This window comes from Musca domestica, unplaced genomic scaffold, assembly GCF_030504385.1.
Source record: "Musca domestica strain aabys unplaced genomic scaffold, Musca_domestica.polishedcontigs.V.1.1 32, whole genome shotgun sequence".
Taxonomy (NCBI): Eukaryota; Metazoa; Arthropoda; class Insecta; order Diptera; family Muscidae; genus Musca; species Musca domestica.
Genome location: NW_026712311.1, coordinates 2340678 through 2399291, shown reverse-complemented (window position 1 = coordinate 2399291; position 58614 = coordinate 2340678). Strand labels below are relative to the sequence as shown.

Below are 58614 nucleotides of genomic sequence, written 5' to 3'. Positions count from 1 at the left end.
AAATTTGTTATTTGAAGTTGTTAATGGATATTACAGCCTATGACAGAAAATTGTCTGTTCCGGTCCACGTCTTTGTATAGCCCTCATATAACGCTACCTCCCGATATTCGATATTTTGATGATTTTAGCGACATTATTCATATGAATCGTTTCTATATTGGTATTTGATGTCCGCAATGGATATTACAGCCTATGACAGAAAATTGTCTGTTCAGGTTCACGTCTTTGTATAGCCCTCATATAACCGTACCACCCGATATTCGGCATTTTTATGATTTAAGCGACATTATTCATCGGAATTGTTTCAAATTTGGTATTTGAAGTTCGTAATGGGTATTACAACCTACGACAGAAAATTGTCTGTGCAGGTCCACGTCTTCGTATAGCCCTCATGTATACGACGGAAAGTTGCGTAGGGCCAAAATCGCCCTAAATCAACCTAAAACTCTTTTGTTCATCTACGAAGAAGCCAGCCGACGATTTAAGCCAGTCAAAAAAACTTTTTATGTATTCTCACTTCTCTCTCTTCTAGAAGTGCAAGAATGTTAAAGTGTTTACTACGACAACCGATTCTTCTTCTTTCTTTATGATATCGAATAAAATTGCAAAGGTAGTAGAGTTTTGCAGGTACTGGAACAATGCATAAGATACTACTTTAGATTTACAGTTTTACTGAATTGTTTTATGTTAGTCTACTATTCTGGTTTTGAATACATAGAACTTCTATTTCCCTTTAAGGTTTAGCTTACATTCTGATTTCTTTCTTTCTCTGATTTTTTTACTTGAATTCTTTTTTCTGATTCTTTTTTACTTGAATTTCTTATTATTTTCTGTCATTTCAAATTTCTCACTTTTTGCCGTTTATAATTTCCCCGCCATTGGCAACCCTATCACATTGTTCAATTGAAATAGGGCGTTATTACACAACGTTTGTGTTATTTCCTTTTAATACATTGACCTAGTTCTCTAACGGTGTTTTCCAACCCTATACCACAACAAAGAGAGTGAGAAGAGATTACATTAGAGCACATGATGTGTGCAAATGAGTGTTTGTGTTTGTTGGTCAACTTCTCAGCTGTTTCATTGTATTGTTCTCATTATCTCTTTTTGCGAAAACACAAATGAAAAATCCATTTATTTTGTTTATCACAACAATAACAAAGCAACGTTGTTCTGTAGTAGTGGCGTCCGTCATGTAAACAAAAAGAAGAACTTAGTTGAACGTGACATTTAGTGAGGCACACCACACAGATGGCATAAACGGAGTGTCGTCTTCGCCGTAGTGTACCGTCATAGCCTAATTGTTTGTTGTCCAGAGTGCTAGCTGTCCGTAGTTGTTGTGCATTGAATGGATGGACGGATGGTTGAAATACAAACAATCCTAAGCGGAAATAGAATTTTTTAGTGCAATAATAATACGACTACTACTAATATTCGTTAAATGAAAGTAAACAAAAACAAAAGTGGTAAAAATAGTGTCATAAAATAAACATATCATATAGAAATTTTGTAAAAATAATCGACCATAAAAATTACATAATAAAATAGAATAAAAGACTTTTTTTGGCAAAATAAATAAAACAACAATAAAGGCCATTAAATGCTAGCCACAGAAAGGTAGTATAATAATAACAATAACAAGGAGATATAAATGAAGAAATAATAAAAATAACATAATACCTCCCTATGAATCGACAACGAAATATGCACAAAGAGCCACAATAAACCTGACAAAGGAAAATCACACAAATGGATTGAAATACCTGACAAAAATCTGCAGCACTTTTGTTTTCCTTGTTGTTTTTTTGTTTGTTTCTTTCTTTCGGTCGGTCGGTCGCCCCTTGGCGAATTCAATTACCGCACATCGTCGATATTATGCACAAATAAGCGTAAGAGAAAAGCATCTAAAGCAAAAAAAAAAAATAAACGTGTAAAAGGTGTAATTGTTCAACGAGAGAGTGTGTGTGTGTGTGCGTGCACGTGTGCGTGTTACGCGTGTTCTTCATCATCCAAGCATCTTAGGATTAATTAGCAGCAATTGTTTAGTTGATACACATTGGACCAAAAACATCTACCATCTACAAAAATGGCAACCCTTGATATATACACCCTAGCTTGGGAACATTTTCGACCCGGTAGTTCACCTGTGGACTGGTGTGAGGAGAATTATTTGATATCAGGACATATTGCTGAATTTGTGAATACGGTACGTACTGGAAAAGTGGGTGGCGCAAAGCCGGGGTTACACAATTACTGTAATATGAAAAAATTTATTAAAGGCAACTGGCCACACACCAATTTGGACTATGGGTATTTAATAAAAATCGGTAGTTATTTTTCGTGGAATAACAACGATCGCCTGAATGTTACGGGAATGAACTTCTTTCAAGGATGCGGGAATTTTATAAGATTAATCCTCACAGTAATACACAAAGAATATTGCTCGGTTCCAGAAGCAAGAATCTGCTATTTTTATACCCTCCACCGTACATAGTATGGAGGGTATATTAAGTTAGTCATTCCGTTTGTAAGTCATGGAAATAATAATTTTAGACCCAACGAAGTATATATATTCTTGATCAGCGTAAAATTCTTTGACAATTTAGCCCTTTCCGTCCGTCTGTTGCAATCAAAACGAATTAAGTTAGGAAGCTAAAAGTTTGCAGAGATCAGTTTTTTGTATCCAGGCAGGTCAAGTTCGAACATGGGCTATATCGGTCCACGATAAAGAATAGCCCGGTACTCCCGATATTCGGTATTTTTGATGATTTCAATGGAATTGTCTGAAATTCTACACAAGAAGTTCTTCGTGAGTACTCTACCCCCAGAAAGAGAATTGTCTATATAGGTCCACGATTTCGCATAACACCCATGTAACTTTACCTCCCGACATTCGGTATTTTGATGATTTTAGCCATATTTTTTAATGGAATCGGCTTAGAATTCACACAAGGAGTTCCATCTGAGTACTTTATCCCCTGAAAGGTTTCTATAGGTCTTCTTTTAAGTATATCACCCATATAACGTTACCCCGAAATATTCGGTATATCCAGGATTTTCGCGACATTATTCACCGGAATTGTTTCAAATTTGGTATTTGAAGTTCGTAATGGATACTACAGCCTATGACAGAAAATTGTCTGTGCAGGTTCACGTCTTCCTATAGCCCTCATATAACGGTACCTCCCGATATTCGGTATTTTGATGATTTTAGCGACATTATTCATTGGAATTTTTCGTATGTGAAGTTCGTAATAGGTACTACAGCCTATGACAGAAAATTGTCTGTGCAGGTCCACGCCTTCGTATAGCCCCCATATAGCAGCACCTCCCGATAATCGTTATTTTGATGATATTAGCGACATTATTCAGTTGAATTCTTTTAAATTTGGTATTTGAAGTTCGGAATTGTTACTACAGCCTATGAAAAAAGATTACTTATCCAGCAACAAGTTTTTCATCTCTGCGGTATTTTTCGACGGATTTTTTTTAAAATTTGCAAGTTCCTTCCGATTGGTGGAGGGTATAAAAAGTTTGGCCCTGCCGAACTTTGTTGCTTTTTTACTTGTTATATAATATAAATGTAGGGAATTTGAAATCATAAACAATAGGGTCGTTCCAGAATCTCCAAGAATTTACTAGTTTTGTAATTTTTTTTTGATATCATGAAGGGAAAATCGATTGTTGTAGTAAAAACTTGGACATTCTTGCAGTTTTGGAACAGACCAAATAATATATTTTTGCCACAAAACGCAATTTGTGCGTACATTTCGAAGAAGGACATTTTCTTTTAATTTTAAAATCTGAATATCGTGGATTTTTAAAAAAAAAATATTTTTTGTCATGAAGCTATGCATGTGTATTTTTTTATCCTCTTAAATTTTTTTTGTCGATTTCACATTTATCGATAAGAATTACTACAGTTCAATTGTCTTTAAGTCGTCAGGCCACACATCAATTTAACGCTATAACCTCTCACAATTACATCCTGTTTTTAAAATATCGATCGATTTTACGCTAAATTCGACCCTTCACTAAATTGCATGGTAAAAGAATACAGTAGATGCATCAACGCTTGGGAACATTGATATTTCAAAAAAATTTTAAATGATTTTTCAAAAATAAGTAGATTTTTATATGTTTCCTTATACGACGTCTATCAGAGGTTGTTTAGATAAGCATTTCTTAAAAAAAATTACAAATTTAAATAATTTTTCATGCAAAAGTTTTAATTCCAAAATTGGTTTGACAGTTCATTGTCCCAGGAGTTGTGACTATGCGACTATCTGTATTCTTCTACCATGATCTATAGATGTGTATTTTTAATGCATTTAAACTTTATTTGTCGATTTCACATTTATCGATAACAATTACCACAGTTCAATTGCCAAATATCTTTAAGTCTTCAGGCCACACATCAGTTTAGCACCATACACAATCAAGAATTTTGTTTTTTAAAATTTACAAATCTAAATAATTTTTCATGCAAAACTTTTAATTTCAAAATTGGTTTGAAAAAATCGATCGATTTCGATGCGATATTTTACGCTAACTGCCGTAGTCTACTATAGAACCTGTTTAAATACGGCCCTTCACTAAAATGTAAAAGTAAAGGTGGGAATACATAAAATGTTTTTATGCAACTTGGCATCATGACGAGACATATTAATGTCAAATTATAAAGGAAAATAAAGGTAGAATTTGAGTGCGGCTCAGGCATCCCTTTATGATATGTGACAAAATATGCCATGCGAAGACTTCAAGCTGTTTATGTACTCTCATCTTTAAGTCATCGGCTGGCTTCTTCGGAAAATAACAAATAAGCGTAGGGCCAAAATCGAACTAAGTCAACCTAAAAATCCTTTGTTCATCTACGGAGAAGCCAGCCCATGGCTCGCATCGACACAGCTGCTGGGACAATGAATTGTCAAACCGATTTTAATATTGAAAATGGTGAATGAAAAATTATTGAAATTTGTAAAAATTGTTGAAAAATACATATCGTTACAACCTCCGATTTGCGTCGTATAAGAAAACATATAAAAATCGACTTATTTTTGACAAAGCACTTAAAACATTTTGAAAAGCGTTGATGCATCTACCTATATTCTTCTACCAAAAGCCAGCCCATGACTTACGCGAGTCAAAAATCGTTTTATATATTCTCACCTTAAATCTCACACTTTTTCCCGCCAATCATTTTCCAAGCGCCTTTTGACAAATAGTCTAACGTTCAGTGACAGATGTGCATCTATTCTATACTATATTATGGTCCTATTCTATTTATAGAGACATTCTTCTTCAATTTACGAGACGAGTGTGATAAATTTAATTGAATTTGTAGTGAGTTCATTGTACGCTAATTTTGCATTTGACCAGTCAACGAATTTTTGCCACTTGGTGGTGGCTACGATCGCCATTTATTTATTTATTTACCTTGTTAAACCTTGACCTCAAAAGAACAATATAAAAATAAATAGGAATATTTATTTAGTATATTTATGATTTCGATAGTAAATTCATGAGCGTTGTGATTTGTTTTAGTGTGTGTGCGTGATGGACATGAACTTCATCGTTCATTATGCAACAAAACACACCGAGAAGGCACATATTACGTTTAGTTCTTTTATGTCATCGAAATTATTCGCACATTTCAAGCTGACGTTTAGATGACCTTACGCCATACACATGCAAATTGAAATGTCTATGGGGGGGTCGATTTTAAAGCCAAAGTGATTAAATCACATTAGCAAATAAGGCTAATTTACAACGGCACTCGGAATTACAAATTTTCGGCACCAGAATTTTCTCAGTTAAATTAAATTAACAAAAAATTTAATTTTAGCTCTAAATATTTTATTAATATTTTCGACTTAAGCCATTTACCTTGCCATACGTCCGCTTAGCACTTGTATAAAGTGTGATAATAGTCATGCATGGATGGATGGATTTTTGTAACACATGCAAAATCTAATATTTATTTAACATGTAGTAAATTATTCAACAACCTTTAATGGGAGGTACTTTTTGGCGTATTATTTCGGCTAAAAGTGGAAAAAAACAAGGTGTACATTGGAGGCCAAATGTTTGGCAAAGTTGGTAGGAATCTGTAAACGATGTTTAAAATCAGTTAAAAGAATACTAGAATGGGACGCATTTAAGTAGTGTAGGCCAGGCTTTCATAGATACAGAAAATACACATCATGGTAGAAGAATATAGGTAGACGCATCGACACAGCTGCTGGGACAATGTACTGTCAAATCAAATTTGAAATTTGGATCTTGAATCGTGGATCCGCATAAGTAATTTATTATCACAGACTGTAATTTCAAATACGAACTTTAAATACGAAATTTGAAACAATTCCGGCCACAAATGTTGTTAAAATCATCAAAACATCAAATATTGGGAGGTACCGTTATACGAGGGATATACGATATCGTGGAACTATTTAGACAATTTTCTTTCAGGGGGTGAAGTACTCAGAAACAACTCCTGGTGTGGATTCTAAGACAATTCCATTGAAAAATTTGGCTACAATCATCAAAATACTGGGAGGTACCGTTATACGGGGGATATACGATATCATGGACCTATGTAGACAACTCTCTTTCAGGGGCTAAAGTACTCAGAAAGAACTCCTTGTATGGATTTTGAGACAATTCCATTGAAAAGTTTGGATAAAATGATGAAATGTCGAATATCGGGAAGTACCGTTATATTGGGGATGTACGATATCGTGAACCTATATAAACAATTCTCTTACAGGCGCTAAAGTACAAAAAAACTTTTTGTGTAGAATTTCAGACAATTTAACCTAAAAATGTGCCTAAAATCATTATAATACCGAATTTCGGGCGGTACCATTATATGGGGGCCATACGATATCGTGGGCCGATATAGCCCATCGTCGAACTTGACCTGCCTGTAGAATTTTACGCTGATCCAGGATATATATACTTCTTAGGGTCTATTAAGAATATTTCGAGGAGTTACAAACGGAATGACAAACCTAATATACCCTCTGCAGAAATGGTGGAGGGTATTAAAATGGTTGCCATTGCCGAATAACAGCGATACTACAAATTAATAAAGTCAGATGGCAACACATCAAATTGGAAGTCAATATTTTGTGACATCTGATAGTAACCTCAACATTAATAATTTCCTCAAGGTAAAAGGCCACACATCAAATTAGACTATCGATAGTGTACGAAATTATAAAAACAAAATATTGCAATAGTAGATTCATGATAAAATTAAGAAGGTAGAGTCATTTCAGATACGAATATATATCTCCGCATTTTCTGTAATATACCTGGTCAAATTTCATTTCAAATTTCCACGGTTTCAAATAAAAAACGGTTTGCCATTGCCGAATAACAGCAATACTACAAATTAATAAAGCAGATGGCAACACATCAAATTGGAACTCATTATTTTTTTGACATCTGATAATAACCGCAATATTTATAAATTTCTAAAGGCAAATGGTCACACATCCAATTAGACTACCGATAGTGTCGATATCGATATAAAAAAAATATTGCAATAATAGATTCATGATAGAATTAAAAATTTAAAGTCATTTCTTCATTTTCTGTAATTTACCTTGTCAAATTTTACTTAATGTAAGTGAGATGGCAACACATCAAATTGGAAATTTGTAACTTCCACAATATTAATAATTTTCTCAAGGCAAATGGCCACACATCAAATTATTCGATTCTTGGTAAAATTTAGAAGGTAGTCACTTCAAATACATCCCTGCATTTTTTGTCAAACTTTATTTCAAAAAAAAAAAAAAAAAAAAAAAACAGCCCTAGTGATATTTAGGTTTCAAAATAAAAACGGGTTGCCATTGCCGAATAACAGCAATACTACAAATTAATAAAGGCAGATGGCAACACATAAAATGAAAATCAATATTTTCCAATATATATCTGATAAAAATCGCAATATTAATAATTTTCTCCAGGCAAATGGCCACACATCAAATTAGACTATCGATAGTGTACGAAATTATAAAAAATATTGCAATAATCGATTCATGGTAAAACTAAGAAGGTAAAGTCATTGCAAATACATCTCTGCATTTTCTGTAATTTACCTTGTCAAATTTTACTTCATAAAATGGGGACCCCATCTCTGATTTGTGTATATACAATGGATTTATAAATATGAATTTTGTTAATGAGAGGTTGTCAAATGAAAAATAATGAAATCAATGGTAATTGCATGACTTTACCTTCTTAATTTTACCATGAATCGATTGCTCCTTAGAAAAAATATTTCATGGATTATTTGTGACATATGTTTTATATTTTCGCCTAACCTCATGACGAGACAGGATTACACCTCCCTACTCTACAAATTCAACGCTAGATTGCGATTTAAAAGTGCAATGACCCAATGAGCCATTCTCCTCCAAGAGGATGATAATTATCTTCCACGGCTTAATAAGTAATGTTTTTGAAACAGATGTTCTATTACAAAAAAAATCTACGAAATCAATGACAAGCCTCTGTAATAAAAAATTAACAATTATTGTTCCAACATGTAGTCAATTAATTTTATTTCAACTCCTTTATTGTTAATTACATTGCCACCGTAGTAATTTAAGTAAAACCAAACAATAAAAGTGAAATTAAATACTTATCATTGGTCGGTCTGTCCGGCTGGTTATTGCCCCATATAAATTTGATTACAGAAATTGATACGTCATAGTCATTTACAAAACCCATCATCAGATTAACAAAAAAAAAATCATAAAACCAAGCATGTGTGGCTAAATACAATTTGAAAATTAAAAATTTATTACAAATGAATTTCAACACATAATCATCAATGATTAAATAATTCATAACATTTTCATTCATTCATTTGTTCATTCATTTCATTGTTGTTGGCGACCCTTGGAGTGAAAGCAATTGTGAGCTGGCAACTAAATCTAGAACATTTTAGTTGATAAATCCGTTCGCATTGAAGCTTAGGCATTTACAAGTAGTGAGTAATTCTTGTTTTTCTAATCTGAAAAAATTGTAAAGAAATTGTGGTCTTATGGAGATTTCAAAATTTTATGAATTTCATTTTGATGGAATATTGTAAGAAATGAACTGAAATTGAATTTTTTTAATCACTTTAAAGTCGTGGAGTTTAGTAAATTTTTTTAAGTTAAAAATAAGAAATATATTTTTCGTGAATTTTCAAGACAAATTGTTTCAAATGTCATCCATACAAGTTATAGGCCCGTTCTTTTGTCTTTCCTTTATAGACCACTTTTTTTATCCCTTATTTTAGGAAAAGTGAAGAATGAAGTTCACATTATAGGGTTATCGTTATTACATTTTTCCTTTATTATATATGGATTTTTTACAGAGATATGGCAAGCTTTTTGTAAAAGTAACTGGTAGTCACTGTATTTTTTCACAATGGCATCTTCATTTTAGTTGAAAAATAATAAAAAATGCGAATTTGTAATTAATTTCGTGAAATAAATTTATAATTCAGTTCTTCAATATAAAATAAACGATTTGCGTTATCCATTTTTTAAATAAAGATAAATATATTTTGCTGTTATTGTCATATTATCAATAAAAAAATATTGCAACATGAATTCAGTAAATTTTACGTCAGAAGAATATAGGTAGACGCGTCGACACAGCTGCTGGGACAATGAACTGTCAAACCAATTTTGGAATTGAAAATGTTGAATGAAAAATTATTTGAATTTGTAAAAATTGTTGAAAACGCGAATTATAATAGCCTCCGAATGAAGTAGTATAAGAAAACATATAAAAATCTACTTATATTTGAAAAAAAAAATATTTTTTTTTGACATATCAATGCTCTCAAGCGTTGATGCATCTACCTGTATTCTTCTGCCATGGTCAGAAGATAAAGGGAAGATTATCTGACATTTTGCTTATCGGACAGTTTATACTTAAATGAATCTTCTAATAACGAAAAACGATTTATGTTTCCGACAACATCAATTTTCTATTTATCGGAAAGATGTAATAACCGGCCATAGATTTCTACTGTCTACTGGCCACATACATTCATATGACACATGGTACAAGAATTCAGGTAGTCGCATCGACACATCTGCTGGGACAAAGAATTGTCAAAACAATTTTGAAATGGCAAAAATTTGAAAGAAAAATTATTTAAATTCGTAAAAATTGTTGAAAAATGCACATCATAAAAACCTCCGATTGGCGTCGTATTAGAAAATATATAAAAATCTACTTATTTTTTAAAAGAAAAAACACAAGTAATACATCAGACAGATGTATACTCCCAACCTTGAGTTCAAACTGTTGACCCTTTATGGGGGAGGTTCCGAAGCAGTTGACCATTTCGTATCTGACCTAAGACTAATATAAATATAAAAACCTGTCAGATTTGGACTATATTTGGACCTACACTTTATGTGAGATATGTGCAAATTTCTGGAAAATATGGAAATATGTATGCGTGAGGCAACAGATGTAGCGAACCGAAATATTCCACTTCATCTAATACATATAAAACCCGCAAAGAAAGTCTTAAACCTAATTTAGTAGAGTTGCGCATACAATTAAAAGTTTTTATGGGAGAATTCAATCATATGCTATGTTTACGTTAGAACTTTTTGTAGGGTTAACCTACTTTGAGAGGATTTATTTGAAGTAAAAGTAATGGATATGACAATTTAAATCCAAATCCAGTGGGTTAACCCTCATATATATAAACGTATTTATACAGGCTATGATTACAATTATAAGTTTAAAGGACTAAAAATGTTGAAGCATTTGTATCTTTTAAATTCGGACTTGTATTACCCATTTGGTGCATAATTAATTTGAAATCGGATAAAAATATATATGGGAGCTATATCCAAATCGGAACCGATCTCGATAAAATTTGGCAAGGATATTTCTGAGCTGCATTTGATATATTTCACTGAATATCGTTGTTACGGAGTGCATATTACGGCTGTGGGTAACATATATGACAAATCGGATGAACAGTATATATGGGAGCTATAGCTATATCTGAGCCGATCTTCACCAAATTTGACATACTAGCTTCTAGACTCAATTCGGTCGTAAGTGCCAAATTTCATCCAATTTGGGCGAATATTAGACGTTTGGTGCACAATCGAAGGTAAATCGGACGAAGTTATATATGGGAGCTATATCCAAATCTGAACTGATGTCGATAAAATTTTGCAAATGTATTTCTGAGCTGTATTTGATATATTTCCCTAAATATTGTAGTTGCAGAGTGCATATTACGGCGGCGGTGGACAAAAATAACAAACCGGATGAACAATATATATATGGGAGCTATAGCTATATCTGAGCCGATCTTCACCAAATTTGACATACTAGCTTCTAGACTCAATTCGGTCGTAAGTGCCAAATTTCATCCAATCTGGGCGAATATTAGACATTTGGTGCACAATCGAAGGTAAATCGGACGAAGTTATATATGGGAGCTATATCCAAATCTGAACCGGTCTCGATAAAATTTAGCAAATGTATTTCTGAGCTGTATTTGATATATTTCCCTGAATTTCGTTGTTACTGAGTGCATATTACGGCTGCGGAGGACAAATATGACAAATCGGATGAACAATATATATATGGGAGCTATAGCTATATCTGAACCGATTTCGATCAAATTTGCTATACTTATTTTCAGGTCCAATCTGATCGTACGTGCAAAATTCCATACTATTCGGAATGATATTACACGTTTGGTGCACAATAAAAGGCAAATCGGACGAAGATATATATGGGAGCAATATCTAAATTTTGACCGATTATCTCCAATTTCAATAGGGTTCGTCCTTGGGCCAAACAAATGATTTGTGCAAAATTTCAACTGGATAGGGCAATAAATGCGAACTGTACTTTGTTTACAAAAATACATGGACAGACGGACGGACGGACATGCATAAATCGACTGCCAGAAGGAATGTTCCGATTTCTACCATATTTATAACATATCTTGTGTTTATGGAAATAGTGAGATGTGCCAAGTCTAAATGGAAACGGATGTAAATTTCGTGTTTTATGAGCTTCATGGATATTCAAAATTTTGACCCTTTATGGGGGGAGGTACCAGAAGGAGTGGACCGATGTATCCCATCTTCACACCAGACCTTGGGTTAATAAAAATATTGTGATGCGTGTAATTAGAAGAGAACCGAATGCTTATTTCGGTTTTTATGATCTTTTTGGTTATTCCGAACTTTGACTCTTTGTGGGGGAGGTACCAGAAGGAATGTTCCGATCTCTACCATATTTTTAACAGATCTTGCGTTGATGGAAATATTGAGATATGCCAAGTCTGAATGGAATCGGATGTTAATTTCGCGTTTTATGAGCTTCATGAGTACTCGAACTTTTAACCCATTGTGGGGAAGGCACCAGAAGGAGTGAACCGATTTATCCCATCTTCACACCAGACACCAGGCTAATAAAAATATTGCGGCGTGTGTAGTTTGAAGAGAGCCGAATGCTTATTTCGGTTTTTATGATCTTTTTGGTTATTCCGAACTTTGACTCTTTGTGGGGGAGGTACCAGAAGAGATGGTCCAATCTCTACCATGTTTATACCAGATCTTGTGTTTATGGAAATATTGAGATATGCCAAGTCTGAATGGAATCCGATGTTAATTTCGTGTTTTATGAACTTCATGAATATTCAAAATTATGATCCCTTGTGGGGTAGGTACCTGAAGGAATGGACCGATATATCTCACCTTCGTACCAGACCTTGGGTTAATACAAATATAGTGATGTGTGTAATTTGAAAACAATCGAACTCTTACATCACATTTTATAAGAGTTATAATTATTCGAATTTTTGACCCTTCGTGGGGGAAGTACTTGATGGAGTGCACCGATATTATCCATTTTCGTACTTGACCTAGCACTGATACAGATATTAGGATTTGCAAAGTTTGAGCAAAATCGGATTATCTTTTCTCGTTCTGTGCAGTAAATTATTTTCTTTGAAAATTTTGACGTTTTGTGGGGGAGGTACCAGAAGGCATGGTGCGATCTCTGCCATTTAGATTTGCAAAGTTGAAGCAAAATCGGATTATCGTTTCTCTTTCTGTGCAAAAAAATTTTTTTTTTTAAATTCGACCTTTTGTTGGAGAGGTACCAGAAGGAGTGGACCGATATTGTCCATCTCCGAACTCGATCTAAGTTTGACAAAAATATTACGATGTACTAAGTTTGGACCAAATCGGATACTCCCTTAGAGAGTTATCATGCGCACCAGTCAGACAGATAGAGAGACGGACGGACAAACATCGCTAGATGAACTCTAAATGTTCTGAAACGGATTTAGTCCGAAAGGTCTAAAACCGATGAGGCACATTTTGGCCTATCAAATCTTTGGTCACATGGCTGAGGCTATAAAAAATTTAATATTTTTCCTTTATGCAAAGGTAGGTGATTCTTGGGGGTTCTGGAACAAACCATATATTTTACCAAAACTTGTTAATCGATTACCAAAGTTTGTTATTGTTGTCATAAAACATGTCATTTAATTTTTAATGACAATCAGTCAATCTATGTTTATCACAAACATTTGAAAACTAACAACAGTCGGCACGCGATTGTCATATTCTAACAGAAAAGTGACTAAATTACAGATTTAAATATTTAATGTGAATTTACATGGCAAACCTGCAATTAAAAATTAAGGTTTTTAAAGTGTGTGCAAAAACAGGTAATGAAAGTATTATTAAAACACTCGTTTTGAAATTTTGCCTAAAGTCCGCAGGAGTTCAAAGTTCTATCTTTCATTGGGATCTCGAATTTTCAATTCTTTAAGTGGCTTTCTAGTTCATACCAATAGATAAGATAGCATTTAAAAGTAAACTATAATGATTTATGGCAAGTGATTAGCAGGTTGAACCCCTCTAAAACAAAGCAGCCACTTATAAATTATGAAATAATTAAATGTATTTTTTTTTTAAATTTTTGTCACTTTTTTTTTGATCTCTTTGCAGATAAGCAACTTCTTGTTTTTGATATTTCCGCCAGTACTTATGTATCTCTTCAAAGAATATGGCCGCTTTGTAACCAAAGGTATACATTTACTTTGGGCCCTCCTCATAATTGTCGGCCTTAGCTCAATGTACTTCCATGCTACTTTAAGTTTAATAGGTCAACTGCTGGACGAATTGGCCATTCTGTGGGTGTTTATGGCGGCATATTCGCTGTTCTGTCCAAAAAGATATTTTCCCAGATTTTGCCGTAACAACAGGTATGTATTTATGTCAAATTTTATACTTTTTTAAAAAAGGGATAATTAAAAAAAATTTAAACATATGATTGTACCATGACAAAACAATAGAGGAAAACTCATTTGCTTAATTGAATATGGCAACCCTTTTCAGACTAAATCGACCTTGTCATTTTCACATCTAAAATATGTTCGTATGACGAGTGGCAGATTTTACAAAAATCATAAATCTTTTATTTTTCGCGTTCCTTGGTCCGTAAAAACAGTTAAACGTTCTTGGACTGAAAACAATAAAGATACAAATTTCATCGGACAGTGTTGGCTTGTTTGTTTGGGATACCATTGTATTTTGTTGTTCCAAAATGGTCAGGCTTAATCCCTTTATTGTTGTTTTTATAAAAACAACGTTTCTTTATTAGTGGAGAACGATGGTAATGTTTACCAGGTGATAAGACAGGGAATACCTAGGTTTCGGAAAGAACCTGGTTTTACAACCTAGGTCTCTTTGGACCAAATCCGTTTTAGGACATTTAGAGTCGATCTAGTGATGTTCATCCGTTCGTCTGGCTGGCTGATGCGCACGATAACTCTCGAAGGGAGTATCCGGTTTGATCCAAACTTGGTACATCGTAATATTATTGTCAAACTTAGATCGAGTACGGAGATGGGCAATATCGGTCCACTCCTTCTGGTACCTCCACCACAAAATGTCAACATTTTCAAAGAAAATAATTTTCTGCACAGATTGACAAAGGATAATCCGATTTTGCTCCAACTTCGCAAATCATAATATTTGCATCAGTGCTAGTCCAGGTGCGAAAATGGACAGTATCGGTCCATTCCATGGAGTACTTCCCCTCAAAGAGTCAAAATTTTGAATAATTATAACTCTTATAAAATGTGATGTAAGGGTATGATTTTCTTTAAGTTACACACATCACAATATTTTTTATTAACCCAAGGTCTGGTGTGAAGATGGAATATATCCGTCCACTCCTTCTGGTACCTCACCCTTAAAGGGTCAAAATTTTGAATATTCATGAATCTCATAAAACACGGAATTAACATCCGATTCCATTCAGACTTGGCACATCGCAATATTTCCATCAACACAATATCTGTTATAAAGATGGTGGAGGTCGGACAATTTCTTCTGGTACCTCCCCCACAAAGGGTCAAAGTTTTGAATAATCAAAACGATCATAAAATCCGAAATAAGCATCCGGTTCTCCTTAAATTACACACATCTCAATATTTTTATTCACCCAAGGTCTGGTGTGAAGATGGAATATATCGGTCCACTTCTTCTGGTATCTCCCCCACAAAGGATCAACATTTTGAGTATCCATGAAGTTCGTAAAACGCGAAATTAATAACCGATTCCATTCAGACTAGGCACATCTCAATGTTTCCATCAACACAAGATCTGTTATAAAGATGGTGGAGATCGGAAAATTTCTTCTGGAACCTCTCCCGCATAGAATTCAAGATTTTGAAAAACAAAACGCTCAAAGAAAGCGAAATAAGCATCCATCTCTCTTCAAATTTCACGCATCCAAATATTTTTGCAAACGTAAGATCTGTTGTGAAGATGATATACATCTGTCAGCCCACAAAGGGTCACAATTTTCAATAATTATGTCTGTCATAACTTGCGACATAAGTCGGCGATTCTTTACAACTTGCTATATCTAAATATTTCTCTTAACCAGAAATTGATCGGAATTTAAGATTTCGCTAAAATTGAATATAAATGTTCGACTTCCTTGAAATTTTCCCATACCAATATTTTTATCTGTATTAGATGAAGTATGAAAATGGAAAATTTTTTTTGGTCCGCAATATCTGTTACCTCAGGCATATTTTCACATTGTCCAAAAAATTTGCACATACTTCATATAAAGTATAGGAAGTAGTCGATATAGTCCGAATCTGGCACCTTGTAATATTTATATCAGTCTTAGGTCAGATACGAATTGACCAACTGCTTTGGAACCTCCTCCACAGAGGGTCAACAGTTTGAATAATTATAACTCAAGGCTCGGGGTATACATCTGACGGCAAAACCGACTAATACTATTTGTTTTCGAAAATCGGCAATCGCAGTAAAAATTTTTACATTCTTGAAGTTCTGGAACAGAACACTTGTCTTCAAACTTGTCCTATCTGAAGTAAAATTCAACAATTAGACTAATATACTAGTTTTTTGTTATATATATATATATATATTTTATTTAATATTTGGTTGAAAATAAATGTAAATTTCTTGCCAGCTGTACGTTCATATTTAAGGATGACCTACAAAATATAAATTTTTACAATGAAGTTATCGATAACTAGTCTGGTAGAGAAAGGATTGAGACACACATAAGACAGCTTGTAGTGTTGCCACTTAGCTATAAGACCTTCCACACTGACACTGTCACATGAAAAGGCCACAGGTGTTATAATGCAAATTTTACTCCTCAACCTCGCTCCAAGAAACTAATTATTTTTAAGTGTCTGCAATCATTATCTATTACCAATAAATGTGGCCCCCTTTCAAGTCATGTTTGACATGTTAAATTGCCAGTTAAATTACTGGTCATCTCAGACCCATCACGCCACCATACCCCCATTTTAAATATTATCGCGTCAATCTTCACCATTAAGTGCCTTCCTCAAATGTCCTTAATAAATTATCAAGTGCCAACACATTGCAGTTTTTTCCATCATTCTCTCGGCGGGATATGTCATTATTCTAATGTCTGTCATTATCTTAACTAATTGTCTTTAATTATTTTAATATATTTTATAGACCAGTAATACACACACACATATGTACAAAAATTCCTGTCAAAGGGTATTACAGTGACACGTCCGTCCCACTTTCTTATTGTGTTTGATTTTTGTTCTTGTTCTCCTTTTTTTCCTTTGCAGACGAACATTTGGTTTATTGATGTTTACATGTGCCATTATTGCAACAGTCATGTCGGTATGGAAACCGATTGTCAATGCCTTCGTCCTTATGGCAATGGGTGTTCCAACCATGTATATGTTGTACCGAGAGCTAAGGAGGTAAGTGAAACATTGTTTTTTTTGGACACAACAACAGCAAAATGCCTAAAACATGCAATTTTTTGTAAATCAATTTTTGGAGGGTATGGCAAAATGGGGACAGAGTTTAAAGTTGCGATAAAATTGTACACACAATGTTTACTTATTGGTTTGACAGACCCATGGTAGAAGAATATAGGTAGACTCGTCGACACAGCTGCTGGGACAATGATCTGTCAAACCAATTTTGGAATTGAAAATGTTGAATGAAAAATTATTTAAATTTGTAAAAATTTTTGAAAAACGCGAATTGTAATAGCCTCCGAATGACATAGAATAAGAAAACATATAAAAATCTACTTATATTGGAAAAAACATATAAATTTTTTTGACATATCAATGCTCCCAAGCGTTGATGCATCTACCTGTATACTTCTGTCATGAACAGACCCATGGTTTAATTTTTAGTTTGACAGACCCCATGACTACTTATTAGGTTATTCTATAAGAATAAAACCATTCGCAATGGCAAATTGAACATATGTCGATTTTAACAACAATTTTGACTGTACAGAGAGAGATGAACAAACTGCAGCCAACTTCAGACTGCTGTCATTTCTAAGTCACTCGTCCGTTAAAATTATTACAGTGACAGCTCATAGTATTGTTTACAAGGGTACAAAAGCATTTTGGTGAGAATTTTCCAGAAAAACAAAAGTTATTCGTAATGGAATTCAAGCGTGATACCGTGATTTCTTTATATTTGGCTGGAAAACCACAAGTGGCTATCGTTAGAGCACTCCAGCATTTAAATGTGAATAAATCTTTGGTGTCTCCTAGCATCGCACGTTACCGTGATACTATGGTAGCGTAGCCCGACGTCAAGGAAGTGGACAGAAGAAAACAGCAACATCAGTAGAAATGGTTCGAAAAGTAAAGAAGTGACTTCAAATCGAAATCCGCGCCGCTGTGGCCGAAAATTGGCTCGTGAGCCGGACATATCACAATATTCCATTCGGCAAATATTGGAAAATGAGCTCGGGGTAAAGCCATTGAAATTTCAAAAAGTGCAAGAACTTACACCGCAACAGAAATAAAATAGAGCTAAAGAGTTGCTTCCTTTGGCCGTAAACACACAAAATTATCCTGTTTTCTTGCCAAAGAGGTCATCTGAAAATGTGCACCTACGATTGGCCACCAGAACTCAAGCGCCGGCCATGGTGATGGTGTGGGCCGCCATAACAGCCGATGGTCGCTCACCGCTCGTATTAATCGACTGTGGCATCAGAATAAATGCCGAATATTATCGCGAAAATATTCTGAAGGGTGTATTAAAGTCTTGGGCACGCAAATATTTTGGCCGCAGACCTTGGACATTCCAACAGGACTCAGCACCATCGCACTCAGCACACGCCACCCAAGAATGGTTACAAAATGAGGTCCCTCGCTTCATTTCCAGCGCACAATGGCCACCAAAATCTCCGGATACCCATCCGTTGGACTATTGTGTCTGGAGTTTTTTGGAAAGCGGGGTTGGCACCAAAAAAGTACCAAAGCGTCGATCATTTCAAGCAAGCGCTTCGCCGGGAATGAGCCAAAATACTGCACAGCAACATTCGGGCAGCGTGTGACGGGTTCATTGGCCGTTTGAAGGTCATAAGGGTGGAAATACATAAAGCGCATATTTGGCTGGCTTAAGTCATCGGCTGGCTTCTTCGTAGATGAACAAAGGTGTTTTAGGTTGACTTAGTTCGATTTTGGCCCTAGGATCCTTTGTTCATTTCCGAAGAAGCCAGCCGATGACTTAAGCCAGCCAGATAAGTGCTTTATGTATTCCCACCTTAATTCGTGCCAAAGGTGACCAATTCGAACAAATCTAAACTTATTCTAAAATTTGATGCAATTTCCGACACTTATTGCTTTTATTCAATAAAATTTAAAACAATTGCGTCGAATAACTTCTTTCAAACGTTCAGGCATAGACTTTACCAATGACATTGTGTATCGTAGATCAATCTTGTTCCATTCTTCTTGAAGGATATCTTCTATTTGGTTTTTGTTTAAAATGCTCTTTATGTTCTTGCTCCTTTAGGGTGGGAATACATACAGCGCTTATTTGGCTGGTTTAAGTCATCGGCTGGCATCTTCGTAGAGGAAGAAAGGTGTCTAGGTTGACTTAGTTCGATTTTGGCCCTAGGCTCCAAAATAAGCGCTCTATGTACTCCCACCTTTATGTGTTTTTAACGTGAGAGTATATAAAAAGCATTTTTGGGAGGCTCAAGTCATCATAAAAGAACAAATGAGTTTTAGGTTGACTTAGATCGATTTTGACCCTAGGTTCCTTTGTTCATTTCCAAAGAAGCAAGCAGATGACTTAAGCCAGCCAAATAATTGCCCTATATATTCCCACTTTTAGAAACGGAATGACGAACCTAATATACCCTCCATACTATGTGTGGTAGAGGGCATGGCAGAAGAGTACAGGTAGATGCATCTACGCTTAGGGACCATTGATATGTTAAAAAAATTTAAATGTTTCTTCAAAAATAAATAGAGTTTTATAGGTTTTCCTATACGACGCCAAACGGAGGTTGTCATGATATGCAATTATTAAAAAAATTTACAAATTTAAATGATTTTTCATTCAACATTTTCAATTCCAAAATTGGTTTGACAGTTCATTGTCCCAGCAGCTGTGTTGATTCGTCTTCATTCAATAAAATTTAAAAATAAAATGTAAAAATAATGGCGTTTGCCTTTGTTGCAGTTTTTTTATCTCACCCTGTGTATACTTTGTTATGTCTAAAATTATTATTTCGATGAGTTAGGGTGGGAGTACAAAGAGCGCTTTTTGGCTGGCTTCTACGGAGAGAAGCAAAGGAGTTTTAGGTTAACTTAGTTCGATTTTGGACCTACACTACTTTGTTCTTTTCCAAAGAAGCCAGCCGGTGACTTAAACCAGTCAAATAAATGCTCTATGTATTCCCACCTTTAGAACTACTATGTATGTATAGGGTTAAGAAAATTCAGAGCGGGGTATCCTTATTTGAAATGAACCCAGCTTTACTTTTCAAAATGTTTAAAGTTGCAAAAATAGATAAGTGTCAACACGGCTCGCCTTGAAAAAAACATGGCTCGCCTTGAAAAAAACACGGCTCGCCTTGAAAAAATACGACTCATTCCCAATAAAAAATGGCAAACGTTGCAGATTCTTGCACATAAAAAGCGAAGAGCGCTATATTTGTACAATGATGAGGATTTGGAATATATTCCTTAATATCCAAATAATAATTGGTTGTTTTCGAAAAACAATTGCTATCCATCTTTATTATCGAAAAAATAAACCCAAGCTTCCAATTAATATCATTAACCCCTCATCAATCATTTGTCTTCTGACATTCCCAAATATGGCCCAAAAATGCGGTCACATACCGCATAACCCAAATAATATCCATGTAAGCCACAGGCTGTGATATAAAAATGATTACATTTTAATATCACCCAAAGCAAATAGCACTGGACACCGAAGATTTATAGTTCTATAATAAAAATATGTATGGACAAAATATACACAACTATTATCATAAAACCGACGACCAGAAGTACATAATTACTTTGAGAATATATAACACCCAAATGTGTACTTTGTCATTGTGTTTTTTGAAGTTGGCAACATAATAAAAACACCACCGTTATGTAGATATAAATAGAATTCAATGCGTCGATAACACCCATAATAATAATATATCGAAACTTCAAAGCATTGATGACACAAGACGGCAGGTACTGATTCACACGATATCATAGATAAGCCTAGTCAAAGTACATATGTTTGTTGTTGGCCTTGTCTTTAATAGACCATTAGGCAATAGGTATGCAAAAGTCATCATCCATCCATCAATCACACAAATATGATTAATTAAACATTGTTTGTGAGGCAATGGAAAATTTGTTTTCTTTCAGTTTTTGACAAATGTAGATTAGATATATGTTCTGTGGAATATTGTAGAACAAAAAGGGGGGCTTGACATTAAACAAATCAATAATTTGTTGACATTAACGCGTCACTCACATGAATTGCATCCGTTTTTATTCATTATTCGTGTTTATATCCATTCCAGAGTTATATTTTGTAATATTAGCATGAATCCGAACTTATATTAAGGCTGGAAATACATAAGGAGCATATCTGGCCGGCTTAAGGCTGGAAATACATAAGGAGCATATCTGGCCGGCTTAAGGCTGGAAATACATAAAGCGCTTACCTGCTAGCTTAAGTCATCGGCTGGCTTCTTCGGAAATTAACAAAGGAGCCTAGGGCCAAAATCGAACTAAGTCAACCTAAAACTCCTTTGTTCATCTACGAAGAAGCCAGCCGATGACTTAAGCCAGCCAAATATGCTCTTTATGTATTTCCAGCTTAAGTCATCGGCTGGATTCTTCGTAGATGAACGAAGGAGTTTTAGGTTGACATAGTTCGATTTTGGTTCCTTTGCTCATTTCCGAAGAAGCAAGCCGATGTCTTAAGTCAGCCAAATAAGCGCTTTATGTATTTCCATCCTAAGAGTATGTACAGTGGTCAAAAAAAGTATTCGACATTAAAGGTGGGAATACATAAAGCCATGGTAGAAGAATATAGCTAGAAGCATCGACACAGCTGCTGGGACAATGAACTGTCAAACCAATTTTGGAATTGAAAATGTTGAATGGAAAATTATTTAAAATTGTAAAAATTGTTGAAAAACGCGAATGACGTCGTATAAGAAAACATATAAAAATCCACTTATATTTGAAAAGACATTTACAATTTTTTGACATATTAATGTTCCCAAGCGTTGATACATCTACCTGTATTCTTCTACCATGCATAAAGCGCTTAAGGTAGGAATACATAAAGCGATTATCTGGCTAGCTTAAGTCATCGGCAGGCTTCTTCGGAAATGAACAAAGTAGTCTATGGCCACAATCGAACTAAGTCAACCTAAAACTACTTTTTTCCTCTACGAAGAAGCCAGTCGATGACTTAAGCCAGCCAAATAAGCGCTTTATGTATTCCCACCTTTAGATTTATATTTTTTTTTTTTAATAAAAATAATTAGATTAGAAAATTAATTCAGTACCAAAAAGTAAGTCTTAACAAGTAGTAATTAAAAAAAAAAAACATTATTCACAACTTACGCTGAATGAAAATAGGAAAAAAAGTATTCGATATTTAAAAAAATATTTTAAAATTAAACTCTTAAGGTTAGAATACATAAAACACTCTTTTAACTGACTTAAGTCATCGCCTGGCTTTTTCGGAAAAGAACAAAGAAGCATATAGGGTGAGATAAAAAAATTGCAACAAAGTCAAACGCCATCATTTTTACATCTTTTAAAACATTTTATTGAATGAAAGCAAAAAATGTCGGAAATAGCATCAAATTTTAGAATAAGTTTAGATTTGTTCGAATTGGTCACCTTTGGCACGAATTATGGCCCTCAAACGGACAATGAAATCATTACACGCTGCCCGAATGTTGCTTTGCGGTATTTTGGCCCATTCCCGGCGAAGCGCTTGCTAGAGGTGATTGACACTTTGGTATTTTTTTTTTTGGTGGCAACCTTGCTTTCCAAAAAACTCCAGACATAATAGTCCAACGGATTGGTATCCGAAGATTTTGGTGGCCATTGTGCGCTGGAATTAAAGCAAGGAACCTCATTTTGTAACCATTCTTGGTGGCGCGTGCTGAGTGCGATTGCTATGGTGCTGAGCCCTGTTGGAATGTCCAAAGTCTGCGGACAAAATGTTTGCGTGCCCAATGCTTTAATACACCCTCCAGAATATTAATTTATAATATTCGGCATTTATTCTGATGTCGGGCGGCCCACACCATCACCATTGCCGCCGCTTGAGTTCTGATGGCCAACAGAAGGTGCATATTTTCAGCCAACCTCTTTGGCATGTAAACACGATCATTTTGTTTGTTTACAAACTGCTGGACGACGAATTTTTTCTTATCGGAGACGGAGAAAACCAAATTCGGCATTACACCACTTTCGGCCAAGCGAAGCCTCTCTTTAGCTCTTTTGAGTCTATTTTCTTGCTGCTGCGGTGTAAGTTCTTGCACCTTTTGGAATTTGAAAGGCTTTACCCCGAGCTCATTTTTCAATATTTGGCGAATGGAATATTGCGATATGTCGCTTCTTTACTTTTCGAACCATGTTGCTGTTTTCTTCTGTCCACTTCCTTGACGTCGGTCTATGATACCAGTATCAAGGTAACGAGCGATGGTACGAGACACAGACACAAGATTTATTCACATTTAAATGTTGGAGTGCTCTAACGATAGCCACCTGTGGTTTTCCGTCCAAATATAAAGAAATCACACTATCACGCTTGAATTCCATTACGTATAACCTTTTTTTCAGGGAAAATTCTCTCCAAAATGCTTTTGTACGCTTGTAAACAAAACAATGAACTGTCACTGAAATAATTTCAACAGCTGTCAGACGAGTGGCTTAGAAATGACAGCAGTCTGAAGTTGGTTGCAATTTTTTAATCCCTCCAAGTATGGCCAAAATCGAACTAAATCAACCTAAAACACCTTTATTCCTCTACGAAGAAGCCAGCCGATGATTTAAACCAATCAAAAAAGCTTTTTATGTACTCTCACCTTTATATTCTAGTTACGAGTTGCTTTACATTTACGTCGTATAACTTCTTTCAAACGTTCAGGCATAGACTTTACCAATGACATTGTGTATCCTGGATAAATCCTGTTTCATTCTTCCTTAATAATGTCTTTCATTTGGTTTTTATACCCCCCACCATACATAGTGTGGAGGGTATATTGCGTTCGTCATTCCGTTTCTAACTCATCGAAATAATAATTTTAGACATAACAATGTATATATATTCCCGATCAGCGTAAAATTCTGTTGTAATAACACTCGATTCAAAATGAATAAAGATGGGAAGCTAAAATTTTGCACAGACTAGCCTTTTGTCTGCAGGCAGGTCAAGTTCGAAGGTGATCTATGTCGGTCCACGATATCGTATAGCCCACATAGACGCCGATATTTGATATTTTGACGATTTTAGGGATATCATCCACGGGAGTTTTTTTAAATTTCGTATTTAGAATTCGTAATAGGTACTACAGCCTATGACAAAAAATTGTGTATGCAGGCCAACGTCTTCGTATAGCTTCCATATAACAGTACCTCCCAATATTAGGTATTTTGATGATTTTCGCGACATTATTCACCGGAGTTGTTTCAATTATTTGAGTTGTTTCATTTTATTTGAAGTTCGTAATGGATACTACAGCCTATGACAGAAAATTGGCCACGTCAACTAAGAATCAAACTAAAAAAACTGTAATGTAAACATTCTATAAGAGCAAGTAAAATAAGAGAAACATTTACAAGCAGATTTTGCGAAACAATGAAGCTGCTTTCTAATGCGGCTAATTCAAGAGAATTGTTAAATGTTTTTTTTTTTTTTAAACGAAGTTCCAAAATCACAAAATCTTCTCACTTCCTTTTTTATTTTGATAAAGTACAAATTGTTTGCTTGCTTTGTTTCTTTTTATGGCTGACAAATTGATTTGTTGTGACAAATCAGCTGATTGCTTGATTGTGTCTGTTTTCTCATAACAGTGTTCTTACAAAAGAGAAAACAACTACTTTACTCTCTGAGAAAGTAGTTGTTTGACAATTCCTGCTGGAAAATCAACCACACAAAAAAAAATCTCTTGCATTCTCAATAGGATTGGACTTTCTAATAATGTCGCGTTGAACATGCGTTTTAAGCGGCATCTTCATTGTGTTTCTGCATTTAATTTAATTGTTTTACGAAGAATCGTCATTAACTTGACATATTATTAATTAAATTGACAATCCAAGTAACGTGTTTTATACAAACTAGTTCAGTGTAAATAGGGGTTTACTTTATCCAAAACACTTGTGTAACTCTCAATAAACATAATTTAATTTTCCATTTTTTTTTTTTGTTTTTCAGGGTAAAAGACGAACGTGTCTACCGTCTGGGTCTACGTTCGACTGCTGTCTGGGGTGTTGCCGTTCTGTGCTGGGTCAGTGATCGTTTCTTCTGTTGTCTGAAATTTCCATATTTACATGGATTTTGGCATGTTTTCATCTTTATTGCGGCCTATACCTTGCTGGTGGTCTATGCGTATTTGTTTGTCGAAAATGAGTTGCCACAACGTCAGCCATTACTGCAGTATTGGCCAGTGAATGAATTTGAATTTGGTATACCATTCATTTGTATACGTAATCCGGGCAAAGAGTTCAAGAATACGATTTGAACGTGCCAAGACGAAGAAAAAGAAGACAAAAAAAAGACAACAACAGAACACACATAAACCAAAGGTGATATATTCAGGAATAGTGAAAACATCAATTAATTAACATTGTTAAATAATGGCTAATAGTTTTGTTTTATTTGTTTTTTTTTTTTTTGTTATGTAGTTGCAAATTATAGAATGTATACACAGAGCTCCCCAATATTGGAATATTCAATTTTGAAATGTTTTAATAATGTAAAATGACTTGAGTTGTAAATTGAATCAATTATGCCGTCGTTAAATTGTTTTATATTTTTAAGGGCCAAGACCAAATAGCCAGTAATTCCTTTAGGATTTAATAAAAAAATAAAAATGTTGAATTATAGGGACATAAATTATATAAATGATATTTAGTAATACTGTACACCAATACCAATAACGTAAAGGGTGTTCCACAATGATTAGCTCAAAGAAAAAGGGATCAATGGAGAAAACAATAACAAAGAATTTGAAAACAAAAATCTATTGTTAAAATTCCAATTCAGTTTTTTTCAATGTCATGCCATGTGAATTTGATTTAATTGCTCTTTCAATATTAGTCTCAACATTTTTGGAACACCCTGTATACACTTTTATATAAGACATAACAGTATTAGGTCTTTGTTACAAAAAATATATATATATTATTACAATAGTTCATTATGTGGCCAGACAGCTTTACAAGTGGCCTTGTACTAACAGGGTTCTATAGATACGATTTATAAGGGAAGCTTTATAAACAGAAATTATTTAATTTCACAGAAGAGTAGCATAAAATAATTAAAGAATCAAAAAATACAACACATCATCATAGGGAAAATATACGAATAATAGAAATAAAGACAAATTTAAGCCAAATTATGTTATACAATTGAAATTGAAAATATTAGTTAGTTTTTAAATCCCTGCCACTTCCATAAAACAAAAAAAGACATACAAACCATAATATTATATTTTAATAAAAAAGGTTGTAACAAATAATAACAAAACCAAAAAAAAAAACACATATTTAGCATAATAAAATATACATATTTATTACCTACACATATTTTACTTAATGCTACATACCAATGGAAAACCAATTCTAAACAAATATAAACTATAACATTATTTTAATAAAATAATATTTTCAAAAAAACATATTCTTTAGACTGTCGTTAAACCTTTGCTCTCTTCTCTTAAAATCTAAAGAAAATATCTAAAAACATATACCCATAGTTTTATATTTTAAATCCAAAGGCTAAAGTTATTACTAGTAAATTATACAATGCCATAAAAATACCTATAATAGCTTTAAAAATTTATATTTGAAAAAGAAAGACATGGTATCAATATGCCACAAATAATTCACATTGACTTAAGTAATGTACCAAAAAATCCTTGTTGAATGCTAAAATGAATAAAATAAATAGAAATATTTTAATACCCACTTGAGTTGTTAATAAATTTTATTAATCAAAGCCTAAAACGGATCCAATGTTTATTTTTCGTCGTACCCACATAATAAATCCAGTGGTTTTCAAATGTCAATTCCATTGTTTGACGTTTACACAATGTAATTAATAGTTGAAATCTACTCAATCAATGCTGCAAAGTTTGAAGATTCTTATATAACTAGAAGTCCTTGCTTAAAATTTTTCAATATCTTCTATATAGCACAGGATCTATGTCCGGAAAAACCCGCACTATTATCTTTTTTTTAAATATATACTACAAATAGAAAAGCAAACTTAAAAAAGATCATTACATAGAAAGTAAAACATAATTTTACATATCTGCATAATAATAAATAAACGACTCCCCCCATTTCCTTCACTACGTTCAGGTTCGTTTTTACATTACGGAAATATGAGCGCCATCTACATTTCATTTTCATTTCACTTCAAACAAAGCAGAGACAAATACCCAAAATGTTTTGCATTTAAACACACGGTTGATGCAATCGATAACATTTCAATGGGGCAACACTGAACATAACCATTCGTGGTGATTTGCACAAGCTCAGCTGGCAATTTTGGCAAGACTGAACATACCTCATGCACGTGAAGCCAAACATAAACAAAACAAATCAAAGGCCCAAGGAGTCTTCACTCAGTCTCCCAAGGGAAAATACATTTTTCAAAGGCTCCAAAGACAACAGCAATACAAAATGCTGGCTCCCATAAAACATTTACTAGCCCAGAAACGTATTATTTTGGCCAGCGGCTCACCGAGGAGGCAAGAATTGGTTAAATCTTTGGTAAGAAATGAGCATTTGTTTTCCATAGAATATCCAAACTTAAATTTCATATTCTATTCATTATCAAAACAGGGTCTCAATGCTGAACTGTGTCCATCCACCTTCGTGGAGAATTTGAATCCTGCTGATTTTAAGGACTTCTCCAAATTTATAGAGGCTACTGCATTGGGTAAGGCAGAGGAAGTATACAATCGCCTCAAGAACGGGGATAACCAAGAGGAACTATTGGTAATAGCAGCCGATACAATGGTAACCATGGGATCAGAGATCTATGGTAAACCAAAGGATAGCGACGATGCATTTAGGATGTTAACAAAGTGAGCAAATTAATAATGGAAGTTTAAAAGATTAACTTTTTTAATCCAATAATTTCAGCCTGGCTGGCAATTGTAATCGTGTCTTCACCGGAGTTGTGCTGAAGCATTCCAAAGGTGTGCGATGCTTTACGGAAACTGCCGATGTCTACTTTGGTCAATTGTCAAGGGAACAAATACAGGCATATGTTGATTCCGGAGAGCCATTGTGGGTTTTTGTAAAGATTATTTTAAAATAATAATTAAATATAAAATTGTTTTAAAATTTTCAGTGACAAGGCCGGCGGTTATGGTGTCCAAGGTGTTGGTGGTGCTATGATATCCCGCATTGATGGTGATTATTATTGCGTCATGGGTTTGCCCCTTTATCGTCTGTGCTGTGAACTAAACAAATTGTTACTCGAAGATGTTTAAATGGCTTTAATATATTTAATTATTTTATGTTAATTTTTAGTTTGTTACTGTGTGTTCCTGTGAAATAAAAAAGACCTGAAACTGAAGAGAACTGAATATCACATATAAAGCAGTACTAAATGAAATGAAGGGTTGGCAGATATATACCTTCACAACAGATCTTGCGTTAGCAAAAATATTCGGATGTGTGAAATTTGAAGAGAGTTGGATGCTTATTTCGCTTTTCTTTGGGGGAGATACCACAAGAAATGGTCCGATCTCTACTAACTTTATAATAGATCTTGTACAGATAGAAATATTAACATGTGCCAAGTCTGAATGGAATCGGATGTGAATTTCGCGTTTTTTGACCTTCATGAATATTCGAAATGTTGACTCTTTGTGGGTGAGGTACCAGAAGGAGTGGACCGATATATTCCATCTTCACACCAGACCTTGGGCTAACAAAAATATTGTGATGTGTGTAAGTTGAGGAGAACTGGAAACTTATTTCGGAATTTATAATCCTTTTGGTTACTCAAAACGTTGATCCTTTGTGTCGGAGGTACCAGAAGGAATGGTCCATTATCTACCATTTTTATAACAGATCTTGTGTTTATGAAAATATTCAGATGTGTCAAGTCTGAATGGAATTGGATGTCAATTTCGGGTTTTATCAGCTTTATTAATCTTCGAAATTTTGACTATCTGTGGGGGAGGTACCAGAAGGAGTGAACCGATGTATTCCATCTTCACACCAGATCTTGGGCTAATAAAAATATTGTACTGATATTGCCCATTTTCGAACTCGATCTAAGTTTGACAATAATATTACGATGTACCAAGTTTGAATGAAATCTAATACTCTCTTCGAGAGTTATCGTGCACACCACCCAGCCAGACGGACATCGCTAGATCGACTCCAAATGTCCTGAAACGGATTTGGTCCAAAGAGACCTAGGGTCTAAAACCGTTGTTTCGATGAGGCATGTTTCGGCCGTATCAAATGATATATATGAGGCTATAAAAACGCGATTACGGATTTCGGCCCATTAGAAAGCTTCTTTAAAAATATCTGGGATTTATAAAAGTGACAATATAGCTCTCAATCTTTAACAATTTACTTAAATCCTACGCTCACGACTCTGTTGGAGTGTCCATGTTTTTAGGTGAATATTCTTCATCAGACATTTAAGGAAATCAAAAGTGCCCACATTTGATCCACATCTCCCTGTCTTCTTTACTCAAGGGAAATTCAGGAATACATCTTTACATATTACATATTTTTATTTTAGCAGTAATTCTCGCTTTTCGTTAGCAATTTTCTTACGAATCTCACCCATTCTTTGCTGGTTCCTTCATTTCTTTTCATCTTCTAACAAAGTTTCATCGATTAATTAAATGTTGATTTATCGCTAGAAAACCCTATCGATACTCCCATCAAAAATGTAAAATATCGATATTGCGCCATCGATTATTTGGCAGCTCTAGTATTTTTTCATATGTCAAACCGAAAAGGCAAAACTGTGAGACGAGTGTCTACTTGGCAAATTAAAAGCTCAAAGAAGTGTTAATTCGTGCGCGAAAATCTTTGTGAAATCTAGCGAAATAGCGTTGATATCTCCAGTAGAATTCAGCGGAATCAAGTTTTGCAATTTGGCAAATGACAAATTGAAATTAAAAAGCTGATTATTAATCAAATTTTTTCCTAACGAAGTGCAGTAAGGAAACGAAGCACCTCACACACAAAGCAAAAGTGAGGTTATAAAATACAAACTGCTAACTGCAATCAAAGCAGAAAACCCAAAAAAAGGGAAGAGGAGAAAGAAACAAATCAGGAAGAAAGAATTGTGAATTGTGTGTTGCAAGCAAAGCAAGTGGTGGTGTAGTCTCGCGTCGCAGTCGTCTGTTGATGCAAAAAGAAGAAAAACAACAAAAAAACAGCCCAAACATTTCGTGTGAATTTTTCTTAGCAAATTTACCAGAAATTTTATTGTGTTATAATTGTTGAACTTGTTTCACGGAAATTCTAATTCGTACTTCAAGTCTTCTGATAACTAACAAAAAAAAATTGTTCTGTGTGTCCAAAACTAAACGAAAAAAGAAAAATTATTGTGAAATTTCCTTTGACTCAGTTCGTCGTAGTCGTCGTCGGTCGGTTTGTTGGTGTGTTTGATTGCGTCCAAAAGACTTCTCACAACGCCCATCTCGTTTTAGGTTGGTCTCAAATGTGTATGGCTATTGTGGTAAGTATTTGTTGTTGTTTTATATTTTCTTTTTTTTTTCACTTTTGAATTTAAATTTTTTGCAGTGTTTCTTTTCCACACTGTTTATCGTTCGTTTTGTTGTCGGCACTTTCTTCCAAGTTGTTAGTGTAAGAGCAATGCAAAAAAAACTTTTTTTTTTGGGAAATTACATTTTCTCGTAGGAGTGGTTATTTTGGAGAACAAGAGGGTTACCGGATCTACAGGTGGATTTTTTGAAAATTCAGAAGGTTTTTGAGGACTACTAAACGATTTTGTTGGGCCCACTCACCATCACTTTTGCAAAATTTTCAGATACAATAACTGACGAAATGAATATAAAACGTTTCCACGGTAGTCCGATATGGTATCCTGAAGAACCCGAGTTCACCTCAGCTAATTTCGTTACAGTATGGAAATGGATTTTACCCTAGATTATTCCGATTATTTGTTTCCTCCCTCTTTCGGCAATATTTCTGCAAGGAAACTTGTTTTACGATACCAGGACACCACCATATAGACCTGGATATTTTGAAAAAAAATTATTTGGGCGTTTTTGTGATGGTCAATGACTTGAGTTCTTCTTATTAGGTTTTCTGGCGAGCTTCCATAAAAAGGAGGTCTGTAAGAGACTGAATACCTTCTAGAGGTTTACTAGACACAGGAAATATTGGGATGTTTTCGTCACTCTAAGCTCCTTTGAGGAGCCGTCCCCCAAAAAAAAAATAGTTTCCCGGAATCAGGGTAAAAATACTTACCAAAAAATTGACGAGTTTTTGCTGGACAGAAGACCTTTTGGAAATCTTTTCTCGATATCAATGACTTCTAGAGGCCTTCCAGAAGATCTTATGAAAGTCTTCTTCGAACAGACAGGCCTTTTCTTTGAACTTCTATTGGAGATATTCTAAAGGATTCTGGATATGGATATGAAAGACCTTCGGCGGATCTTTTTCGATCTGAATGACTTCTAGAGGCTTTCATGGAAGTCTTTATAGAAGTCTCCTTCGAACAGAATGCCTTTCGGAGGACTTTTATAAACAGGACATATTCTAAAGCTTTCTAAATATGGATATGGAAGACTTTCTGGGGATTTTTTTCGATCTGAATGACTTCTAGAGACCTTCCAAACGAACTTATGAACAGAAGGCCTTTCGGAGACCTTCTATTGACAGGAGATATTCAAAAGGTTTCTAAATATGGAATCCTTTCTGGACACCTTTTAGACACTGCAAACCTTTAGAAGGTGGTCTTCTAAGAACAGAAGGCATTTTGGAATGGAAATACTTTCTAGAGGTCTTCTATAAAGAGAATATTTGTTCTGATAACATCTTCTATAAATAGAATGTCTTCTGCAGATTTTTAAAACACGATACTTTCAAAGAAGTTAAGGTGTTGCCTTTAGCCACTGTGATCTTGTGTCTAATTGAAGAATGACCACTGACCAGTGCCGAAGAAGACAGTTGGACAGTGAAGAGTAAATGCTCGACCGTTGTTGTTGTTATTGTAGCAGTTGTTATTGTTATTGTAGCAGTAATACAGGTAGATGTTTGATTCTGCTAATCTAGTTAGAGCTACAGGTTTAAAAATTCGGCTACCTTAATGGGCTATAACCTAAGATCTTCTGCAGTGAGTTGGGTAGGTTTGGAAGTGTAATTAATGTTTCCGGGCTGTATCACACGCCGGACAGACGTCACGCACATCTTCGTCAATTCGTGCCAAATATAAATTGAGACGACTGCACCATCCTGAACGTAATTGCACCAAAATTACCCTGATTTTTCTAGGCAGCTGACGTTCTTCAGACGACGGGTGGTCTCCGAGAATGGCAACCATCCTGTAATTGCTGATGGCATCTGTGATTGGCATCGGTATGAATGCCACTCAGACCTGCCTGATAGTCTTCTTGATCTAGAGGTTCTCTACTGAGATAGCGATGGACCTCCCTCTATAGATAATGTATGTCCTTCCTGACACGCCTGGATGGGGGAGTTATATCCACCATATGATGGTTGGGATGACTTCCACGATAACACCCAAGCAGGTACTGGAACGAAAACATATGATTATGCTGACGTAAGCCAATGGCTTTCGCCTCCTTATGTAGACGGTCTACCAGTGTCATGAAGAGGCACCCAGGTCAGCATTCTGGCAAGTCTAAAAGTTTTCCCACTGCTTCTACTGGGGTCGCATAGCTGAACACAGACCGACCTATCTCGTTACAAAAAGTCTCAGCCATTTGTGACAAAAAGTAAAGAAGAAACAAAGACCTCAAGGCGATCTCAAAAAATCGAAACTAATATCCGACTCCATTCAGACTTGGCAAATCTATATATTTCTATCAACAAAAGATCTGTTATGAAGATGGTAGAGTTCGGACCATGCCTTCTAGTACCTTCCCCACAAAGGTTCAAAGTTTTGAATAACCGGAACGATTATACAATTCGAAATAAGCATCCGGTTCTATTCATATTTCACACATCCAATTATTTCAACTAACACAAGATCTGCTGTGAAGATGGGATATGTCGGTCTTCTTCTTCTAGTACCTCCCCCACAAAGGGCCAACATTTTGAATATTCGTGAAGCTCATAATACTCGAAATTAACATCCGATTCCATTGAGACCTGAAAAATCTCAATATATCTATCAATACATGATCTGTTATAAAGATTGTAGAGTTCGGACCATTTCTTTTGGTACGTCTCCCACATAGAAGTCATGGCCTATATGTTACAGTGACCTGTTAGAATTCTCGCCACAAGTTTTAGGTCTGATTTTGCCATGGGGATGAGCGACCTTGATCTCTTACCAGAGAGTGCCGGCCAAATTTTCTTAGAGATATTACATGCCCTTTCATTTGACCAGATTTGTTGAAATCTCCTGGAGTAATGTTTTTATATCACTCGGAAGAAATGGTCATTGGGTGGCTTCACCGTGATGTCGATCTCCAAATTTATTGACTCGGATTCATTACCAGAGACGTTGCGAAGACCTGGAAACCAACAAAGCTTAATGGACGACTTGGTATAGCTTAGTGTGCTCTCTGATTTTCGATATTTAAAAGTTTTCATTACCACTTTTCAATCAAATCAGCTGTAACTTGGAATTTCGGTTCCTCGCAATAAATATTCAAAGTTGGTCCAGTTTTTGGCATAGGCTCCATATAATGTCGAGTCTAGTTTTGGGTATTTTGAAGAAATTGGTCCCCATTTCCAACTGAAAATGAGTTAAAATTTGAAAATTCGGTTTTAGCGGGTAGCTGAAGTCCTCCTTAAAAACAAAATGTAGGTCCACTTTTTATATCGTAAATTGTATCGATACCTTCTGATTTTCGATATTTTGAAGTTTTTGATCCCAATTTTCAACCAAATCACCTGTAGGTAGCTTAGGAATCATATTCGGCATATTGGTTTAGAATGACTTACAAGACCATATTTTGTGAAGTTATACCTATTTCGAAGTTATTGCGAACTAATTACCTAAACAAACCAAGTTCGACATTAGTTGTTGAAAAGTTAATTGTCTTATTCACTGACAAACGCAAACTCCACTGTCCTGCTCTATCCTATGTCCATCGGTATATGATTCGACCAGTCGGGGAAACCCATTTAGGATTGGCGATATTAGTTTGGATCATTTCCTTATTTGACATTCAGTTGTATGATTTATTTCCCTTTCCTGTGATATGTGTTTCTATCCAAGTCCCCCTCCGCAAAGCGATTTTACATGAGGTCAACTAGTTACATGTTCACATAATAGCATCATCCAATACGAGAATCCATTAGTGACGCAGTTAGCCTTTTATTAATTTTGCTCCCTTAATTTGTACGTTTCATTTGCGTAGTTATCTTATTATCTTCCACACGTAACGAAACACAATAGCTACTCTCCATTTCTCCCCCTCCCAACCCAATCTCAGTCTGTGACAGAAAAAGTCAATAATAAATGAATGATGTCAACTACTGGCCATAGCTTCCGTGCAATATGAAATTCTTTGTGGGGTTGTAAATATTTACAAGCTTTCGTAATTATGAGAGGATTTTTTTCAAGATAAACTGTACGATGGGCTATTATCTGGAGCCATAACAAAAATCTTTTGTTGTAAACTTTTTGGAAATATGGAAAAAAAATGAAAATATTAAAAATTTGAAATAATATAAATGTCAAATTAGAAATTTTGTGAAATGAAATATTTAATTATAATTTTTAATAGAATATGAATCCAGCCCCAGGTCATGGCCTATACAAGGTCGGCCAGTAAGTCCATCTGACAACTAAGTTTGCAGTTAAAAGACATAAAAGGGTCAACATTTTGAATAATTATAGCTCTTATAAAATGTGATGTGAGAGTCCGATTGTCTTCAAATTACACACATCTCAATAATTTTACTAACCCAAGGTCTGGTGTGAAGATGGAACATATCGCTCCACTCCTTCTGGTACCTCTCCCACAAAGGGTCAATATTTTGAATATCCTTGAAGGTCATAAAACACGGAATTAACATCCGATTCCATTGATAATTGACACTTCCCAATGTCTCTATCAGCATGTGATCTGTAGTAAAAATGGTAGAGATCGGACCATTTATTCTAATACCTCCCCCACAAAGGGTCATTGTTTTGAATAACCAAAACGATCGCAGAATTCGAAATAAGCCTCCGGTTCTCTTCAAATTTCAAACATCCCATTATTTCTACTAAAACAAGATCTGCTGTAAAGATGGTAGCTATCGGCCCACTCCTTCTGATACCTCCCCCACAAAGGGTCAAAATTTTGAATATTCATGAAGCTCATAAAACACGAAATTAACATCCGATTCTATTCATACTTGACACATCTCAATATTTCTATCAGCACAAGATCTGTTATAAGGATGGTAGAGATTGGACCATTCTTTCTGGTACCTCCCCCACAAAGGGTCAAAGTTTTGAATTACCAAAACGATCATAAAATCCGAAATAAGCATCCGATTCTCTTTAAATTACACCCATCACAATATTTGTATTAACCCAAGGTCTGGTGCGAAGCCACTCCTTCTGGTACCTCCCTCAAAAGGGTCAAAATTTTGAATCTCCATGAAGCTCATAAAACACGAAATTAACATCCGATTCCATTCATACTTGACTCATCTCAATATTTCCATCAGCACAAGATCTGTTATAAAAATGGTAGAGATCGGACAATTTCTTCTGGTACCTCCCCCACAAAGGGTCAAAGTTTTGAATTACCAAAACGAACATAAAATCCGAAATAAGCATCCGATTCTGTTCAAATTATCCACATCACAATATTTTTATTAACCCAAGGTGTAGTGTACCTTTTGCATGTTTGGGGGTATACATCTGTCGGTAAAACCGTCTGATGCTATTTTACTTGTTTTTTTCCTTTCCGAATAACCCTATTCCAATTCTAGAATTCAAATGGCTAAAGGGGGGATAGTAGTGTTTCGTTTTTTTTTGTTCTAGAAAATCACAACTACCCATAGCCAGCCAACAGCCAGCCATCAATTGAATATCTATAATCCAATTGAAATTTGATTTCCTCTGACTCGGCTTGGCCTCATTGCATCGATGTAAAGGTTTTCTTTTCATTTTCTAGAATTTCAGCAGCAAATGTTTTTAAATCTTGATTGGTTTTCGCCAGCCATTTAGGCAACAGTTGCCTTTCAAAGTATTCCAACTAATCTGATATTCAAGTATTCAGCTCGAGTGAAGTCTCTTGGCGGTTAGGCAACAACAGCAGCAGCACGAAAAAAGTGGCATTTGAGCAACAGAAAAATCTATGTCGCAGTTTTCCATCTAGAAGATACCTATCTTCCTACCTACCTACATACAACGCAATGCAAATGGATATGCCATGTAGATGTATGTGGCTGTGTGTGTGCGTGTGCTGTCTTGTTACTGGTAACCCAGTTTTATGGCCTTATTTTTCCAGCAATGTAATGTGAAGTTTTCTTTCAATTCCATTTGATTTTAATTTAGAAAAAAAGGAAATACATCTACATCACTTCATCCTACAGCCAATATGATTGGACGGGCAATTGGAATTGTTGGGAAAACTAGTGAGGAGCTAGAACGGAATCCATGCAGTTGAGTCGTCCTCACACAAAAGACATGTTGTCGACTTTCCGCGCACATCTGTTTTTGATTCTAAAATCAAGTTCAACAGGTTAAAAATTATCAGTCGGTTTTACCGACAGATGTATACCTTCAGCGAATATTCGATTATTTTAATATATTTTGACTTCTGTTATGATTATTCAAACGATTGATCCTCTATGAAGTAGGTTCCCAAAGAATGAGCCAGTATTGTCAATTTCATATCGGACCTAAATAAATATGATTGTTGGGGAGGTACCAGAAGGAGTGGTCTGATATTTTCCATATCCATAGCAGATCTTATGCTAGTAAAAATAATGGGATGTGTGAAATATGATGAGAACTGAATGCTTATTTAGGATTTTATAATCGTTTTGATTATTCACAATTTTGATCCTCTGTGGGGGAGGTATCAGAAGGAATGGTTCGATCTCTACCATCTTCATAAAAGATGTTGTGTTGATGGAAATATTGAGGTGTGCCAAGTTCGAATGGAATCGGATGTATATATCGGGTTCTTAGAGCTTCGTGAATATTCAAATTTGTTAACCCTTTGTGGGGGAGGTACCAGAATGAGTGGATCGATATATTCCATCTTTATACCGGACCGAGGGCTAATACAAATATTGTGATGTGCGATATATGAAGAAAACCGGATACTTATTTCGGATTGTGCAATCGTTTTGGTTTTTCAAAACTCTGACCCTATTGTGGGGGAGGTACCAAAAGGAATGGTCTGATCTCTATCATCTTCATAAAAGATGCTGTGTTGATGGAAATATTGAGGTGTACCAAGTCTGAATGGAATTGGATGTATACATCGGGTTCTTAGAGCTTCGTGGATATTCAACATTTTTACCCTTTGTGGGGGAGGTACCAGAAGGAGTGGACCGATGTATCCCATCTTCACAGCAGATCTGGAGTTAGTTGAAATAATGGGATTTGTGAAATATCAAGAGAACCGGATGCTTATTTCGGATTTTATAATCGTTTTGGTTATTCAAAACTCTGACCCTGTTGTGGGGGACGTACCAAAAGGAATGGTCCGATCTCTACCATCTTCATAAAAGATGTTGTGTTGATGGAAATATTGAGATGTGCCAAGTTCGAATGGAATCGGATGTTAATTTCTCGTTTTATGAGGTTCATGAATATTCAAAATGCCGACCCTTTGTGGGGAAGTACCAGAAGGAGTGGACCAATGTATCTCATCTTCACAGCAGATCTGGTGTTAGTTGAAATAATGGGATTTGTGAAATATCAAGAGAACTGGATACTTATTTCGGATTTTGTGATCGATTTTGTTATTCAAAACTTTGACCCTTTGTGTGGGAGGTACCAGAAGGAATGGTCCGACCTCTACCATCTTTAAAACAGATCTTGTGCTGATAGAAATACTGAGATGTGCCAATTATGAATGGAATCGGATGTTAATTTCGCGTTTTATGAGCTTCATGGGTATTCAAAATTTTGACCCTTTGTGAGGGGGAACCAGAAGGAGTGGATTGATATACTACATCTTTACAGCAAATCTTGTATTCGTAGAAATAATGTGATGTGTGTAATTTGAAGACAATCGAACCTGCACATGACATTTTTGAGAGTTATAATTATTCCAAATTTTGACCATTTGTTGGAGGTACTTGATGGAGTGGTGCGATATTGTCCATTTTCGCACCTGACCTAGCACTGATGCAAATATTAATATTTGCAAAGTTGGAGCAAAATCGGATTATCCTTTCTCTCTCTGTGCAGTAATATATATATATTTTTTGAAAATGAGGTCACTTTTTTGTCCATCTCCGAATTCGATCTAAGATTGACAATAATATTGCCATATATCAAGTTTGGATAAAATCGGATACTCCCTTCGAGAGTTATCGTACGCACCAGCCAGCCAGACTGACAGACGGACGGACAGACGTCCACCGCTAGATCGACTCCAAATGTCCTGAAATGGAATTGGTCCAACCGTTATTTTCATGAGTCACGTTTTTAACCGTATCAAATAATATACTCCCTCTCTGGCCATATGACTGAGGGTATAAAAATTTGTAGAATCGAAAAAATATTTAAGACATATTTTTAACCCCCCTCCAATCATACCCCTCCTCTTTCGATTTTAGGTCGCAACGATGCCTAATAATTTTCAAATGACTTTTTTGTTACCAAGTAACCGACAACAAATCATTGAATTCAATAGACATTTGTTGTTGTGGTTCCGCAATTAAATATTTAGTACAAGACCAATCTCCTAACTGATTACCTACAATGTAATAATAACAATAATAACAACAACAGCAAAATTGCGGCTTTGTAAAACAAATTATGCAATTTTTTGTTGTTGTTGTTGCTTCTTTTCATGACGACTTGCAACATTTCATTTTAGACAAACAACCTCAAAAAGCGGCAGCAAATACCGGTTTCCTCCACGAAGTCTCCTCAAGCCCCTCGCTCATACCCTTCTCATACCGCTCCACAATTCAATTTATAATGTCATGAATGTAGCCCCAATTTAGTTATGATTCTTGATATTACAACAACAACAAAAATAAATGCAAAAAAATCTCAGCTTTCCATAAGCAGTGGCAACCGACCGACCGACTGACTGGTGCTGCTGCTGCTTCTGCTGTTTGCAATTCGATAGCTTGAGCGTCCCATTGAGTTTCAAATACTGTAGCACCACATCTACTTCCACCCTACCCTTCCTCCCCTTCTTTTCCTTATATCCCTCTGCCTCACAAGCCAATGCTAGGCAGCCAGTGTAATATGGGGTTTCTGTCGACGTCAAGCGTCTGTCTCACTGCCTGGCTGGCTGGTCGTTCGCTAAACATAGGCGGCGGCGTGTGCACAGTGCCATGTTGCAAAAAGGAGGTTTCCATGCCAAGGTAAACCACCAGTTGGTGGATTTTGAATGCAATTTTTGTGCATTGTATCCGCCGTCATTGCACATGCAGCAGGCAGGCAAGTATTGGATCGCCCATGTCTGTTTCTTGATGTCTGTGTCTGTTCTTGGAAGTAACCAAGCAATTGAAATTGAGCGCACAAGAAACATAGCAGCAAAAAAAGTCGATACAAAACGAAACATGTGCAGTTAGGAATTTTATGTTTCGGAATTTATTTCTATTTCTGTTTCAAGAAAAAAAAAAATGGCGAAAGAAACATTTCTGCGGGGAATCATCATGGAAGGTCTGATATCATTAAGCCAACTCAGGGGGTATTTTAAATATGACAGACCGGACATATCGAGAGATGTCTCATTGGCCCATTTTTTATACCCTCAGCCATATGGCTAGAGAGGGTGTATATCATTTGATACGGCCACAACGTGATTCATCGAAATAACGGTTTCACACCAAATCCGTTTCAGGACATTTGGAGTCGATCTGGCGATGTCCATCCGTCCGTCTGTCTGGCTGTACATGGTAATATTATTATCAATCTCTGATCGAGTTCGGAGATGGACAATATCGGTTCACTCGTTCTGGTACCTCTCCCACAAAATGTCGAACTTCTCAAAGAATTTCATCAAAGAAAGTGGAAGGATAATCCGATTTTTTTTCTAACTTTGCAAATCCTAATATTTGCACCAGTGCACTATGGTTTTTTTTACGTTTATTTTGGCATAAACTCTAATTTTAAAGCTATTGAATTGAAATTTGGTTTGTATTCATTTTTTATGCCCCCAACATACCCTACTAATTTTCATATGATTTGGGGCACTATTTCATATAGCTGCTATATAGCCGATCTGGCCGATTTGACCCAACTTTTTTGTTTATGAAGCTATTGAATTGAAATTTGTTTTGTATTCAGTTTATATGCCCCCAAGATGACCTACCAATTTTCATATGATTTGGGGCACCACTTCATATAGCTGCTATATAGCCGATCTGGCCGATTTCACTCAATTTTTTTGTTTATGAAGCTATTGAATTGAAATTTGGTTTATATTCATTTTTTATGCCCCCAAGATGACCTACCAATTTTCATATGATTTGGGGCACTATTTCATATAGCTGCTATATAGCCGATCTGGCCGATTTGACCCAACATTTTTGTTTATGAAGCTATTGAATTAAAATTTGGTTTGTATTCATTTTTTATGCCCCCAAGATGACCTACCAATTTTCATATGATTTGGGGCACTATTTCATATAGCTGCTATATAGCCGATTTGACCCAACTTTTTTGTTTATGAAGCTATTGAAGTGAAATTTGTTTTGTATACATTTTTTATTCTCCCAAGATGAAACAGATATGGGGAAACATATTGCTCATTCATTACTATAATTATACTTTTGCTAAACCATTTTGAATGTTTAGTTTTAAATCGCTCTAGTTTACGGTTGCACTTTGGCAAATGCTTTTTTATATAATTTACAAAATTTTTAACTTGTTTTGATATCAAACGCATTTGGTCTTCATTTAAAGTGATATTATTGATATTCTGTACCACATATTTTACTAGTGCATCTTCTGAGCGATTGTTGCTGCTCCAAATTTCAATAAGCGCTGCATGGGCAAACACGTGTTTATCTGCAAAACACGTGTTGGCACAAAATAGAACAAAAAAGGCTAGTTACTCATTAATTAACACACTTTTGTTAATAACTTGGCATTTATACCTTTTTGCAATGCTTTGCCATTCACAAGTTACACTCCACGGAACACAGCTACAATTTATAGATTTTATATAAAGCTATACATAAACGAAACATTTCACAGTATTACAACAACAGACAATTATGACAAAAAGGGCACCTCGTCTTAATTTTACATACCTGCACTAACGTTTTCCATAATTACACATTTTATTTTTTTTCAATTTTGTCAAATCACAAGCACTTGAACTTAGCTGATCTTTACCGCCAGTTGTACCAAAACAGAGTGACTTTCAAACAGCTGACTTTAAAAGTTCGCCAGCAAAATAGGGTTGCCACCCGTATTGATATAAAACATATTTTTTTTCTAATATGGGTATCTACATTTAGGAAATCAGTTAAATTTCAAAATATGAAACCAAAAAAAAAATGACTTTATGCCAAAAAATCATGCTTTTTACCCATAGTGCAGTGCTCGGTCAGGTGCGAAAATGGGCAATATCGGTCCACTCCATCAAGTAGCTCCCCTATAAAGGGTCAACATTTGGAATAATTACAGCTTTTATAAAAAGTGATGTGCAGGTCCGATTGTCTTCAAATTACACACATCCCAACAACTTTATTAACCCAAGGTCTGGTGTGAAAATGGGAAGTATTGGTCCACTCCTTCTGGTACATCCCACACAAAGGGTCAAAGTTTCGAATATCCAAAACGATCATAAAATCCGAAATAAGCATCCGGTTCTCTTCAAATTTCACAGATCACAATATTTTTATTAACCCAAGGTCTAGTGTGAAGATGGGATATATCGGTCCACTCCTTCTTGTACCTCCCCCACCAAAGGGTCAAAATGTTGATTATCCATAAAGTTCATAAAATGGGAAGATAACTTCGTCTTCCATTTAGACTTGGTACAACTCAATATTTCTATCAACATAAGATCTGTTATAAATATGGTAGAGATCGGACCATTCCTTCTGGTACCCCCCACACAAAGGGTGAAAGTTTAGAATAACAAAAACAATCATAAAATCCGAAATAAATATCAAGCTCTCTTCACATTACACACAACACAATATTTTTATTAGCCCAAGGTCTGGAATGAAGATGGGATGGCATATGACATATATGGCTCAACCGGTCAACGTTTTGAATATCCATGAAGCTCATATAATGCGAAATGAACATTCGATTCCATTCAGACTTAGTACATCTGAATAATCATAACACAAGGTTAAGGACATACATCTGTCCGCAAAACCGAAAAAATACGTATTTTCCAAAGAGAGAAAACCCCAAAGTTTGTTTTTCTTGAAATTTCCACCCAAGGCCATAAGCTAAAACCCCAAAAGAAATTACACCAACAAAAAAGGGAGATGACATGTTATTCAATTTTCATATTTGTTCGCTCGCGTTCGTTCGCTACTGAATAAAGATGACAAGACTTCTGCCATTCACCATTCGCATAGAAAATAGCTTTTGATGAAGTAACGTCAATGTGACGCCGTCAATTTGTTTGGCATTTATTATTGCCGAACAAAAATAGCAAATTGGCAAGTTCTTGTGCTCCAGCCCAGCTCAAGGATGGATTCTTTGCCTGGTTATTGGATGGCATGGCTATAGAAACAAAGGATGAGTTTTCTGCTGTCCATTTAGATTTCGTTGTTTCTCTTCCCATGGATTGGGGTGACACAAGGCGGGTTTTCTTATCATGGCATGGCATGAATAATGTGTGGCTGCCAGGCGGGCTAGCTGGGCTGACTGGCTTATTGTTTTAAGCCATATGTTAACCTTGTTGGGTTTTGCACGTGTTTTGTGTTAGTAGCTATCCGAGGAAGAAGTTCAAGGTTCCTCCGATATTAACAACAGCCAGCCATAGAAACTTGGCAAGTTTTTCCAAATAAACAAAAAAAAACTAAAGACAATGTCAATTGGGAAAGGGGGCCAGCGAGGTACGGATACTTTAAATAGGGTTTGCGTGTAAAAATGAATAAATATTTTTTGTTGTTCTTGTTATCCTTTTGCAATTGAAATATTGTCATAACAACTTAAAGAGCAATTGATTTAATGGAGAAAATTCAAAAAATATAATAATATTTAAAATATTTTTAAAATCCACGAAATTTTATTTTTTTTTTTAACTGGATTTTTTTGATATTTAAAAATACAATCATAAACATATTTGTAAAAAATACACGATTTTTTTTAATTTTTAATATATAATAAAAACAAATGCCTGGATTAAAAAAAAATATTTTTCAAGGACCAAGGCGTGTATTTTTAAAAAAAAATATTTTTTCAAGGACCAACGGAGGCGTGGATTTTTAAAAAATATTTTTTTCAAAAACCAACATTGGCGTGGAATTTTAAAGATATTTTTTTCAAGGACCAACATTGGCGTGGATTTTTAAATTTTTTTTTTCAAAAACCAGCATTGGCGTGGATTTTTAAAAAATATTTTTTCAAGGACCTACATTGGCGTGGATATATTTTTTTAAGGACCAACATTGGCGTGGATATATTTTTTAAGGACCAACATTGGCGTGGATATATTTTTTTAAGGACCAACATTGGCGTGGATATATTTTTTTAAGGACCAACATTGGCGTAAATTTAAAAAAAATATTTTTTAAGGACCGACAGAAGCGTGGGCTTATAAAAATATTTTTTCAAAGACCAAAAGTGGCGTAGATTTTTAAAAAATATATATTTTTTAATGACCAACATTGGCGTGGATTTTTAAAAAAATATTTTTTCAATGACCAACATTGGCGTGGATTTTTAAAAAATATTTTTTTCAAAAACCAACATTGGCCTGGAATTTTAAAAAATATTTTTTTCATTGGCGTGGATTTAAAAAAAATATTTTTTAAGGACCGACAGAAGCGTGGGCTTATAAAAATATTTTTTCAAAGACCAAAAGAGGCGTAAAATATTTTTTTCAAAAACCAATAGAGGCGTAGATTAAAAAAAAATATTTTTTCAAGGACCAAGGCTTGGAGTTTTTTAAAAAAATGTTTTTTGCAAGGACCAAGGCTTGGACTTTTTGTTAAAAAATTATTTTTTCAAGAACCAAGGCTTGTATTTTTTTAAAAAATATTTTTTGAAGGACCGACAGAAGCGTGGATTTTTAAAAAAAATATTTTTTGAAAAACGGACAGAAATGTGGACTTAAAAAAATATATTTTCAAGAACCAAGGCGTGGATTTAAAAAAAATATATTTTTTTGAAGGACGGACAGAAATGTAGACTTAAAAAAAATATATTTTTTCAAGGACCAAGGCGTGGATTATAAAAAAAAATATTTTTTTCAAGCCTTGCTTGGATTTTTTTAAATAAATATTTTTTCAAGGGCCAACTGAGGCTTGGATTTTTAAAAACATATATTTTCAAGGACCAACTGAGGCTTGGATTTTTAAAAACATATTTTTTCAAGGACCGACAGAAGTGTGAACTTAAAAAAATATTCTTTCAAGGACCGACAGAAGTGTGGACTGAAAAAAATATTTTTTCAAGGAACGACAGAAGTGTGGACTTAAAAAATATTTTTTCAATAACCAACATCGGCGTGGATTTTAAAAAAAATATTTTTTAAAGGACCAAGGCGTGGATTTTAAAAAAATATTTTTTAAAGAACCAAGGTGTGGATTTTACAAAAATATACATTTTTTCAATGACCAACGTAGGCGTGGATTTTTAATAAATTATTTTTGAAGGACCGACAGAAGTGTGGACTTAAAAAAATATTTATTTTAGGACCAAGGCGTGGATTTTAAAAAAATGTTTTTTGAAGGACCGACAGAAGTGTGGAATTAAAAAAAATATTTATTTTATGACCAAGGCGAGGATTTAAAAAACAAAATATTTTTTCAATGACCAACATTGGCGTGGATTTAAAAACAAATGTTTTTTGAAGGACCGACAGAAGTGTGGAATTAAAAAAAATATTTATTTTATGACCAAGGCGAGGATTTAAAAAACAAAATATTTTTTCAATGACCAACATTGGCGTGGATTTAAAAACAAATGTTTTTTGAAGGACCGACAGAAGTGTGGACTTAAAAAAAAATTTTTTCATGCACCGAAAGGACAACATAGGCTTGGATTATTTTTTTATTTTTTTTAATTCGATTTTTTAAATATTTAAAAAAAAAATCCGCCATAAAACTTATTTTGAAAAATAAACAATTTTTTTCTGATATTTCTTAAAATATGTAATAGGTAATAAAAAAACTTTTCCAGAATTATATTTAAAAAATGTAAGATTTTTTATAAATATTAAAAAAATCCACGAATTTAAAAAACGAAATTAATTGAACAAATTTTGAAAATTGCTTTAGAATTAAAAAAAAAAATTCTTTAGAAAATCAGATTTTATTTTTAATAAACAACCACGATTCTTTGAAACACTAAAAAAAATCCCTGATTTTTAAATATTTATTTAGTGCCCTCCACAAGCAATCATGACTTTCATATGGAACTTCTGATGTCTGCGTTGCCATAATCACAACCCACCCCTGCACTGCCCAAAAGACTTGAAGAGCTATCCAAACCAAAATTAGAATCCAAAACTCTACGATCAGCAAAAATCAACAAACAAATGAATTCATAAAAATTTGTTCTGCATTTTGAGATGAAACAGAATCCAATTCACAAATTTGCATATATCAGCAAAATCAAACAAAAAACTGTCGCTTATCGCTCGCTCTCCCCAAGCGGACAACTGGCGCCTCTTTGTCAAAACAAATCTTTAGCACACACCAAAAACTGAAATTAAAACATAATTTTGGTGGCCAAGCAGTTTTTTTCTCGAGTTCATGTGTCCTTAAATATTACCCCTGCAGTGGCAAACGTTTATTGTTTCTGAAAACATTTTTTGTTGAATTTCGTTTGCCACTGTTTAGTCTGGCGGTGTAGTGTGTCACCCTCCAAATGATGAGAGATTTGAATTTCATATCATCAACATGATTTGGTTTTAAAAGTAGCCTACTACAATGATATTGGATCCCGCTTCGATCAAAGTCTACAGAAAAGTTGTCTTATTTTTAGATGGGGGATTTTTTTCTGCGTTTTTTTGGAGGTTCTGAATTGAGATAACAAATAATGATGATGAGAAGTAGGTTTGAATTGCGTGGAATAAAAAAATATTTTTTAATATAAAAAATATTTTAAAAAATATTTAAAAAATATTTAAAAAAAATAAAAAAATGTTTAAAAAAATTTAAAAAAAAATATTTTTTCAACGACCAACATAGGTGTGAATTTTTAAAAAATTATTTTTCGTAGACCAACATAGGCGTGGATATTTAAAAATATATATTTTTTCAAAGACCAGAATATTCGTGGATTTATAAATTATTTTTCATACACCAACATAGGCGTGGATTTTTAAATTATTTTTTAATTATTTTTCATACACCAACATAGGCGTGAATTTAAAAAAAAAAAAAATATTTTTCATACTCCAACATAGGCGTGGATTTTTAAATTATTATTTAATTATTTTTCATACACCAACATAGGCGTGGATTTTTAAATTATTATTTAATTATTTTTCATACACCAACATAGGCGTGGATTTTTAAATTATTATTTAATTATTTTTCATACACCAACATAGGCGTGGATTTTTAAATTATTATTTAATTATTTTTCATACACCAACATAGGCGTGGATTTTTAAATTATTATTTAATTATTTTTCATACACCAACATAGGCGTGGATTTTTAAATTATTATTTAATTATTTTTCATACACCAACATAGAATTTAAAAACAAATATTTTTCATAGACCAACATAGGCGTGGATTTGAAAAAAAAAAAAAATATTATTCATAGACCAACATAGGCGTGGATTTTTAAAAAATATTTTTTCATGGACCAACATGGGCGTGGATTTAAATAAAAAATATTTTTTCATAGACCAACATAGGTGTGGATTTTTAAAAAATATATTTATTTCGAGGACCAACATGGGCGTGGATTTTTTAAAAAATATATATTTTTCATAGGCCAACATAGGCGTGGATTTAAAAAAAATATTTTTCATAGATCAACATAGGCGTGGATTTTTTAAAAAATATATATTTTTTCATAGGCCAACATAGGCGTGGATTTAAAAAAAATATTTTTCATAGATCAACATAGGCGTGAATTTTTAAAAAAATATTTTTTCAAAGACAAACCAGGCGTGAATTTTTAAAAAAATATTTTTTCAAGGGCCAACATGTGCGTGGATTTTTAAAAGATATTTTTGCAACGACCAACAGGGGCGGGGGTTTTTAAAAAAATGTTTTTCAAAGACCAACACAGGCGTGGATTTAAAAAAAAAAATCAAGGACCAACACAGGCGTGGATTAAAAAAAAAAATCAAGGACCAACACAGGCGTGGATTAAAAAAAAAAAAAAAATTAAGGATCAACACAGGCGTGGATTTAAAAAAAATTCAAGGACCAACACAGGCGTGGATTTAAAAAAAAAAAATCAAGGACCAACACAGGCGTGGATTTAAAAAAAAATTGTTTTTCAAAGACCAAGAGAGGCGTGGATTTAAAAAAAATATATATTATTTCAAAGACCAAGAGAGGCGTAGATTTAAAAAAAAATATTTTTTCAAAGACCAAGAGAGGCGTGGATTTAAAAAAATATTTTTTCAAAGACAAAGAGGCGTGGATTTTTAAAAAAATATTTTTTCAAAAACCAAGAGAGGTGTGGATTTTTTAAAAAATATATTTTTTTTCAAGGACCGACATAGGCATGGGATTTTTAAAAATATATTTTTTCAAGAAATATTTTTTCATAGACCAACAATGGCGTGGATTTAAAAAAAATATTTTTTCAAAGACCAACATGGGCGTGGATTTGAAAACAAATATTTTTTAACAACCAACATGGGCGGGGATTTGAAAAAAATATTTTTCCAATGACCAACATGGGCTTGGTTTTTTTTAAAAAAAATATTTTTTTTTTAAACACCAACATATTTCCAACATTTAATTTAAGAATTTTTTTTTCAAGGAAAAATATAAACCGCAAATTTAATCTTCATTTTCAATAATTCTCTACGAAACACAAGAAAATTGTCAACACGTTTGTGTTGTATGTGTGTGGTAGTTAGTGTGTGTGGGGGGGGGGGGGGGGGGGGTTGGTTGGTGTGCTCTCCTACGTCTATTCAACAAATACACGTGCCAAATTGTGGCGTTAAGAAGCCACGTGCGTTGAAAAATATCCAATATTTGCCGTTTATGCAGCAGCAGAGCAATGTGGCAGAAAACAAGTGTGAAATGAATAACAAGAGAATAGAAAAAATTCCCAAAAGGTGGAAAATATCACAACCCACAAAAGATGAGAGGTAATTTCCAGAAAAATATCCAATTTTAATAAATATTAAATTTCCGGAATGCATTTTTTACTGTTATTTTCTTTTTCCAAAGCCTATACTCATATCATCACGAGTTAGTTTATATCTATGGGCAGGGGTGGGGCTAATTGATACAAAACGTTAGGTGGGGTAGGCATTGAAAAGCAATTTTCCAATTTGCCACGAGTCTCACTCATTTGGCTCAACTGGCTTTTTGATGGGAAAAATTTGCCATGGCCTATTGGTGGGTGTGTTTGTGCGGTGATGAATTCCGCACACACGAACATAAATCTAGCACCACTCTGCTGATGTGTCCCCCTCTTTGTCCTGATTAATAAATGGAGTGTTATGACAATGTAAACCAGGTCAGTGGGGCATAGTCAGTCACAATTGTTCTAGAGAATTTGCTTAACAGTTAATGTGGCTCGTGGCATAAATGACACGTACGAGGAAAATCCACCAGAAATAATGGCAAAAATACAAAAAAAAAAAAAAAAAAAAAAAAAAAAACTAAAAACTATTATTATTATAGAAAATATAATAAAATAACAAAAAAAATCAGAGTGGGGGAAGAGAGAGGGGCGAGAAGGAGTGGCGGATCTTGTATTAGTAGAAATAATTTGATGTGTGAAATATGAAGAGAACCGAATGCTTATTTTGGATTTTAAAATCGTTTTGGTTGTTTAAAACTTTGGCCCTTTGTGGGGGAGGTACCAAAAGGAATAGTCCAATCTCTGCCATTTTCGTAACAGATCTTGTGTTGATGTAAATATTGAGATGTAGCAACTTCGAATGGAATCGGATATTAATTTCGTGTTTTATGAGCTCCATGGATATTCAAAATGTTGACCCTTTGTGTGGGAGGTACCAGAAGGAATGAACCGATATATCTCATCTTCACAGCAGATCTTATGTAAGTAGAAATAATGGGATGTGTGAAATATGAAGAGAACTGGATGCTTATTTCGAATTTAATAATTATTTTGGTTTTTCAAAACTTTGACACTTTGTGGGGGAGGTACCAGAAGGAGTCATCCGATCTCTGCCATCTTCATAACAGATCGTGTGTTGATGGAAATATTGAAATGTACCAAGTCTGAATAGAATCGGATGGTAATTGCGCGTTTTATGAGCTAACGGATATTCAAAATGTTGACCCTTTGTGGGGGGAGGTACCGGAAGGTGTGGACCTTTATACCCCATCTTCTCACCAGACCTCGAGCTAATAAAAATATTGTGATGTGTGCAATTTGAAGGCAATCGGACTCTTACCTCACATTTTATAAAAGTTATAATTATTCCAAATTCTGACCCTTTGTGGGGGAGGTACCAGAAGGAGTGGACCGATATATCTCATCTTCACAGCATATCTTGTGTTGGTAAAAATAATGAAATGTGTGAAATATGGCAAGAACTGGACGCTTATTTCGGATTTTATAATCGTTTGATTATTGAAAACTTTGACCCTTTGTGTGGGAGGTACCAGAAGAAATGGTCCGATCTCTACCATGTTTAAAACAGACCTTGCGTTGATGGAAATATTGAGATGTACCAAGTCTGAATGGAATCGAATGTTAATTCGTATTTTATCGTATTTTATGAGCTTCATGGATATTCAAAATTTGGACCCTTTGTGGGGGAGGTACCAGAAGGAATAGTTCGATCTCTACCATCTTTACAACAGATCTTGTTTTGAGTGAACCGATATTGTCCATTTTCGCACCTGATCTAGCACTGATGAAAATATTAAGATTTGAAATGTTGGGTCAAAATTGGATGATCCTTTCTCCTTCTGTGCAAGAAAAATAATTTTTTGAATACTTTGACCTTTTGTGGGGGAAGTCTCCAAAGGAGTGGACCGATATTACCCATCACCGAACTCGATCTAAGTTTGATAATAGTATTACGATGTACCAAGTTTGGAACAAATTGGATACTCCCTTCGAGAGTTATCGTGCGCACCAGCCAGTCAGGCAGACGGACGGACGGATGAACATCGCTAGATTGACTCCAAATGTCCTGAAACGGATTTGGTCCAAAGAGACTTAGGGTCTAAAATCATTATTACGATGAGGTACATTTTGGAGTATCAAATGGCCATATGCCCGAGGGTATAAAAATGCATTGTTAATCAGGAAAGCGTGTAACGAGAGGAAAATGTGAGAGAGAGAGAGAGTAAAAATGTGAGAGAGTATCTGCCTCAAATTCAAACCAAAGGCGTCTCGGAAAAAAATTAGAAAAAAAAAAACCCATTCGACTTCATCAAGTCTTTGCTGAATTCAATTGCACTGCATTCAATTTTCTAGCGGATTCTCACGTTTATTTGTTTGTTCTTCTCCTCCGTTGTTTTGGGATGTGTTCTAGATTTCTCATAGTTCGTTCATTTTTCGTTCGTTTTAGTTCTAGTTCTTCTCGCTGCTTCTGTTGTTGTTCTTGTTAATTATTTTTGATGTAATGAATTGACCTGGTTTACTTTTCCTTCTCGGCTGCTATTATGGGGAGAGGATACAAACCGTTTGGTTTTGGTTTCTTTTTTCTGGTTACGCTAACCTTAACCCGACGTTGACCTAACACCCTAATATACTTTTTTAACTGAGAGCAAAGCTAACGTAAACTAGTTCATTAGTTTTGTGTGTGTATGAGTGTGTGTGTATGTGCAAGGTTCGAAATTGTATGAAAATCAAGGATTTTTCTTTTTTTTTGAAAAATGTAGGTGAATGTGAAAATATGTTTGGCATTACGTGAGAGGTTGGAGAAGAGAGAGGATAATGAATAGGAAATTAAAAATTTGGGTCAGAAGTGGAAAAAAAATTTCCTCTGACATAAATAATTTCGAATACATATTCAATCAAAACTAGGAATTTTGAATTATTTTCAATTTTTTAATTCTGCTGAATGAGTCGCAAAACAAAATGACCTTTGAAACTTCAAAAAAAAAAAAAAAATACAAAAAAAAAAAATAAAAAAAAAAAAAAAAAAAAAAATACAAAAAAAAAAAAATACAAAAATAAAATACAAAAAAAAAAATACAAAAAAAAATACAAAAAAAAAAAACAAAAACAAAACAAAAAAAATACAGGGTGAGATAAAAAAACTGTAACAAAGTCAAATGCCATAATTTTCAATTTTTTTTTTTTTTTTTGAATTGAAGCAAAAAATATCGGGAAATTTTAGAATAAGTTCTGATTTTATCTAATTGGTCACCTTTGGCACGAATTATGGCCTTCAGACGGCCAATGAAAGCAGACGTCACACGCTGCCCGAATGTTGCTCTGCGGTATTTTGTCCCAGAAGTGGCGAAGTGCTTGCTTGAGGTGATCGACGCTTTGGTATTTTTTAGTGCCAACCTTGCTTTCCAAAACAAAACAGACACCAGATAGTCCAACGGATTGGTATCCGGAGATTTTGGTGGCCATTCCAAATGAAGCGAGGAACCTCATTTTGTAACCATTCTTGGGTGGCGGTGGCGTGCTGAGTGCGATGGTGCTGAGTCCTGTTGGAATGTCCAAGGTCTGCGGCGAAAATGTTTGAGTGCCCTCCAGAATATTTTTGAGACAATATTCGGCATTTATTCTGATGCCACGAACGATTAATACGAGCGCGGAGGGACCATCCGCTGTTATGGCGGCCCACACCATCACCATGGCCGGCGCTTGAGTTCTGGTGGCCGATGGTTGTTGTAGCAGTAGTGCATGTATGTGTTTGCTGTAGCCAGAGATCTTCTGGAGTGAGTTGGGTGGGTTTGGCTGAGCAATTAAAAAGGTGTAGCGTATTGTGCGGGCCTGTATCGCACGCTGGGCAGGCGTCACGCACATCTTCATCAATCCGTGCCCAATACGAATTGAGTCCTCTTGGAATGTCCAAGGTCTGCGGCCAAAATGTTTGCGTGCCCCCAAGGCTTTAATACACCCTCCAGAATATTTTCGCAATAATATTCGGCATTTATTCTGATGCCACGGTAGATTAATACGAGCGGTGAGCGACCATCGGCTGTTATGGCGGGCGGCCCACACCATCACCATGGCCGGCGCTTGAGTTCTGGTGGCCAACCGAAGGTACAAATTTTCAGCTGCCAAAGAGGTGGCAAGTAAACACGATAATTTTGTTTGTTTAACAACTGCTGGACAACGAATGTTTTTTCGTCGGAGATGGAGAAACCCAAATTCGGCAGTTCACCACTTTCGGCAAAGCGAAGCAACTCTTTAGCTCTTTTGAATCTATTTTTTGTTTCTGTTGCGGTGTAAGTTTTTGGAATTTCAATGGCTTTACCCCGAGCTCATTTTTCAATATTTGCCGAATGGAATATTGCAATTTGTTCAGCTCACGAGCCATTTTTCGGTCACTGCGACGCGGCCACGTTTCGATCAAGTCGCTTCTTTACTTTCCGAAACATTTTTGCTGATGTTGCTGTTCTTTTCTTCCGTCCATTTCCTTGACGTCGGGCTGCGCAACCAGTATCACGGTAACGAGCGATGGTACGAGACACAAAAGATTTATTCACATTTAAATGCTGGAGGGCTCTAGCGATTGCCACCTGAGAGTTTCCAGCCAAATATAAAGAAATTACACCATCACGCTTGAATTCCATCACGAATAACTTTTTTTCTGGAAAATTCTCACCAAAATGCTTTTGTACGCCGCTTGTAAACAATATAATGAGCTGTCACTGGAATAATTTTAACAGCTGTCGGACGAATGGCTTAGAAATGACAGCAGTCTGAAGTTGGTTGGCAGTTTTTTCTCATCTCACCCTGTATATTAGGTAAATGTTTTTTTCCTCACAACAGGAGACCCGATTGGAAGAACACCCACCCCTAGGCAACACACATCACAGAAGAGAACCTGTTGTTTTCCACTCATAGAAACATTTCCGAACACTCCATTCCGATTTGCAAAAATTCCCATAACCCTAGAATATGACCCAAATAAATCGTTTGTCGACCCTAATAAATCAATAAACAAATTTTGCGAATGTAAACATAACAAAAGAAAAATGATTTTTTAAACAAATATAACAAAACACATGAAGGCACACACAAACCACCCCACCCACCACCTCAGGAATATTTTTAGAAGCACACAAGAAGGCGTAAAACGCCAAAGAAGTTCACAAGAAAATCCACAAAACAGAAAAAAATAAACAGACTCTAGTGTCGAACAGCCATTGAATGGATGGCAGCATATAATGAAGATGGCAAATAATATTTGCATAGCAACAAGTTGTTGTATTTTTGTTGCTATTCTTGTTGTTGTTATTACGTTGTGGGCCCCCCCTATACATTGTTATATATTTGGAGCTATTTCTCTGCTATTGCTGTTGTTGGTGTTTAATTATCACATTCGCATCAAACAATGTGTGTGAGAAACATTTTCATTAAAGAACAAAATGTTTATTTGATCACAAATGTTTGGCGAATTCAAACGCAAATTGAATTTTATTGAAATGAGTAATAGCAAAAAAGTGTGTGCAGAAAATTTTAAAAGTTCAAATTTTAAATATATATTTAAAATATGTTCAATATATGTTTTTAAGAAAATTTCTTTAAAGACATGTTAAGGCTGGGATGTTAAAAAAAAACAATAAAAAACAAATTAAAAAAAAATATATATTTTTCAAAGACCCAGTACAGGCGTGCATTTTTTAAAGAATATTTTTCAAGGACCCAACACAGGCCTGTATTTTTTAAAAAATATTTTTCAAACATCGACAGAGACGTGGATTTTTTAAAGAATATTTTTTTCAACAACCAACAGAGGCGTGGATTTTTTAAAGAATATTTTTTAAAACAACAAACAGAGCCGTGGATTTTTTTAAAGAATATTTTTTTTAACAACCAACAGAGGCGTGGATTTTTAAAAAAATATTTTTTTCAACAACCAACAGAGGCGTGGATTTTTTAAAGAATATTTTTTTCAACAACCAACAGAGGAGTGGATTTTTTAAAGAATATTTTTTTCAACAACCAACAGAGGCGTGGATTTTTTAAAGAATATTTTTTTTTCAACAACCAACAGAGGCGTGGATTTTTTAAAGAATATTTTTGTCAACAACCAACAGAGGCGTGGATTTTTTAAAGAATATTTTTTTCAACAACCAACAGAGGAGTGGATTTTTTAAAGAATATTTTTTTTCAACAACCAACAGAGGCGTGGATTTTTTAAAGAACATTTTTTTCCAACAACCAACAGAGGCGTGGATTTTTTAAAAGATATTTTTCAAGGAGCCAGTACAGTCGTGGATTTCTTAAAAAGATATTTTTCAAGGACCCAGTACAGTCGTGGATTTCTTAAAAAGATATTTTTCAAGGACCCAGTACAGTCGTGGATTTCTTAAAAAGATATTTTTCAAGGACCCAGTACAGTCGTGGATTTCTTAAAAAGATATTTTTCAAGGACCCAGTACAGTCGTGGATTTCTTAAAAAGATATTTTTCAAGGACCCAGTACAGTCGTGGATTTCTTAAAAAATATTTTTTAAGGATCCAGCAGAGGCGTGGATTTTTTAAAAAAATATTTTTCAAGGACCCAGCTGAGGCGTGGATTTTTTAAAAAAATATTTTTCAAGGACCCAGCAGAGGCGTGGATTTCTTAAAAAATATTTTTAAGGATCCAGCAGAGGCGTGGATTTAAAAAAAAAAATATTTTTAAGGATCCAGCAGAGGCGTGGATTTTTAAAAAAAATATATTTTTAAGGATCCAGCAGAGGCGTGGATTTAAAAAAAAAAAATATTTTTAAGGATCCAGCAGAGGCGTGGATTTTTAAAAAAAATATATTTTTAAGGATCCAGCAGAGGCGTGGATTTAAAAAAAAAAATATTTTTAAGGATCCAGCAGAGGTGTGGATTTTTTAAAAAAATATATTTTTAAGGATCCAGCAGAGGCGTGGATTTAAAAAAAAAAAAAATATTTTTTAAGGATCCAGCAGAGGCGTGGATTTAAAAAAAAAAAATATTTTTTAAGGATCCAGCAGAGGCGTGGATTTAAAAAAAAAAAATATTTTTTAAGGATCCAGCAGAGGCGTGGATTTAAAAAAAAAAAAATATTTTTTAAGGATCCAGCAGAGGCGTGGATTTTTAAAAAAAAAAATATTTTTCAAAGACCAACTTGTACATGGGTTTCTTAAAAAAATATTTTTTTAAGGATCCAGCGTAGGCGTGAATTTTTTAAAAATATTCTTCAATGACCCAGCACAGGCGTGAATTTTTTAAAAATATTTTTCAAAGACCAACTTATACATGGGTTTCTTAAAAAAAGTATTTTTTAAGGATCCAGCATAGGCGTGAATTTTTTAAAAATATTCTTCAATGACCCAGCACAGGCGTGAATTTTTTTAAAAATATTTTTCAAAGACCAACATGGGCGTGGATTTTAAAACAAAATATTTTTCAAACAAATATTTTTTTCAACAACCAACAGAGGCGTGGATTTTTTAAAGAATATTTTTTTCAACAACAAACAGAGCCGTGGATTTTTTTTAAAGAATATTTTTTTTCAACAACCAACAGAGGCGTGGATTTTTAAAAAAATATTTTTTTCAACAACCAACAGAGGCGTGGATTTTTTAAAGAATATTTTTTTCAACAACCAACAGAGGCGTGGATTTTTTAAAGAATATTTTTTTCAACAACCAACAGAGGCGTGGATTTTTTAAAGAATATTTTTTTCAACAACCAACAGAGGCGTGGATTTTTTAAAGAATATTTGTTTCAACAACCAACAGAGGCGTGGATTTTTTAAAGAATATTTTTTTCAACAACCAACAGAGGCGTGGATTTTTTAAAGAATATTTTTTTCAACAACCAACAGAGGCGTGGATTTTTTAAAGAATATTTTTTTCAACAACCAACAGAGGCGTGGATTTTTTAAAGAATATTTTTTTCAACAACCAACAGAGGCGTGGATTTTTTAAAGAATATTTTTTTCAACAACCAACAGAGGCGTGGATTTTTTAAAGAATATTTTTTTCAACAACAAACAGAGGCGTGGATTTTTTAAAGAATATTTTTTTCAACAACCAACAGAGGCGTGGATTTTTTAAAGAATATTTGTTTCAACAACCAACAGAGGCGTGGATTTTTTAAAGAATATTTTTTTCAACAACCAACAGAGGCGTGGATTTTTTAAAGAATATTTTTTTCAACAACCAACAGAGGCGTGGATTTTTTAAAGAATATTTTTTTCAACAACCAACAGAGGCGTGGATTTTTTAAAGAATATTTGTTTCAACAACCAACAGAGGCGTGGATTTTTTAAAGAATATTTTTTTCAACAACCAACAGAGGCGTGGATTTTTTAAAGAATATTTTTTTCAACAACCAACAGAGGCGTGGATTTTTTAAAGAATATTTTTTTCAACAACCAACAGAGGCGTGGATTTTTTAAAGAATATTTTTTTCAACAACCAACAGAGGCGTGGATTTTTTAAAGAATATTTGTTTCAACAACCAACAGAGGCGTGGATTTTTTAAAGAATATTTTTTTCAACAACCAACAGAGGCGTGGATTTTTTAAAGAATATTTTTTTCAACAACCAACAGAGGCGTGGATTTTTTAAAGAATATTTTTTTCAACAACCAACAGAGGCGTGGATTTTTTAAAGAATATTTTTTTCAACAACCAACAGAGGCGTGGAGTTTTTAAAGAATATTTTTTTCAACAACCAACAGAGGCGTGGATTTTTTAAAGAATTTTTTTTTAATGAACCAACAGAGGCGTGGATTTTTTAAAGAATATTTTTTTTCATGAACCAACAGAGGCGTGGATTTTTTAAAGAATATTTTTTTCAACAACCAACAGAGGCGTAGATTTTTTAAAGAATATTTTTTTCAGCAACCAACAGAGGCGTGGATTTTTTAAAGAATATTTTTGTCAACAACCAACAGAGGCGTGGATTTTTTAAAGAGTATTTTTTTAAACAACCAACAGAGGCGTGGATTTTTTAAAGAATATTTTTGTCAACAACCAACAGAGGCGTGGATTTTTTAAAGAGTATTTTTTTAAACAACCAACAGAGGCGTGGATTTTTTAAAGAGTATTTTTTTAAACAACCAACAGAGGCGTGGATTTTTTAAAGAGTATTTTTGTCAACAACCAACAGAGGCGTGGATTTTTTAAAGAGTATTTTTTTAAACAACCAACAGAGGCGTGGATTTTTTAAAGAATATTTTTTTCAACAACCAACAGAGGCGTGGATTTTTAAAAAAATATTTTTCAAGGACCCAACACAGTAGTGGATTTTTTAAAAAAATATTTTTCAAGGACCCAGCACAGTCGTGGATTTTTTAAAAAAATATTTTTCAAGGACCCAGCGCAGGCGTGGATTTTTTAAAAAATGTTTTTTTAAGGATCCAGCACAGTCGTGGATTTTTTAAAAAAATATTTTTCAAGGACCCAGCGCAGGCGTGGATTTTTTAAAAAATGTTTTTTTAAGGATCCAGCACAGTCGTGGATTTTTTAAAAGATGTTTCTTTAAGGATCCAGCGCAGTCGTGGATTTTTTAAAAGATGTTTCTTTAAGGATCCAGCACAGTCGTGGATTTTTTAAAATATATTTTTTAAGAATCCAGCGCAGGCGTGGATTAAAAAAGATATTTTTTATGGGTCCAACAAAGGCGTTGATTTTTAAAAAAGATATTTTTTATGAGTCCAGCACAAGCGCGGATTTTTTTAAAAAGATATTTTGTATGGGTTCAGCCAGCACAAGCGCGGATTTTTTAAAAACAATATTTTTTATGGGTC

General features: G+C 34.6%; 2 protein-coding genes across 2 annotated transcripts; both read left to right on the top strand.

The window, feature by feature from the left end:
• Positions 1-1167: 1167 nt before the first annotated feature.
• On the top strand, positions 1168-25626 carry LOC101897939 (alkaline ceramidase). Its single transcript, XM_005190837.4, has 4 exons — positions 1168-2206; positions 14022-14278; positions 17177-17314; positions 25299-25626. The coding sequence occupies exons 1-4, from the start codon at positions 2087-2089 to the stop codon at positions 25603-25605; spliced, it is 822 nt and encodes a 273-aa protein (XP_005190894.1). The 5' UTR covers positions 1168-2086; the 3' UTR covers positions 25606-25626.
• A 1875-nt stretch (positions 25627-27501) lies between these two features.
• LOC101898106 (dTTP/UTP pyrophosphatase) lies at positions 27502-28686 on the top strand. The gene is made up of 4 exons (XM_005190838.4): positions 27502-27862; positions 27935-28179; positions 28238-28384; positions 28449-28686. The coding sequence occupies exons 1-4, from the start codon at positions 27773-27775 to the stop codon at positions 28588-28590; spliced, it is 624 nt and encodes a 207-aa protein (XP_005190895.2). The 5' UTR covers positions 27502-27772; the 3' UTR covers positions 28591-28686.
• The last annotated feature ends 29928 nt before the right edge of the window (positions 28687-58614 follow it).

Coding starts and splice junctions, on each gene's coding strand:
- LOC101897939 (XM_005190837.4), top strand. CDS start 2,087: ATGGCAACCCTTGATATATACACCCTAGCTTGGGAACATTTTCGACCC. Junction 14,279..17,176: donor AGATTTTGCCGTAACAACAG/GTATGTATTTAT, acceptor TTTCCTTTGCAG/ACGAACATTTGGTTTATTGA. Junction 17,315..25,298: donor TTGTACCGAGAGCTAAGGAG/GTAAGTGAAACA, acceptor TTTGTTTTTCAG/GGTAAAAGACGAACGTGTCT.
- LOC101898106 (XM_005190838.4), top strand. CDS start 27,773: ATGCTGGCTCCCATAAAACATTTACTAGCCCAGAAACGTATTATTTTG. Junction 27,863..27,934: donor AAGAATTGGTTAAATCTTTG/GTAAGAAATGAG, acceptor TTATCAAAACAG/GGTCTCAATGCTGAACTGTG. Junction 28,385..28,448: donor GTTGATTCCGGAGAGCCATT/GTGGGTTTTTGT, acceptor TAAAATTTTCAG/TGACAAGGCCGGCGGTTATG.